Genomic DNA, 72,089 nt, shown 5'->3' on the forward strand with positions numbered 1-72,089 from the left:
CAAACAGCGCCACCATCCCATTGACTCTGTTATGTGGCTGGAAATGGTACTGCAGCCAATCCCCTGCGCAGATGTCATGAGAGTTCCATTCTGTGTGATGAGAGGTGAAATTAAAAAATAACAGAATGATCAAACAGTCTGATGGCTGATGTTTCCAGCAGACAAAACAACTAAACAGTAGTGCAATGACAGCTGTGGATAGGAGACATATGTTTAGGCTCATCAGACACCTCACCAATCAGCAAATAACTGATAAAAGGGACTATTTTATGGATATGCAATGATAATAATTCATAAATCCATATTTCACCGCAGTATAGCTGCTACCCATAATGCAATGGGGCAGTGTCGGACGTATAAAAAAGACAATAATTTGAAAAGTACAGCAATTTACAATGTGAAAAGTGTGCCTGGCACGTGAGTGAGAGAGGGAAAGTGTGTAAGAAGTGAAGATGAGCAGTGAACACACGCTAACACCATGAGTGAGACGAGGTGCACCACGGAGGCCTTTAAATATACCGCGGAATTCCATTTGGTTGTTAGGCAGTAGGGTTGGCTGCAATTCTGGAATTTGGGTGAACGGTGTCTGAGAATGAAGTGAGTATGATCCTTGTCATTTGTCCATTTCGAGACCGGAGTTCAGTCAAAACGTGACGCAGCAGATTTTGCTGCGGCTCTGGTGTTACGGTGTCTGTGCTCTCAAGGAGTTTAGCGACGAGTCCCATTGACTGCAACCGTGATGTGGCCGGAGTTCAGTGAGGTCGTGATGTGTCGCTGCCGCTTTTTGGGATGATTAATAGGCTAGCCACTTTAATACTTTAACACTTTGAACACTCTGAAAAATAATTTTTGTTTTTTTATTTTTGATATCCTACATCATGGCACCACGATGTGTGTAGCCTATAATAATATTTTTCTTTCTTTTTTAGCATCCTGGCCTTAAAATCATATTTTTTAACAACTTACCTCCTTGTAGTAGGCTAGGCTTTATAAAATAGATGTAGCATCAGGGCTGATCTCAGTTCACCGGCTCTGACACATTGTGACCAGTCTCCAGGCGTTTTAAACTTTTTCTTTGTGGTGTTGAACTTAAACATTCTCAGGTAGTGGGATTCGAACCAGTCACATTGAAAACAATGTCAACATTAACACTAGCATTTATGTGTTCCTTACAACAAAGTAATTTAATTCAGATTCTTTCTAAAAAAAATGTTTTAAGTGTGCAGTTACTCCTTTAGTAATTACAAAGTTTACATATCAAAATCTCAAGAATAAACAGTTAAAATACAAATACAAGTTTATTAAATACAATTGTTATTATTATTATTTGTATGGATCTGGAAGGGTAGGCAGACGGCAGTTATTTATGTCTATAAGACATAAATCCCTCTTTGACTATGCCTCTATACTGCCCCTCCGTGGCCACTATGAGGTACTACACCTAATATATTTATATACTGTATATATAGTTTTTAATGATTCAGTCAAATTGTTCTGAATCATTAAATCCCATTGAGAGCATGACTCCTGGCGCCCCCCTGTGGTCATACATATTTCCTACAACGACACTGGTTTCTAGGCATTATTACATACAAACAATATGTTGGAACAGTGATGGTTGTGTTCCTGAACTCACATTGTAAAAATGTATTTACCGTTTCAAAGCATCAATGTACTAACCGGTTAATATCTGTGAATGAAAGCGGATAAACCGCTACCTTTATTTTGGCAGAGCACGCATCAGAGACTGTTTAGAAGGAGGACGGTAGGCTACATGTAATTAGCTTCACTAGCTTAAAGATCTCCTATTATACTACTTTGCTGGTCTTAATTTCTTATTAATGACTCCTACAGAGCAACCTGACACGAATCACAGCACAAAAAACGATGTAGATTTTCGGGAAACGTTTCCTCTCATTTGGGCGATTTCAGCATTCTCTGTCAACACTGGGCTTCGTCCTTCTCCGCCTATTTGTACATTGTGCACAAAATGCCTTGAATATTCTGACTGTAGGGAGGATCATCGAAAAATATGAACAGAAAATATAATAAAAACAAAAGATGTCTAAAATTAAGATTATTATTATGTTTTTATTTTAAATCTCATCACAAATACTATATCTAAAGTATTAATAGTTCACGAGCACACGCAAACACACACACACACACACACAATACACTTGATAAAGACAAATGCAATAAAAAAATAAAATAAACACTTTTTAATTTCTCTGTAATTAATCTCTATGAAACAATTATGAAGGAAAAAAGAAAGATTATATTTAAAAGTTATATTGTATATTTTCCGAATGTTTAAGAACTGTTTATAGTCTATTTTCAGTGAGAGGAACTTGTTTCAATAATAAGACATAAATCTCTTTATAATGACGCCTCTTTACTGCCCTCATGTGGCCACACTGAGGTACTACACCCATGGACATTTATGGAGTCAGTCCAGAGCGTCAGTGCAGGCGCCTTCCTGTGGCCAACAATCATTACTACAACCAAACTGGTCGCTAGGCATAATTACATACAAGCAACATGTTTGGTTGAAAAAAAAGTGTTGTGGTTGACTTGTTACTAAACTAGCGTTGTAAAAATGTATTCACCGTTTCATAGCATCAATGCACTAAATCAGTTGATATCTGAGTATGAAAGCAGACAAAACACCAACTTTATTTCGACAGAGCACACGAAAAAACTTGTGTTATCAGGAGGAGTAAGCCACAATGTGTTAGCTTCACTAGCTTAAGCTAACAGTTTGTAACAGTCGGCTAATAATCAGGTTTAATGGAGCAAGAACTATTGCCACTAACTTCTTCATGAGCATTAATTACTCTCTTGAAGTAACGTTACTTTAAATAACATCCAAGCGAAACGTCAGTCCGCATTGTGTGAGTGGATGACATAAGCCCCCAAAAAAGGTTAAACAAAATATAAATATTTAAATATTTGACATTAGAATTATTGAGTTTAGTTGTAGGCCTACTAATTCTTAAATTTCTCAAAATGTATGTGGTCTATTAGATTTTTAATTGAAATATGTATTTATTCACCAATTTGTTTGAGTCTGTACTTTAAATTGTCATATGGTGTGACATGAAAGTTTTTGTATTTAAAATATAACGGGATATACTTTTCTTAAGTATAGGCTACTGGTTTTATCACAATTCTTCATCTTATCTTTATTGAGATTCAGCATTTCCTTTTACAAAAACATTAAATGTTGCATAATTTTTCTTAATCATCGCCCATGTAAGACATGTGTCATCAATGTTTTGGTATATTTTAGATTAATTCCAATATATCCTGTAATAGATCTAACAACACTTGTCTCTATAGCTTATAGTATTTTCCATGTGTTCCAGTGAGATTTTATAATTAATCACTGAATAAAAAAATTATAAAGCCTTTTTATCTTCAGAATTTCTCAACGTCACACCAAATGATATAGTCCCATCATTGGGTAAACCGCAACACATTTCAATAGATTTTCTATTAATAATTTGATATTTTGACACCACTCAAGTAGGTAGGTATTGGGGTTGAGTTAGTCTGGCATGACCACTTCCGCCAGCGTCTATTCGCTTGCGTCGAAAAGCTACGCAGCCCTGACGCAGCCCCCTCCTTTTCCGGTTGCTGGCTTTCCCCTATTGTGATCCCCCTCAAATTCGGAAACAATTCGCTCACAGTCAACCCGTGTGCTTATGTGCAGCGCTCTCTCTCACACACACACACACACACACACACACACACACACACACACACACACACACACACACACACACACACACACACACACACACACACACACAGGGTGTGAGAAGTCACATTACTGTAGACAGAAATAAAGTGTGGCGATACTTCGGGATAATAATATTGGCGGCGGCGGTCCGGGATGCATCCTAGCTTAGCCTAGCTGTCCAACTTAATTGTACAACTACCCCCGGGCAGAAATACCCTCATAAACTCTGGAAAATGAAGCGTGGGGGTTTGAATTTAGCACCGGACCTTATAACCAGCTAGATTAAGATCCGCCGTTCCCTTTCTTTGGTGAATTAGGGACTATGCAGCGGTGTTTTAGCGACGGGGAAAGATTCCAACGGCTTCCACTATCACCTAGCAACTCTTACGGCTACTTGCTGCAGTTGGTGTAGCGCTCACAACGTCAAAACCCTGTTCTGCCTGTAAACAGACGGACTACGGCTCTGACTACAGCGATAGGAGGTGGTGACATAAGTTCTCGAATGCTAAAAATTCTACTCGACCGCCGTAGCCGTCCTCTCAACCGCCGATGATAATGTTACCAGAGATAACACTACGTGGGTGGCTAGTTAACTCCGGTTAAGTTATCCCGTGAGCTCCTCGGGGGCTAAAGTGTATGGTGTCTTGACATGCTGGTTAGAAAGCAACACACTATGTATATTCCTTTTGTCTTTAATAGTTTTTGTGTGGCGTTTGCGGGTTTAGCCATTTCTCTGACAGTCTCTGGACGTGAAGACGTTCCATCAAAATAAGTCCCCCCCCCGGCACTATTTTGCAGGACACCGCTGCTGCTTCCCGGGGTTAGCCCCGCCCTAGATGATTGTGATTGGTTTAAACAAATGCAAACAGGCTAGCCCAGTTTCCCCCGGTTTCCCCACCCGAATAGACGGCTCTAAACAGAGTGCTTCCAGACCCTACTACTTGCTGTAGTTTGGTCTGGCTTTGCGAGACTAGGGTTGAGTGAGTATCCAGTACTCAGAAGAACAGTAGTAATGTACAAGTAGTCAAGTAGTCGCCTTTTTTATGTGATTATGGACCAAAAAAGTTTTAAAAAAGAAAAAAACATTTAAATGAGTTGTAAGCTATAACATACAAGAATAAAGTGTTAACTCAGGTGAATAATCATTTTATGTGTAAGAAAATACACTTCATGTCATGTAGTGTGACAAATGGATCATATAGTGTGACAAGAAAAGCCTGTCACACTGTATGATTTAGTGTCACACCATATGAGGTTTCATTCATGCACTTTAAGACCATTTTTTGCTCTGTCATTTTATGATAGCATGCTAACAGCATACCAACTGTATTCTGACAACATAGATATACATGTAGTAAAGACAAAAAGGGGTTATCTTTGTCATTTATATATCTTAGTTTAGTATATTGTTCTCACCTGCCCAGGGACTACAGGTGGAAAATAGCAGTTTGCTAAAACCTGGTACAATGCATCTCTCCTTGTTTTAAACAAGGTTAATGTTTCTTTTGTACACTGTCCCTGTTCAAATAAAGTTACATTACATTACATGTAAAAAGTGTCACACTAAGAGACACTGAGAATTGGTACGGAATTGGGATTGCCCAAAAGATTTGATTTATGCAAAACATTCCAACAGCCAGCATGCCTTGGGTTGGGACCCTTCCTTGGTGCTTCTGAGATGTTTTCTGTACTTCCTGATCAAACAGGGAACTCTCCACCCAAAGGTGTCCAAGCAATTACACATTTAAATATCACTGTTTGGTGTCACACCATATGACATTGATTTATCAGACACCATCTATTTATTCATTGCTAATTCAAAATATTGTACCTGGACTTTGAAAAGAACTCCCAAATAGTAATCTGTGAGATCAGTCTGTACTTTTTTGAGAAGATTTCCATTTGTTTTTCTTAGTTTTATTCAAGTTTAAAATGTGTGAAATGTGGTTTGGACAGTCACACCACATCATCCACCCATGTATAGTTTGTATGGAGTATCATCTCATTATGCGTACATTAGACCGGTAGATGCAAGGGGCCCCAAATGGCTAAGTTCGCCACTGACTTTAGATAACACATTTCCACAACAGGCAGTCAAAATACAATTTCCTCTTAAATCATTTATTCATGTATGTACAAATCTATCAAGAGCAACATGAAACAAACAATGGGTGATTTTTTTCTTGAAGCATAAATCATGACGGAGCCCTTCAGACAAAACAGGACGGACATGGAGAAGAAGATTTTATCGCTCTAAAAAAAAAAAAAAAAAAAAAAAAAACTACACACAGTCCCTTCGGCCATCTTAAGACGGGCGCTGTTTGAACATGGTCCCAACAGAAGAAATAGAACAAAACAGATTGTCATTATGGAATGGCTACGTTATGGCAACAAGTGCTCAGGAGAGGTGATTGATTGATTGATTGATCATTCACAGATACAGACTAGAGAAAATGCTTCTTCTCTTTCATTCCGTCTGTTGATTGCAAACATGGAAATCTGACATTCATTTCAACATTTCATTGTGTACTATTATTTCCCATTATTCCTCCCATGGTCCTTTTTTTTTTTAAATGTGAGAAACTGCACATTTCACCTTTTGAATTGTTCTCTTTATAACATTCATCAACATATATTAACATTCATTCCTGTGTGTGTGTGACGTTGACACTTCAACCGTTTATTAAAACATGAAAAAATGTGGCAAATCCTAAATTAAAACAAAGAAAAAAATCATGGTTTAATACTGTTTACGATGGGAGTTTTCAAATGTTCTAAATGAGCACTGCAGGTCTTTCATGGGCAGTGAGACGACTTAAAAACTAGAGATCCAGATATAGCAGACATGTGGCGGAGAGGGTGGAGGTGTTTATAAGTTGCTGAAGAGTTCGTTCCTCTTGCTCCAGTCCATGGGTGGGGCTTTCTTTGCGGCTCGTTTCTTATGCGCTCTCTCTTTGGCCTGAGCCAGGGACAGACCCAGGGCCAGGTTATCAGCTGCTGGGGCCGCCTCCTCCGCCTGCACACACACACACACACACACACACACACACACACACACAAAAATTGTACTTAATACTTGTTTTGGCAGAAAATCAGGACTATTCCATACATTTTGCATTACAGTTAGATTCTCTCTGGAAGAATCAATATTTTTACAGCATATAGAAAACTTTAATAATCCGTCAATAAAATTCAACCTCCCTCTTTACAAACTGTTCTCCACTCTTTCTCAACCCCTCCATCTACATGATAAAGTCCTTGAAGGGGGGGGGGGGGAATCTTTCCTTAAAGGTTATACACACATCTCATTTGACTGTATAGTGTCCTTCGAGGCACACACAGAAATACGCACTGAAAACCTATCACTAGATTTGACGTTTAATTTAAAATCAATTTGAAGGAAAAACCTGTGATGAGATAGAAAAAGTTATTTCAAGAAAACAAGACGAGAACTAGTCGTTTTTAAATATGTCCGCTTCATTCACTAAGACGTTGTGGCCTTGATACTGTGTTGAAGTATAAAAAAATTAAAATTAAATGCAGCATCACATATTAAAACCTAGGTTGACAGACTCTTATGAAATTATTAATTATTATTTATTTTGTAATTGATCTAAAAATGTGAGCTGTGGAAAATGTCTCCTCACTTGATAGATATCCTCTCTATATAAAATACATTGAGCTTTGTTTTTTTTCCTTTAGGCATGAGAGCGTACCTGGGCAGGTGTGTGGCTGCTGCTGGCTGCTGGCAGAGAGGCGTTGGACGAGGCGCTAGAGGCTGACGAGCTCACTGACACTTTGGCCTTCAGCTCTGGTGTCGCCTGAGAAACACACAAACACTGTTTATACACAACCACACATAACAACACATCGACCTCTTCTTCTTTTAGTTAGTTCTCCTTCTATGTATAATCCTGTTACCCCTGCTCCCTGTGTTTAGATTCCTGTGTCATGTTCGTTTGTGTGTCTTTGTTGGTTCTATCGAATCTATCATTCTATTTTCCATTGTACTCAGCACAATAAAACAATGCCTATATGTATCTCCATTATATTTAGATGGAAGATTAGAAGAAACCTGCTGGCTGGATCAAGAGAAACACTGTTTGTATTGTGAGTGTTATTCCCTGTGTCGCCCAGTAGGGGGCAGTAGAGCCATTCTGTCACTGACCCTGCTGTGTGTTAACAGAAGTGTCACTTATTAAAGCTTTACTCAGTGTCAGCACTGATGTGTGTGTGTGTGTTTGGGACTGGCACACACACACACACACACACACACACACACACACACACACACACACACACACACACACACACACACACACACACACACACACACACACACACACACACACACACACACACACACACACACACACACACACACACACACACACACACACACACACACACACACACACACACACACACACACACACACACACACACACACACACACACACACACAGGAGTAACAAAGAATTTTACCCAGCTGCCCCGTCTGCCCTGCTACAGTGTGTGAAAGCCTTTCAAGCAGGTATGAAATTGGCCTCAAATTCATAAGCAGCTGCTGTACTAAAAATAAAGCCAGGCCTCTGCCAGTGGCTGTGGACAAATGCTACAATTTGCTGCATGCCACAGGAGCGCCTACAAGAAACTTGAACTTATTTACCTACACCTACCTACTTCTTTATTTTTTAGCTCCAATCAAATACATTCTGATCAAACCATATCAGTGAGGAAAACACGTAATTTGTCACACACACACACACACACACACACACACACACACACACACACACACACACACACACACACACACACACACACACACACACACACACACACACACACACACACACACACACACACACACACACACACACACACACACACACACACACACACACACACACACACACACACACACACACACACACACACACACACACACACACACACACACACACACACACACACTTAGGGTCAGAGGTGGCTTGTGTTATGTAATAGCTGGTGAATGAGTGATTGTCCGGCTGCCTCAGAGGAGAATCTGCCTGCATGTGTGGTGTGAGGATGTGAACGGCGCTCATTAGTCGTCTCATTAGCATAATCCCCAACCAGCGCTAAAGCCACTTCAATCCCATGATCCTCCAGGAGGCAGAGAGAGAGAGACACAGAGATAAAAACAGAGAGAGAGAGATATAAACAGAGAGAGAGAGAGAGAGAGAAAGAGAGAGAGAGAAACCCACACTAGTGAGCTCCTGTTGCCATGGTGAAGGGTCAGCCACAATGTCACCAGAGGGGCCGATCCACTTTTCCCGTGTTGTCTGTGTGTGTGTGTGTGTGTGTGTGTGTGTGTGTGTGTGTGTGTGTGCGTGCGTGTGTGCGGGGGAGTGTTTACTCTTGATAACCTGGCCCTGCTGTGCCTGTGGAATGTCCCACCAACACATGGTGTTAATGCAGACCGCTAATTAAAAAGGAGCATTCCGCTGATTCGACACATTCGTCAACTTAATATTTAGCATTGCTGAAACTGTTGTGTGATGTCGGAAAAGATATCTCCTATTCCCATTATTATGGAAATATGTCAAGGCCAGGTACTAACGGATCCTCGGACTGGCAATTGCAAATGACTGATATAGAGCATTTATTTTAATGTAATGTCTCACACTGTAGAGAAAGACAGTGGTTGTAAGACTGAATGAGTGAGTCCACAGAAGAGTATTATCCGCCTTGGTTAATGTTATCAGTCTGACAGTGACAGTTCACACATGAAGACACACACAACACTGTTTAGAGAAAGTCCTAATCTGCTGCCAGGAATGTCCAGAGAATCAGGGGGGCTTTTCCAGTGTGTGTGTGTGTGTGTGTGTGTGTGTGTGTGTGTGTGTGTGTGTGTGTTCCTCACCTCTTCTTCGTTCTCTGATACTCTCTCTAACACTGGCTGAGGCAGAGGTCCTACAGGGGGGAAAGAGAACATACAGTATATACATCAATTCACCCATCCTTATGTGTATTATAGCATCAGTTAACGTGTGTGCGTGCGTGTGTGTGCGTGCGTGCGTGTGCGTGTGTGTAGTACCAGTGAGGTGTTGGTCAGTGGGCAGCACGTTGCATCTCTTGAAGAACTCCTCTGTCTCAGCGTCCACCACCAACAGTGTGGTCTCCTCTCCTCCTGCTTTGATGGCTGCCACCACCTCTGTATGCTGCATGCCAACCACTGACACTCCATTCACCTGGGAGAGGGACAGCACAGCTAAATAACTTAGTATTTTCAAACCAAAAGTCCAAAAACCCAAGGATGCCAACCTTTACAATTACCAAACATTTAAAAAAAAACATGGTTACTGGATAATCCAAACTGCACTCATAATCTACCTTCGGATATTCCACTGGATGTGTAGTGTGTATCTTGTAAGGAAGGGCTTGGTTGTTTGGGCGACATTTTGGATGTGGCTATAGGGGACAATCCAGTACTGTGACATATTATGTATACTATCAGTGCATGTATGTATACATCTAGGTCTGTTAATGACTTGATTTCTGCATGTGCGTATGTACATAGATACAGTTATGTACGCTGCCTCATTGGAATACCGGCACACAATAAATGTGCGATAGGGTGCTAACACTCGCACTATAATACCTTATCAAATACCTATTGAATATTAAAAGTATTTACGATTTTTGTTTTTGCAATAAGAGCAAATGATTAAATCATTAGAGATTAAATAGATGACTGAGATTTTGACTTGACTTGATTTTCCAACTGAGCCCAAACAAACCTGGATAACATTTATTTTATTTGAGTGAAACTAGCATCTCCAGTTTGACCTGATCTACCAATCACGGGTCCCTGAGTTGTCCCTGCATGTTAAAACAGCAGCTCACAAGCAACCACAGTGATCCAACCAGTTCTCTGACTGGGAGACAAGCTAACTGGCTGGTTCACCTCATGTGCTATCCAGCAATAATAATGAAGAAATGAATTAAAATAATAAATAAACAGCTTATATATACAGTGTTGGAAGCCGTGGGGGAAACCGTTTGGTAACAGTATTTCTTACAGGGCGTGGTGGGATCAGTGTGCTCCCACAGTGTGAACTAATCAAGCTCCCAGGCAGAGGAGTCACTGAGGTATTCCTGTGGGAGGAGGTCAGGAATCTCAGTCTCTCGCTGCTCCCACGCTGGCTGTGCACATTGGACAGGTGGTACAGAACACTGTGCTGCACTCACCCTCCACTGACCCCTCGTCTGGGAGTTAGCTCGACAGAAACTCACTATCTTAAGAGCCCAGGGAAGATAGGAAACTCTAAGATAGGGCTTTTCTTCTGATTTTCGTATTACAGAAGAAAATCCTAACTGATTTATTATCTTATCTGACCAAATGACATCACTGAGGTGCAGCGTATAAATAGAACATAGTAGTGGACCCAGGGCGGACCCCTGTGGAACACCATATTTCACCTTTGAGTAGTTTGAAAATCATATTGTTGTAGACTACTACTACTAATTCACTCTCCATACATCCTATTCCTTTCTCCCCTTTTTCCAAAACTAAAACCATTAATTTAAATGTATTAGCAACTGACGTAAAAGGTGGAGTCAGTGATTCTGGAGAAAGCCTGTTGTCAAATAACTTTTTAAGCTACCTGTCCGTACTGTGTGTGTGAGTGTGTGTGTGTGTGTGTGTGTGTGTGTGTGTGTGTAGGCCTAATGAAAAAAAGAAAATCCAGAGTGAATACACAGCCTAGGCTCTGTAAACAGGTACGTAAACAAAGGCTATGTTAACAAAGGGGGCCCATCGTAGCTAGCAACATGCCAAACTCCATCTTCAGGCCCGCTAAATCCAAAAATCGGTCAACAGCAGCACATCATCTGGGTCATTCTATAGCTTTTCCGTAAAAAACTGACACCTGTTTTCAATTATACGGCCCCTTACTCTCATACCATGGAGGGAAATCCATTCCCCTCCCAGCATTCTGTTCCCCAATAATCCACCTCTTCAACCACCAGCCCCACGTCCTGTTTAAAGCTTCCATCGTGATGTGAATCTAGTATGTACAGCTGTGGTGTTACTTCATTTGCATCATCTCTGTACCACCCCACCCAACCCCCCCCCCATTCTCTCCTGCATGTGAGAGGCCCTGTAGAGCAGACTGTGTGTGATCAGGCTGTAATTCAGCTAACAGACACAGTAAGTGGATTAATGCTGACCTTCCCTGCCATGTTCTACAAGGCTAGAAGGCCCAGTCCGCTAAAAAACACAAAAAAAAACCCAACACAGACCCACACTGGAGCACACAGATAAACACACTTACAAGCTAATAATACCCCGATGTTTCCCATTGGTGTGATAGCATAACTGCGGATGTTACGGACGTTTTGTGTACCTGGATGATCTTGTCCTGTGGTTTGAGGCCGGCCCTGTCTGCTGGAGAGTCATCATCCACTGCTCTGATGAACTGTCCCGGTTTGGACTTCTCACTGTGCAGGTTGAAACCGTAGCCACTGGAGCCCTTCTTCAGGTGGCAGAGACGAGGCCGCAGTCCGCCACTCTCCTCCTACACACACACACACATACAGAGGGAAATCATTAAAGGTGGAATCAGTCATATTTTACTGTCTTTGTGTGAGAAAAGCAATAATACATATGGTATCATCTGGGCATCAGCTTCATTCCTGGTGCAGATTAATATCCCATTGACTGTCAGGCCATTGAATTCTATGTTATATACGTTATATTATAGGAAACAAAATGAATGACATTTTATGAATCAAAGAGAAAGCTAAAAAAAAAAAATCACGGAATGAGCATTATCATTTCTAGAATTCATATCCTTTCTTGGGGTTTTCTGTTTCCTTGGCAGAGATGAGCCTCTATAAATACTGGATGAGTCAAGTCAGTGGAGTTGTTCTAACTTGCACCATTTTAAAAGATGAATCATCTGGGAAAAAAAAGGCTTACGGTGTTAAACATAGATTCTTTGCCAATAACTAATGTTTGCTGCAACAACTTAAGTTAACCGCATTATAACAGTCTAACATCTTGGATTCAGCGATAGGTTCTGGCTTTCTCACATGTCAGTTCATATGGAAATCAAATTAAATTACTAAGAAAATATATACTCTAATATAAAAAGCCACCAACCTCGATATATGATCAAATCTACAAACCACTTTTAATCTATATTGTTTTTTTACATAAAGACAGCAGGTTAACAACTTTGAATATGACAGCTGTTGTTGTAAACCTCAGACACTTGAGATTGAATGTTTTGATGGTGAAGTGAATCGCAACAACACACCTTCAGAGCAGAGAGAGAGCTCAATAACCACAAGACCATTTTTGACTGTAGATAAGCAAAATGGTTCTGAATAGCTGTGTTCAGACAGTGCTATTTAAACACATTTGATTTGAATAAATGCAAATTCATCATAGATTCAGTTTTTACAGTGCACTGCAGTCCACATCCAGAATACATCAATCAATCTGAGATTTTTACACATCGATCAATCTTAACATGTTCTAACTTAACAATGCATGCATGTGATTCCTTTATCTTTACATTGTGTAGGCAGGTTGCTTGCTTGCTTAATAAAACGTATTACATAATATGCAAATTTTAAGTTTGAAATTGTAATTTGGGTTTCTACTAGAAACTGTATTCATGGTCTATTGCGCAAAAAAACCTTTATACTTTTCACAGGACCATTGCTGAATATCCTCTTTTCAGCCTCTGTCTGAAAAGCTCCATTTTAGAGCCTGTCCCCAAAGCACTCCATTCCAAAAAGCCCAGTCTGTTCTGATTAGTCCTAATGAAACTGCCAGTTCTCTATTCACACAAGGAGCCAATATTAGTGTTGAAAAAAACATGAAAAAGTTAATGTTGCTTAATAGGTGATCTTTAAAACTACAAATTCACAGTATTTTCCTAGGACTCACTATGTGGACCTTAGACCTAGTTGTCTACACACACAATGAGACAATACTAGAAGCTGATATAGTTAACTAGAACTAAGTGAATGGACCAGTAAACAGGTCTGTGTCCTCCTGCAGAGGTTAATCCTGCTGTGGTCTCTGTCTGATAAGGCGTCTAATCCCATGTGTGGCTGAGGGACCGGTCCATTCGTTTGACAGTAAACATTGTACACAAGCTTCACCGACGCCGTGAGCTCCCTCTGAATCACATTACTCCTGCCGTAAATGATAACTATGAAATGGGGTTCTTTTAAATAAGGCGTCATCTGCATAAAAGGTGTTGTCACTTTCCTAGAGCTCAATTTCAAATGTTATTTATTCTATTTTTATTGCCAACCGTCCTTTGTACCTGAACAAATTATGGTCGTATAGTCAGTTTCGCAATTATCTCCCGACCCTAATTTAACTGGTAACATTCCATATATGGTCCAGCCCAAACCATTTATGGAGGTTATGAATGTGTCAAATATTTTCAACAGTCAAACTTTTGCTATACTATATTGTGATGTATATTTAAAAATTCTAACATTTCAATGAGTATCTCATAACATAAGGTTTTCCTAACATTACCCCTTTTATTTTCTTGGTGGAATCTGCCCTCCGCATGAGTGTTGAAGCAGCTTGTTAAGCCTTTTACAGCTCAATGGAACATGTGTGTGAGGGCAGTCACAGTACTGAACACCTGAAGGCTCTGATAAAACATGTTCCCCACCCCGCCAATGGCTCTTCCACCCTCTTGATAAAACTGCACCTATCTGCAACATCCCCAAGCTATCAGCGGCTATCTGCACTGATTCCCTTCCAACTGCAGCCTCAGCATTGACTAGAGGCAGACTCACCCAGCATGGATTATGTATTACTCAAAGGGTTTATAGGAAGAATCAGCAGGGTTGATGATTGCTGAAACATTGGGGAGTGTGTGAGATGGATCTAGTGAAGATTTAGATTGGAGGTGATGGTCAGGTCAGGTCGAAACCTTTGGATGGAATCACACGTTTATGACAAAGCCAACATATGAAGATGATAAGGCTGTGGTGCAGAGTGCACTGGGAGGATACAGTACACACTAAAAATGCATCTCATATTGAGTCATATACCTCCTTCTGGGCCAAGGAATTGAGCTTTTACACACCTGTAACAACCCTAGAGATATGTAATGTGTGTGGCATTCACTGCATATCAAACAGCTGTTGGGGGACTTAAGCCTGTTAGGACCGTTTCATAACTGATGATCATTACAGAGGTTTGCTTTTGCACCATATGTGAATGTGAGGATGAAACATTGGTTTGTTTTCCATCAGGTTCGGTTCTGTCTCACACCTATCGTTTGCTGTGGTCTGAATCAGCTGGTGAAGTGAACCAAAATGCAGCGATGATTGATTTACAATTGGTCAGAATTTTCATGCAAGAAAAAAACTACAGGAAGTATGCTACGAGAACTCGTTCAGTCCGAAAATCCTCAGGGCTACCCGCAGATCTCGGTACGCTTGTTCTCATCTGAAATAAAAGGATCCTCAGCAAAGTTGGAACAGCCCAAATTTGTTTCAATTGAACTAAACATGACAGGTGTGACAGCGCTCTAAGGCAATGCTTCCCGTCAGGAAACATAGGTGCTACAAAGCCTGGGGGGGTCATTAAGCTGCACTTATCTAATATTGTCATATTAACAGTCATCAATCATATACATTCCAGTGTGTGGTAAGTCTCACTTTTTATGAAGAATCCACAGAGAAACCCATAGTTCTGCAGTTTCCCTTGGCTTTACACAGCTTTATTAGTGTCTTTCAGTTCCTATGTTTGGTTTTGCGACCAGAAACTTTCACACTTCCCCCTTCTCTACAACAAACCTCATTGTGCCCTTTCCTACTGTCCATGACCTGCTCGGCACCAAACAGCAGACAGACCCAGCTGAAGAGACAGATATCGGCTGAGACCAGACCATAACTGAGCTAGGAGGAGGGAGAGTGAAGCATTTCCTTACATTAACCAGATGTCCAGAAACACAATCCCAACTGAAAACTATTGTTGCTATGTGTATCTGCTAGATGCGTACTGGGAAACTGTTTGCTAACACACTAACACCAAATCCAGTTGATTAGTCACCAGTGCCGATTGGTTGTACAGCAGGAAAAATACTATGTAATATAGTATAGTACTTATACTATATCAAATCACACACAAGGTACAACTGTACAGAAACAGCAAGAAAATGTGTTGAAAAGAGACCTATTTACCTGACTATGAATCACTACGTGGATCGGTTAAGACAGCCAGCCCGATATCAGATTAATAAATTACGGCCGCTTTTTGCATCCAAAACCGATACTAGATCAGAATGGTCCCATTTCTAAAAGTTCAGGAATTAAAGGATGTGTGAGCTTCAAATCTCTGATGAACCAGCTCTATAGTACAATTATGTTACCACTGTCCAGAGGAGGGCAGACCCTAACCCAGTACCAGTGGATCTATACGAGTTAGGCAGAGGCATAAATCTCTCTAGCACAGATCCAGCATAACTCTATCAGAATGTGTGTGCTTAAGTGACAATTGAGTTCTACTTTCTGATTTTTTTCTTTTTTTTTTAAACTATCACCTTCACTGCACGCACAGGAAAACCACAGCATCAGCAGAGCCACACGCAGCAGAACAGTGCAGTGACTGTCAGCAGGCGTTGTGTGATAATGAATCCGCTGGGTAAAGTCCAGCAGAGAGTCTCTTTAACAAGTTGGCACTAATACAATTTACAATGTTTGCTGCTAAAGCTAGCCTCTCCTACAGAGAAATACACATATCTATCTCTTTCTTTAAAGGGCTACCGGAGTTTAAGAAGGTTTGGGGAACACCTGCACTAGAGCACCAACTGTTGATTAATCCAGTTGAAAGGAGTCCCCTAACGAAATGCAACACCTTCCTCCTGTTTGAGTACTATTTGCTAAAGACTACAGTGGCCAGCTGTTTTAGGAAATAACTTTGCAGACAGGGTAGGGAATCAAGAATTACTGAGAGTAGTAGTGGTTGTTGGAAATGTGACTTATTCAAGCCTTTACTCTGCGGGGCGGTCAGAGGTCAACCTGTGATAAGCTGCAACCTGGTGGGGGTCTGGCACCAGCAAGACCCAGAACATGTTAGTGGGTTTGCAGAGACCTGTCTGCATGCTCAAGTGGAGGACACTGCATTATCTGCCACCAAACAGCCACAGTGTGAGGGCAGGATTATCTCAGTTTTAGCGTGATGCTTCGAGGGGCAGTGGGTTGCTGGCTGCTGTTGTAAACATTACCTAAGCTCGCTAAACCATCAAAGGTTAATGGTTTTACAGCTCTCTCTAGTTAAACATCACATCCTGCGCTAGCATATCATAATGAACGCTGACTCGTTGGGAGGACCTTGAACTGAGTGTGACGCGAGACCTTTACGACCATCTCTGGGCACAGTTCCACCCAAAGGAGAAAAAAGCAGCACTCAAAACGTGTCAACTTTTTTTTGTAAATTAAAGTGCGGTGCATGTGATGTGACACGTGTTGTGTTGAACTTTACAGCCACTCTTACGCCATCCTCTTGAAGTGGTCAACTTGCAACAAAAAAAATAAAAAATTGTAAGAAGGATTGAGTCAGAGTCCATGCACATTTCTACAGAATTAAACAGTTACACCTGCCGGTTTAATCATCAAACTTCAGTGTGTTTCTTTAGGTACTGACCATAATGTGTTGGGACTATCGAAAGGGGCAAGTGCTGACAATTGGTATGAATATCTGGTCAAAATAACCTCAACTAAAGGCCCAGTCTTCTGCTTTTTCGTAGCTCTCAACTACATCACACTGTGGATACAGTTCCATTGGCTGATGCAGACCATGAGACGTGGTTGGAAAGCTCTGAAAAAGCTGTAATCTGGACCTAGACTTAGCACCATAATAATAGATAACTTGCATAAAATGTCCTTAAATAAATGCAAAAATGTAATAATTAACTGTATTTCAGTGTCAACACTAACAGAACTAGTGAAATAACTGAAGTACTATAATCTATTACATGCCCATTATAATGTTTACTTTTAGGGGGTAAGAATGTATCATTCTGACATTGTGCAGTACATAAATCCTGTTTAGTAAAGCAGTCAGCTGTATTTTAGTGTCCAAACTCTTTAGTTCTAGACTGACTGACTGTGGGTGTGCTTTCCTGATGAATCATGGCAACATTTAGCTTTATTACTTGAGGTTAACATATGAGCTTACACAGTCAACACAAAGCCCACAGCAGTGCCACTACTTGTAACAGTATGGTTATCATTAACTGGCTGGGACAAAAACAAACATAGCAGCTACGGCACTATGGCAACTCTCTACGGGGACAGGAAGTGGTTTTTCTCATTGGCTCCACCCCAACAGCTAACAACTCGTATGCTGACGGAGGAACCTGCTGTGTGTGTGTGTGTGCGTGCGTGTGTGTGTGTGTGTGTGTGTGTGTGTGTGTGTGTGTGTGTGTGTGTGTGTGTGTGTGTGTGTGTGTGTGTGTGTGTGTGTGTGTGTGTGTGTGTGTGTGTGTGTGTGTGTGTGTGTGTGTGTGTGTGTGTGTGTGTGTGTGTGTGTGTGTGTGTGTGTGTGTGTGTGTGTGTGTGTGTGTGTGTGTGTGTGTGTGTGTGTGTGTGTGTGTGTGTGTGTGTGTGTGTGTGTGTGTGTGTGTGTGTGTGTGTGTGTGTGTGTGATATCTGCAACTGAAAAAATTGAGATCCACCATGTAGCACTCGTCAGCCTTGGTTTTGAAGGCCTCTTATTGAGGGTTTGCATTATTACAGTGAGTGCAACAAGGATGTGACAGAATCAGAATTAGGACTAGATCGTCTTTATAGGAGAAAAAACACCGGTGCAAATAGACTCAGTGGAGTGTAATGGGGAACAGGCCACACCCAGCTTCCTCACAGTCAACCACACAGTTGTTATAGCAACAAAAAGGGGAGATGGTGAGTACATTGACACTTAAAGCTTAAGTTCAATTTACTTTAGTGCTAAGGTTGGCTAGATAACTAGATTTTAAGCTGGGACACATTCTAAATCGAGTAATTTCAAAATCAAATACAACCATGTTACCCTTTAAAATGAATTACCGTTAGCTTGCAATTAGCAGGTACCCTTAGCTAGCAACAGATTGAAGAGCTCCTATTCTGGAGGATTCCCAAATTATGTGTGTGCTGGGGGGTGAAGGATGTGTGTTGTGTAGGCCACCTAGCTTATCATACTGTGACCCCCCGACCCAGGCCCCGATAAGCAGCTGTAAACTGACGGTTAACAGAATCTTTCAATGTAGCTTCACAAAGGATTAAATTAACTCCATAAAGAGAGTAGTGCGCAGAGGAGAATGGTGTCAATCTGTATTAACCTTGCACATTTCAGAGCATACTGTATTTTTATCCCTCTATGCATATAAATCATCCCAGTGTCTTTGCTCAGGCTGGATTCTCTATTTAGTAACTGCTGGGTAATTAGAGTTGGCAGTAGTCGGAAGACAAAGCCTTACATATATCATAATAGCGTCAATGTGTTCACAGTGAGTTTTGGGGACAAACTTCAAAAGGACAGTTTTCTAATTGCGTGTTGCACCAAATGTAATTCTAACCCTTGGTTGGACACTCACAGCAGTGATGGCAGAGTCTCCTGTCATTTCTGTGTCAGGACCATAAACCTAGGTTAACCTCGAGTGGCAAATGCTGAAACATGAAATGAATGGCTCCATGTTCTCTGTTGCTAAGAATAAAGCAGATTTGACACTGTGTGTGTGTGTGTGTGTGTGTGTGTGTGTGTGTGTGTGTGTGTGTGTGTCCCAAACACACACACACATCAGTGCTGACATCAGTGTGTTTGGGTTTATTTGGACTAGGTTACTAAGAAAACAGTGAGGATCTGGGTCAGATGATTCCAACAGCCAATTTTAAGTAGTAGGTTTCAGATGGCAGCCAGTACAAAGAACCATCAGATGGAATGTTTTTTTTCCCCAAAGGCAATCAGGGTTTGCTCTCAAAATCTCCCTGTTTCTGCATTATTCCCTTTTGTTCATTAGAAACTCCACTGTTAAAAAATTGTGGAAATACAAATATTACACACACCTATGCAGAGACATTTCTGATTTCGAAATTGTGATCGTTTGTGTGACAATAATGAGACAAAACGGAGCAGAAAAACAGTGATGTCATACTGTGAAATCCACACACACACAGCTGATAGAATTAAATACATAGTATATAAGGTAAAAGAAAATGCAAAAGCAGATGCTGGGCTGGCAATCAAAAATACAACTGTTTTGCAGTTATGCACCCCTAAACAACTATAGGCTGCCAGCAACAAGCCAGAATGGACATGAACAAATGCTGGAGATCTTGTGTGCTTGTGTGTATCTAAAACATATAGATTTTCAATCTTCTAATGATGTTTGGCGAAATGTTCAATTAGGAAGAGTGACTATATGCATTGCTCTCTCTCTCTCCCTCCTTATTTCTCCTGCTTTCAACTCAGTCAGCTGACTGTGGGCGTTTAAGTCCTTCACATCAACCCATTCACTTTCCCCACCACCTCTGTGAGTCAATCATCTTGCTGCTGTCAGATTTTCAAACTGTCCCCTCTAAGCTGTAATTTTTTAATTTCAGTTACATCCACTTAATTCACATCTACAATAATACACATTAAAGGTGATACATTGTGCATAGCACATTAATCCCCACATAAATGACTCAATTATTAATACATTATCAAAAAATTTTACTTTCTGCAAACTTAGAAATGGCCGATAAATGAATCGCTAATGAGTACACTGACTAATAAGTTAATGGCCGGCCGGACAAAAATGCTGAATGCACTTGTGTGTGTGCAGAATCTGGAGCATTCACAAGTTAAGATGTTTGGTAGAAGTACTTCAAACAAAAACTAATCAAAATAAACTTGATCAATGAGTGTATCCCTGTGTTCAAAGTCGGGCATTGGTTGACATATTCGGTCTAATGGATTAATCCATTCAGAGTGTCCGTACTGTAGCTAGCTGTCAAATACTTGTAGATATGTTCAATAATACAGAGACAAAATATTACATACACTGGCTGCTACTTCTGCACTGAATGGAAGACAGTGAAGGAGCTTTGACATGCATCTCTTATTGGTTAGTTTCACAACAACTCCTGAGGATATACTAATAGAATAAAACTTTAGCAACTCCTGCCATGCGGAGTAACATGCCAGCAATATTGATTTACAGCTACTTCTGCACTACTTCCGAATCAATAAAGAGCCAGATTAATTGTTCTTTCCTAGGTTTTTATGAGATAAGGGAGGTTGTAAAACACAGAAGAAGAAATGATAGGAAAGATGAGAGCTGCATCTGAGGTGCAGTCTGAGGATCAAAGTCTCCTGGAAGTGCAAACAGGGAGTGGAAACAAAGAGCACCCAGGGTGGAAAAAAGTTACCACCATAAGACAATGAAATGTGTATCCTGGAGCAAAATGGCTAAATGTATTTTTAAAAAAGGTGCAGTTTGTAATATCGGAGCATTTTAGCGTCTTCTAGTGGTGAGAGTGTAGTTGTCAACGCTCCCTTGCTAACGCCTCACTTTGGGAAAACTTACAGCAGCTACGGTGGCCTTCAAGGACAAGAAGTTAGTTACTGAAGACATCATCATCCACCACAGCCTCAAGTTTATCTACACTATCAAGTGATGACTTTTCTCCATTCTGTGCTATGTAGAAACACGGTGGTGCAACATGGCGGCGCACGCCATTTCTTATTACTAAGGAAAAAAAAGGCTTATTCCCAAAAAAAATTGTAATAATTATGATATCGGAAAGTATCTGTATCAGCCAACATCCAAAACGTATTGGGACTCAAAATGGGTGAATCGGTGCACCTCTAGCAAACAGCTCATTACATAGAAACCTTGCCTGAGTACTTGTAACCAACCCATTCCTTTAGGGTCCCACTATTCCATCATTTGTTTGACATTTTCACATCGACAAGTACAGGACAAATCGCTGTTTAATCCTTGTGGCCTGCCCCCTCCTCTTACCCACTCACACATCTTGTCACTTCACTCCAGCCCCCATTGACAGCGAGTGTTAAGTGAGGGTGTAGGTATTTCAGGGTCAGCAATGGCCTCCTTGCTGAGGCGTGAGAGTCCTCTCCTCTTTCCTCCCTGGGCCCTGAAGGCTTTTCTCCCCCCCCATGCAAACACAGTGGACAAAGCCTCTTTCTTGCTGCCCAGGATCTCTATGGTGACCAGAGAGAAGGGCTCTCGGTGTGGTTGGAGGACCCGATCCGCTGGAGGCCAGGATGTTACCATAATATGATGACATGCTCACTCGCTTCATGCTTTTATCTTCCAGGAAAAACAAGAAGAGAAAAAAGCCATCTCTGAAGAAAGAGATATCCACATCTTTTGTTGAGACTATCACCATGAGGATTTGGCTTAATCTAAGAGTGAAAAAAAGTTTGAGTGAGCGGAGCCCTGGGCCGCAATACCAAGTCCGACCGAAGACAATCGTGTGAAAGGAACCATTGTCTGAAGCGGAACCACGATTATGCTCGGAAGGGTTTAGTTTTCACGTCATCATTGAGCCAGCCCACTCAAGTGTGTATCCCACTGGAGGGCTGCTGCTTATCAGAGGCTGGTATCAGACCATCGGAAAAAGGCTCTGCCAACTTTCCCATCAGGGAGGAATTCAGCTGGAGGTTTTTCAGCATCCCAGCCAGCCAGCCCAAGCTTTTCACTTACCAGAGGTCAGAGTATTAGTGACGGGGCACGAGCCACCAACGTAGAATGACACAGACACCTCGACATCCCATTTTTTAACAGTAGCACAGGGATACAGCAGCATGTGCCTCAGTGTAGGATTAAGCAGGAGGTGTGGACTCTGCTAACAGAGTGGAAGTCAAATGAGTTGGATTCAAGTCAGACCTGACTCATATGGTGACCCTGGACTTAGGACAACTTCAAAGACTCAAAGAAAGTTTAAGTTTGACTTTACGGGGTGCTTTCAACAACTGCCGTGTTTGGTTCAACTGAATGTCCCTGGTACGCTTCCAGACAAACTCCAAACGTCAAACCGTTTATGGTAAGAACGTGATCGGTAAGAACGTGATCGGACTCGATCCAGCCCAACTGCAGAAAGCACAGTGTAACGTTCTCCCGTAGCCAGCTACGCTATGCATTATGAGATGAAGAAGACAATCTAATTTCTGTAGATTCTTTCTTCAGTTTTCTCCGTCGAAATTCTGACCAATTGTAGAGAAGTTCGGGAACTACGTTAGTGGTGAAACCGCCTTAAGACAACAGATATAACTTGAATAAAACAGAAAGTAACTTATCCCATGACGAGCAGGAGGGAGAGGTGTGTTCTGAAGTGCACATTAGCAAACAGCAGACAGATGATACCTTGGCTGATCACATTTGGATATAAGGACTGGTGTCTTTATGCTGTGGTCAAACAAAACAATTAAAAAATGGACAGCATAATGTTAGGCTTAAAAACCACACATGGAGAAGCAACAACTGCCAACTTTATTTTCTAAAAAAAAATCACATCTGATTTTCATGTTGTTGTGGAAGCTCTCATATTCCTGATAGGGAAACAACAGTGACATCAATCTTCCTTTCGGGAAGCAAAGTAACTGCATAGCATCAGTGGTACGTGTTACATAGCATTTTATCACTTGCCAATTGTTGCGAATTGTTTGCTAACTTGACCATTAGTGATCTATCAGTTAGAATGTAATCTATGACATTGAATCCCTGCCAGTATACCTCCATCATGATTTGTATCCGACCCTGGACTAGGTAGAAAACTCCTAAGGGGGGGCCACATCTAAAAATAACCAAATATCCCACTAGTTCTGTAAATCCTTCAGAAAATCCACTTTCAAATCTCAGAGCTCCGACGAGATTAACACTTCCACAAAGAGGGCTATAAATGCAAAATAGCCTCATTGTAGAGAAGGTGCTGCTGAGCTGAGAGAATGGGTTATTACACAACATTTACATGAGGGCCCCCAGACTTTGCTCTGGCTAAATTTGCTATGTTTATGACCGTTTTGAATAACAATCTAATAAAAACTGTTTCATAACGGAAACAAAAGCCAGGGCTCCGAGCAAAGTACTAGTACTTCAAATGTCGATGTGGTGGAATGCCCAAAACAGGGCGTCGAATCATCAGTATTGTTGCCAATGGAGCGCTGTTTGAGAGTACCACCAATACTTCAGTCTAGACACTCTGGGAGTGTTCAATAAAAGCGCTATTTTTGTAGTCACATTATGTCATTTCACGTCGTGTCTCAAAATCTGCCAATAATAACAATAAACGTAGAGTAAGTAAAGTTTTGTTATCAGCCTCTGGTCCGACAAGCCAAACCTGATGAGGAATTTGAAAGGACAATGACTGACAGACATTTGTATGACTAAGACTCTGTTCAGGAATGAGTAGAGGCCTGGCACAATGCACTGTGCTGCGTCACCTCCCGGCCTTTGCACATAGACTGTCACTGGCACTGGAAGTGAAACTGGCTGCTTAATAGCGGATCTATTTCAACATAACCTATGCCGGTCAGACACACGGCTGGCCTCAGATCAGGTGGGGAAGATACAAGTCAGGGAAAAGTGCTGTTATGACAGGTGAATACGACAAGAAAGTCTTGATTAACCTCTAAGTCGGTAGAATGGAATGAATGCTATATGGTCAGCCACATAGCAGTTTGGCAAATTTAAAATTTTGATGATGACTTGAAGCAACATTGCAATGTGATCATGTAATTATCAAAAATCTTAGATAAGACAAAAACAGACATTTCTATCTGGATATTCTGTAAAAAAAAACAGAAACAGCTTGTGGATAAAACAAATTAAAGTGATGTAACAAAAAAAAGTGGACCTTGACTTGAGGGTTTTTAGACACAGTAGTAACACACACTGATCCAAAGGCTGAGAGTAAAGCTCCATGATCAAGTTTTTTTTAAATAGATTTTCCAGCTATTTTGTTCCCACATATGACAAAAATTTGATATAATCGCCATGCAAACAAATACATAATTGAGGATTTTATCTATCTTGCCCTTAAGCCTCTAGCCTTTTTCGCTGCAATAGGTTAAGAGCTGACCTTACGTCTAAAAACAGAAGAAAATGATGCATTTTTAAACACAAATGGTGAGATTTTGTATTTAGGATGTAGGCTAAAGGGAAAGCCTCATTCAGTTCCTGGTGACACTTGTTAGGCTAATAAAATATAATGCAGTAAGGCTCTCAGGCATTCCAAATATTTATTCCCTGTAGGCCTATTTGTTCAAAACTTTCTGAAGAATCAAAACATATGAAAAGCATCGGGATGTTTTTTTTATGAATCATGACGTAGCCCAGTGCCTACATCAACAACGTTATTGGAGACCTTGTTATAGCCGTAGGGTAGGGGGCGCCACATATTAAATCTACATAAAAGCCATAACAGTCAGAATCAGTAGCCTCCACTTTGGCAAGTGTGCAGTGCAGTGGTGTGCTGTACACTGTAGCCTACCTTAGTGCTAGAGCTGACACTCAGCCTCTCCGACCTCTCTGAAGAAGTGTCCCCGTTCTCTCGCGGGGCTGGGGTGGACTCCCTCGGGGTGCCACCTCCGTTGCTCTGTGCGTCCCCACGGTCCGAGTCGTTGTCCCCACCGCCGCCGGGCAGGGGAATCCCCTCAGTAGCGAACTCTCTCCGGCACAGCAGGTTGTGTTTCTTCAGCAGCTCGGCCGTATCGTTGTCCACCACTACGAGCTCGAGGACCTTGTCGGTGGCCCGTATCTTGGTGACCACTTGCTGGTGGCTCTCGCCCTCCACGCTCTCTCCGTTGACGAACGCCAGGCGGTCGCCCGCGAGGAGCCCCGCTGCCGAGGCGGGAGTGTCGGGCTCCACGAGCCTGATAAACTGCCCCGTCTTGCCCTTCTCTCCGTGCAGGTGGAACCCGTAGCCACTGGAGCCTTTCTCCAAAAGACACAGTCTGGGTCGGAGGTTGTTTGACATGGTGGAAACTCTTCTTGGAACCGACTTTTCTTTTAACAGCAAATTCCAAACCACTTAACAGCCTTTCAAACGAGGAGTCCTTCAATAACACATACGCTACAAAAACAAAGTGACACCTGTTGCGCACACCGACGTCGCTAGCTCCACTTCCGCTGAACTGACTGAGTCACACTAAAGTTTCCACTGCGAGTTCTGCGTTTTCACTCCGACCGCCTGGTTCACAGATCCTCCCCTATCAACTGCTGTGTTGCAATCTTCTTTTTTCACATGCTACCCGACAGTATCCCGTCCTCAGAGGCAAGTGTCAAGCTAATACAATAAGGCTAACACACGTCCTTAGATTTTCAGAATAAAGGCTAATATCTGTTAGGCCTATGCTACAGTATTCTTTATGATTTCACTTGCAACAAACAGGACATGTAGCCTAATTAAATATTAAAATAAGAAAATATAGATAGGCCTAGATAAATTGAAAATGAAAACATATGTATTATTGAACTTGCCTATATCGACCAATATACAGCTTTAAAAATGTATTTAGCCTATTAATTGCCTCATTCATTTATGGATTGATATCATAGGTATGTATTAATTTATTGTTGAATTAATTGCATTCGATGGCAGCAATCATTTGGGGACACAGGTAAATTATTCTGCACCATTTTGTCTGGGAATTTTTGCATCTAAACTAACGTTTTTTAAGGGTACGATTTAATATTTTAATTAATGTAGGCCTAATAGATAGTTGAAAGATCAATGGCCAATTTTTTCAACAGTTTAATAGTTGCAGCACATTTTGGTCTAACAGAGTTCCTATAAAAAAGTATTCTAACACTCCGCATAGGATAGCAAATCTAGTAGGCCTATCTAGTAAAATAATGACAGCACGTTATAAGGCTAAAGGCTACATGACCTTCGGAAAATGAGGTACAAAAATGATCTGCCTTGAAAGTGGTACAGGCCAGGGTTGATACTGCAAAAGTGAAAATGAATTGTTGTGAATCGATCCACTTCGTCGAAAGCTACAATGTATGCGCTTTTATTTTGAAGGCTAGACCTGCAAGTAGGACGCTTCTATTTATTCCTGTAGAATGTATAACTATATAGCTTCACTCAATTAAAAGTTTATCATGACCCGTGTTGCATGATCCCTTTATAATGATGATGATGCAAGGTCACAGAACAGTAGTGGTTATATAGCAGATTGAGTGCAATCCATTTCTCACTTAATCACTCACACACGCTCCCTTGTGGCTACAGTTGACAACCACATGTGGGGGACTGCAGGATAGACTACACTGTCTATATAAAGTGTGCTCAGATTAAAAAATAATTTATTTTTGTATGCAGCAAACAACACTTCAAAGACAACTTTTGGCAGCGTAGTCTGACAAAAAAAAAAAAAAAAAAAGAGGTTCAATATATGCAACAATGGCCAGAACAATCTGAAATACATCTCCATAGTAAACGGGTTCAGACCTGAGCCATTGCATCCATACAGTTATATGGACTAATAGGAAACATTTGCAGAAGAGCATTGCATACGGTACTTCATAAACGTGCTTGTGGAGCTGTTGTATTGAGCTGTGACATCATTCGTTTTCTTAAAGCTACACTAATCGTTATTTCAAACAGTACAAATGGGGTTGTGTTTAGTTGCCTCAAATTGGCACCACACAAATCAATGAATGCAGTGTTTCTGTGTGTATATCTGTTTTTTTTATGAACAAAATTTAACCCTGAGTGTTGAGTTCAAATCTAAGGGAGTAATGGGAGTTCTTCGTTCTGTTTTGTTTTTCATTTTCATGTTGATATTAATACAAATATAAATAGTTTGAGTTGACTATACGTTCTGGAGGCACTGACATGCAAGTGAGCTTTACACTCCATAATCTGGCCATAAAAGGAAAAATATATATACATTTATAGATGTATTTTTATAGGGGGGAGTTATGCAGCCAACACACACACACACACACACACACACACACACACACACACACACACACACACAAGAAATACAATATTGAAAAATCGGATCACTCACTCGCAAAATACAATATGTACATAGATGTCTTCTAAATGAAAATCTAAAAATTGTAAATCCTTCTGTAGGACATTGTCAAGTAGCTCATGTTATGTACTGTAGGTCTCATGCAGCCATCCTCAACTACAGACACAATTTCTTTCCATTTCAGGTGACCAAAAAAATTTTCATATCATTAAAGCTTAACTTGCCCCGATGAGTCATTTGGAGAAATTCCGACAACACTGTCGGTGCATCTACACGAGGTAAGCCTCCTGTGATCATGCATGGATTTGATATAGTCTGCTAATAGCCCAGGTTTATCTTTGCAGTAGTAGAATCAACAACTGAAAAATGTTTGGGCTCTTCTTGGGGATTTTTTCAGAGCTCCTGCGCATGGTAGGCGAGACCCGTTTGTAAACACTGCCGTACTGAGATATACAGAGAGGGTTCTGAGGAGCTGATAGGCTTCATCAACGTTTTGTCAACTCGTTTGGGCGATGGCTTGAATGTAACTGCCATCCATTTATATGAACAGTTACGCACTATAGCTTTAACACATGGAACACACTTTCTTCTGAGCTGAACTGGGCTTTTCAGGAGTCAATAGTTTGTCAAGAATGAACCTGTCCAACTGAGTCCGAAACAGACAGGCTTTCGTCCATGTGTCCTTGGCTTAGATTTGCATCCACGACACAGTGTTTGGCCTTTGTCTGGAGCTGTTGTCGGATTGGCTTGGTACATAACTTTGTGGGCGGTGATTATTTTTCAAAGGGAAACTATACTAGACTTATATAAGCCTGCCTTAAGACTGACTGTGTTCCCTTTACGTCAGTGGAGTGTGGGTGTATCTTTCTTTTACAGTATCTTTCACTTTTAGCACACTATCTCTGTACTTCCAACAGCAATGATTTAGCGGTGAATTAAAATGGTTAACAAAAAAAAAAACTTTCTAATCCGAAATCTATGTCAAGGTAACAACCAAATGTATAGTTGAAGAAGAGTTTTCTGAAAGGAGAGTGACCACTCTTCACAGGTGTTGGGAGACATTTGAAATAAAATGCTATTTCACTTTCTTTCTGAGAGTCGGATGAAAAGATTGACCGATTGTATTGTTTGTGAGCTAAATGAAGAGTTTCAGTTGGTATATGGTTATTATGGCCTGGCATGTTGCAATAAATAGTTAGTGTGTGACATGCATCGACCCACGACTATATTACCGTCTCTGGTATTCTCTAAACTATTTATTTTTAATCATTTTCCTGGGTCAAAATGTCCGAAATGATAAAGAGCATTGTTTATTGTTTCTTCCTGTTTTACTATTTTACTGTTTTCTTTTGAATATTTACTATGCGCTGGCCGAAGAAGCACTGCAATTTCATTGGATACCTGATATGCAATGAAAACAAAGATTCTATTCTATTCTATTACACTGTATAATGATTCCCTCATAGAAAAGTTCAGAGTGCTTACTTACTTTTGCTTAGTGCTGAGGTATGCAAGAGTGTTCTTATGTAATATTCCCTGCATGCTAGCCTGGAAGCAAGTGCTGGCGGGTTTACGATGTGATTTCCCTGTCTTATCACTGTTCCTATGAATAAATACAGACACACTAATGAAACAGTGTGCAGCACCTGCGCATAGCATTCTCTTCTATATCGGAGGGCGTTTGATCTGTGTGTACGTGCTATTTTATTGAACATATGGTTTATAAGCAGAACTGGGGTTTGAGTGTGAACAAGGTATAGCTCGTATAGCTAACATGAGCTCTGAATAGGACAAAAGGCCCGATACAGTCCCAGTTAGAGTGACCTATTTATATGCAAACAGATATAGAGTGCATCTTAATGAATGACAAGCAGGCATCTCTGTCTGCACGTGCTTTGTATAGTTGATGTTTGTTACGATTGTTGTCTGTAAGTGTGAACCTTCTCTGCTGCCCGTCTTGGCCAGGACTCTCTTTTTCCTGGTTAAATAAAGGTTTAAATTTTCAAAAAGAAAAATGTCACATGGTACATTATAAACATGAATTATAAAAGGGGGCTTTTCTCCTCTAACTCTGGCAAAGAAAGCAAAAAAAGGCTATTTTCCTCGTTAGAAGGAAAGTATCTGCAAAAAAAAAAATGTCTGCTCCAAAGCTTTAGGGAGTGTAATCTTGGTTCCATCTCCTCTCCACCTCCAATAGTCTTCTTTTGGCTTGAATGAGTGGCAGTGGTCTTATTCTGAGAGCAGCAGTGAGTTAATATAGCTTCCTCCCACTCCCAGTGTGTCTCTCTCAGTGTGTGTCTCTCTGCCAGGCTGTGACATTGAGCCTTAGGTAGTGGGAGGAGGACAGGTGGCTCTAGAAGTAGCTGCAGCAGCCTGACTTCTCCTTCTGGGCCTCGATGTAATCGTGGATCTGGAACTTGGGTTCACTGGGGTGCTGGACGGCCCGGTGCTTCAGGTCCCTGAGAAAAAAGAAAAAATAAATATTTTAAATGGTAAATGGACTTAACTTATATAGCGCTTTTCCCTGTTTTTTTTCACAGACCCAAAGCGCTTTGCATTGTTTTGTACACATTCACCCGACCACAGACACATTCATACACCGATAGCAGCAGCAGCTACCATGCAGGGTGCAAGCTAACTATCGGGAGCAACTCGGGGTAATGCAAAATGCACCTCCACTTTCTGAAAACCTGTGCTCAAAAACCCCATGAGGATTTCTCTCCCCTTATGATGTCATAAGGGGAGAAACCACACCCCCTCATTAACAACCTAACTTAGCACTACCTCCACCTATGATAAACCACACCCCCAGATACCCCTGAATCTAACTGGCAGTTAGATGCAGGGCCAATCAGAGCAGACTAGGCTTTTAAGGCAGGCAGGGAGAGTCAAAAAGGAGCGTTTCAGACAGAGGCTGAAAAAGGGAGATTCAGCAATGGCCCTGTGAGATATATAAAGGATTAAATTACAATTTTGAACCTGAAAATGAGCAGAATATGTGACCTTTAACAGTCTGTAAAGTCTGCTGTGTAGATTTCTTTGAACAGTTTAAGAGGATTTTAGTCTGCGCCAAAAAAAATAATGTTTTGTTGCCAGCACTGAATTTTTCTTTTTTGCCATGGAAGCAGTAACCTGAAAGAACAGGGAGGATAAGAGGTGCAGTCTGCAGTTTCAGATCAGCAGTTTGGTTTAAGGGAAAGTCTGTGACTGACATGTAGGCAGGGCTGGACTGGGACAAAAAATCGGCCCTGGCATTTTTGGCCATGGCAGCCCACCATGATTATTTATACGATATGCAGAGGCAGGGGCGTTGCACCAAATTCTGGGCCCCTATACAGAAAGTCTTTCTGTATAGGGGTCTTACAATACAAACATGTAAAAGCTATGTTTGTCTTTAGCCCAAAACGTATGAGTGACTGGTCCCTCTCTGAGCCAGATAACAACACAATGTTTCTATTGATGAATGACCAAATCAGTACGCGTACTTGAACACAACCCCTGGTCTAATGGCTCTTAATAACCATGCACACACACAGTGTTTCTCACAGGAATTTGGGAGATTGTGTCGTGGACCCTGGACCTTCTAGGGGGGTCCGGGGGAATGCTCCCCGGAAGATTTTTTTTTAAATGTTAAAGTAAAATTCATCAATCTGGTGCACTTTGAGGAGAAAACTAAGGCTAAATCAACTGTTTCCTATTCAGGCCCGGTTCTAGACAGTCAGATTAGGGTGGGCCTGTAGAAATTTTAGGTGGGCACCCTGGGCAGAGAGACCGAAGATGCGAGCGCGCGCTCGAGCCGACATTTTTTGCCCTTGTAAGATCTCTGCGTCTGATTTTTGGCACATTTACTGTGAATTGTGTAGAACACAATATGCAAATAAACTTTGAGTGTTGCTGCGTGGGAGATTTGATTCTTGCATGTTTTTTTTCTCCCAAATGTTTATGAATAACATATAATATACATTATATACAACATAATGTATCTTTTTTTTTTAATCGCAGTATTAACTGTAGGCAGCCTGAGCTGATTGAAGAGAAAGCTTTGGGACTGGGCAACCTGGATGGTGGTAGTCCAGAGCTATATACTATACACATAGATATATAGTATTTCCACTATTGGCTCCAATGTCCAGCTGGGTGAAAATAGTAGCCAGCCGAGGTCACAACTCTGCTAGGGGGGTCCGGGTGTATGCCCCCCCGGGAGATTTGTTTTTACCTTTTTAAAGTGAAATGCATGAATCTGGTGCACTTTGAGAGGAAAATTAAGAGGCTAAATCTGAGGAATTTTGTGTGAACAAATTATTTGGAGACACAAATATAAATTTGAAATAATATAAAAATATTATGCAGGGTCCTCTGGGATGGGCTTGGTGCTCTTTTTCTTTTACGGGACATATTTTTCTGTAATATAATGAATTAATTTAAATGCAGTGAGAGGAACGAAGCAGAAGAACTCTGTTGTCCAGTTTGTTGTCCGACGGCCCTGAACGTAACTGACCATCGTCAGATGCTCATAATTACCGAGTAGAAGTTGAATGCGTGATAATAGAATTCAATGCAGCCTCTGAATGGGCGGCCCTCTGCTGTGTGTGTGATAGGGCCCAGCCTAGAACCACTCATAATGGCCTGGGAGTGCTGGGACAAAGTTTTATTTAACTTTCAGGTGAAGTTGACAGCCTGCACGCACATGTTTATGTCCATGGCACTCCCGAGAGGGAAGGGACCTCGGCCCTCGGCTGTGTGACTTGGCCGGGCCGGGCCGAGTCACACAGCCCAGGGTCCAAAAAAAAATATATATTTTTAATTTTTTTTTTTATGGACCCGGCCCGGCCCAAAATGCCTGCCGGCCCACCGGGCATTGCCCGGTACGCCCGATGGCCAGTCCAGCCCTGCATGTAGGTCGATAACTGAATGAATAAAGTGAATGAAATGGTTGTACATTATTAGATTAGTTTCATGTATATACTCGGATACATACTCTACTAAGCAACGTAATAATTTGGATTGGGTGTTACAATAATAGGTGGTTAGGGTTTACAAATTGTTTTTCTGTATGGAATAAGTGGTAAGATCATCTAAAATATGTTTTAAGTATTTCATTTAGCCTTCAATATGTACTTAACAATTAAAAAATGATAGCCGAGTCCTTCAGGAAGAAAGACAAATTCATGGGCTCACTATTTTTGGGATAATATGGTTAATACATTAATCATGATATACCTTTTAAATGTACAAGCATTGTGCTAGCAAAAGCACAATTTCAATAAATACACAACTGGAGGATATTTCCTTCATTTTAAGGGGTTTATTCATAATGTATTAAATACTTAAATGACATCACTGTAAATGGATAAATGAATGGATTGTTAAGGTGCAATATTAAGGGAGCGTCTTCTTGCGTCAGTGAGATGTATCTTACTTTTATTTTAATATTCTATTATTTGATTAAAAAGATTTGTAAAACGAGATAAATATACCGCTTACAAACAGTGTATTTAGTACATTGATAACATATGAATTTAATAAAAGGTTGCATACTTGGCCACAGCGGTGAAGGCCAGCTCTACGTTGACTCCTGTCTTGGCGCTGGTCTCCATGAATGGAACTGAATACTCCTGAGGACATACAGAGAGGGGCACACAGTGGTGAGCAGCAGAAGAACTCCCAGCATGCAACAGCTACTGTGATGATGGTCCTATACTGAAGTGAGAGAGATACTAACCCTGGCCAGTCTCTCTCCTTCATCTCTCCTGATGGCTCTCTCACTGTTCATGTCAGCCTGATAGAGAGATGCAGTAGTTAGAAGATCAGAGGAAACATCACATTTAATTAAAAAAAATATCAATTACACATATATAGCTCAGTCCGTATTGCTGCCATTTATATGTTGCCCACTGCAGACACTGCTTGTATTTTTCAAGCACTGGTCTATTTTGCTTCCACAACATGTCTTCTTTCATACTTAAACAATTAAAAGGTCCAACATGTATATATAGGTTTTTAATTGACTAAATTGTGCTATTTATTGTTGCTTATAACAATACAAACTGTATATACAAGATTCATCCACAGTCATGTTGGGGCCTGGATTGTAAAGGTTACGCTGAAACCAAACCACTGGTCCCATGCATCCCTTATTGCTGTGAGTCACGCTCTATATGGCCCTGCCTTGTTTCTCCGTCATCTAAGTGTATGTTATAAGAGAAAACATGGAATGTCTTTAGAAATATGGTGGCTGGAAATATTGTCGCCTCCCCTATATGTACTGTGAACTATCAGTGGTGCTCACACTATACTACAGGTATGGTTAAGTAGATTAGGGCCCTAAATCAGAGGAACGTTTTTTGAAGATTATAAAATCGCATGTTTTTAGTAAATGCCATCCTAAACAACCCAACTAAAACAAATGTCTGTTACATATTGATTATTGTTATGTTTTTTCATACAGCTTAAACAGCATGGGGGCAATGAAAACATATAAAAATGTCCCATAAAATCAGAAAAGTCATTAAATATGAAGCAACAATGATGTAACTGTACTGTAACATCAAGCAATGTTTCCTTTCTTAGCACTTTTTTCTATCACTTCCCTCCAACTATTACTTCTCACCTTGTTGCCCAGCAACATGATGACTACATCAGTCTGTGCATACTCATGGATCTCTGTCAGCCAGGCCTGGAACCAGAAGAAAGACAGACACATAAGTGCACAGCGTTTGTCAAGAAAACAGTGAGCAAGTGGGTTTGGATTATAGGCTGAAACTTAATTTAATCGAAGAACACACAAACACACACACACACACATGCACGCACACACACACACACACACACACACACACACACACACACAGTTTATCCACAGGGGGGCTATTACATGCTCTCTTTGGCTTTATTAGGTTTTGTTAAAGGCCGTTTCTCTTCCGCCTGACACATTTCCATATCTGTCCAGGCCGTAGACAGATCCCAGACTCACCCTGATGTTGTCGAAGGAGGTTTTGCTGGTGATGTCATACAGGAGGAGCAATGCTTTGGAGAAAGAACAAACACATAAACATATTCAATATAATAAGCTTCTATTGACACATCTCTACGTTAGTAACTTTAAAAAAATATATATATATGTATACTTTATTGTAGGAACAAAAATAGGTTATGATCTTACTGTTATTGTTTACATTTAAATGGTAAATGGTAAATGGACTCCACTTATATAGCGCTTTTCCCTGGTTTTTCACAGACTCAAAGCGCTTTACATTGTTTTGTACACATTCACCCAATCACACACACATTCATACACCGATAGCAGCAGCTACCACGCAGGGTGCAAGCTAACTATCGGGAGCAATTCGGGGTTCAATGTCTTGCCCAGGGACACTTCGACATGTGGCAGGTAGGCGGGGGATCGAACCTCCGACCCTGCACACCAGAGGCGAACTCCCTTCCCACTTCGCCACTGCCGCCCCAGCATGCTATAAAAAAAATGTGTATATATTTTTCCTGCGCAAAAAAATTATAAAACTGAAAGAAAATAATAATAAAAAAGGAGAGAAAAAGGATAATATAGCTGCATAAATGAAAATATAAGAGAAAATATGTAGTACATTTTAACATTTTACACGAGTACATACACATACATACATGCATAGGCCATATGTCAGTTACTTTTGATAATCATATGTACATGACAGTGCATATCCGCCTCACCGTGTGCATCTCTGTAATACGCATGCGTCACACTTCTGAATCTCTCTTGTCCGGCCGTGTCCCATATCTGAAATAGTTTAAAAAAAAAAGATAAAAAGAGCTGTACACAGTGACTCGGCTTGGCTTTGTTCCACTTGGCTACTTGCTCCAATTTTCTTCAGTTACGACACTGCCTGGTGCCCCAAGAGGAAGCCATACAGCCCAGGCCCCGCGCTCTATAAATAGGCCCTTCCATTGTGAGAGAAAAGCACATCATCAACTTTGACTGGAACTGATTTACTTGAACTGACCTGTAGTTTGACCTTTACGTCGTCCACAGTCACCTCTTTATTCTGGGAGAGAAGCACAGAGACACAGAGAGTTGTATTGGTATTGGACTGGGCGCCGGCTACACAGATTTAAAACTGGTTAAAGGGACAATTTAACACACGTATAGAGAAAATATAAGTAGAGAGTATAATTATTTAATTCATCCATCAAACTGTGACAGTCCTGAGTTTGAAATTTCTGCCTCCACACTAAGACACTCAGTGCGTTTACATGCAGACTCATAATCGGATAACTAAACGAATAAGACTTCAACAGGACTTTTAAACTGCATGTAAACACCTTTATCCGATCTACTTCGGACACAAATCGGCACAATAACGGACAAGAGCAGTCGGATAAGAACACCTAGATAATTCGTTCATTGTCGGCTTTCTCTCTGCATGTATACAGGGATCGGACATCGCATATCGGACTTCTCGTTCTGTGCTTGTGTGCCTGCGCGTTATGGGTTATTGACGGAAGAGAACCGGACGTGGCTCTAAAACCACTTGTTGAAAGCATGGTTGAAAGGGCTACAGCGCCACCTAGCATAGTGGAGACAGCCATGCATCGGACATTTATCCGATTTCTGAAAGGCCATGTATACTCAGACAAGTGACACGGTTCGTTCGAGTGTCTTGTTCGATATATGTGATAATCCAATCTAGTTGTGCCATGGAAACGCACTGACTGAGAAATGTGTCTAAAGATTCAAGTGGCAGCGTCAAGTGTTTTAATTCTTTTCAGTATAAAAGCATAAAATGCCAAAGTGGTGTCAATCAAAGTCAAAATTGATTCCAATGGTAAATCTACTATAGGGAGTAAGTTGTTGTGGTAAATGCTTCTGAATCTTTTGTGTCAAGTTGATCACTGGTGAGACGTGTAGTGCAAATCTGCACAACACGGCTGTTGTTCAAAGCCAAATGGTCTTGATAGGTGGTGGTTATGTCAAAAAAAAGCCAGGCCGGTCAGAAATGAAAAGAGAAAGCTATTATGGCCTAGTAGCTCTGCGTCACCATCCACTTTAAATCAGCCTATTTCACTTAAGAAGGAAACTGGTTGACAAAAGAGCCATGGTTTAAGAACAGCTAAAGGGCTAGCGGGCTTAGAGTACATAGCTGCAGTATTTTTATTACTCCCTGCGTCAACAAGCTTTCTAGCAACAGCTATTCAGCAAGGACGCATAAGGGTCCTACAAGTTGTTAGCCCCAGATGTGCAAGAGAACAACAGTGGATGTATGGGGACTTTGAAATAAGAAATAGAACATTTTTCTATCTAAAACAAAAGCTGAACTACGTGCATCAAGTTCAATTTGAAAAGGGGGCCAGGCTTTAATTATCTGGTCACACATACAGACTTAAAGGGGCAGGCTCTCTGGCCGCTCATGAGCCACTATTCTAGTGCACAACAAAGTCATTAATGTCACAGGCAGCTCATTATATCTACTGTGTATTATAGAGAATTGTATGCACGTTGACCCACACAGTCAGTTCATCCTACGCTTTATTTTGAATGTACCTAGCAGGAAAAAGGGGAACCTCCTCCATGGTAACAAAGGAGGGGCCCATAAGGGGTCGGGAGGCCCGTGTGTGTGCTCACAGCCCCAGATATGAGCAGGGAATATTAGTTTTGGCTTAATTAGGTGACAAACGTTTAAATGCCCCTCTGATGTAAAGGAAATAGCCTATTTTTTTTGGCCTAAGGTCACACCAAAGGGGCAACTGAGCCGCTCAAACGCCCCTTTTCTAACCTTAGGGCAAGTGTGGAAGTCCCATAAGCCGACACTGGTTAATGGTTCCCCGAGGACATTTCAGTTTTGGACAAAAGCAGTAGTGTTTTTACTACCCCAGCTGTTGTTCCTGGGTGAGCGTACCCATGACAAAGGCATAAAGGAAAACTATATCAAAATAGCATTCTGTGCACTGATGGTCTCGTTTGCTGTTACATGTCATTTGTGATCATCAGAGGAAATACAGTGGCTGTTGAATTTTGTTTGATTTTGCAACAATGCGAGCACACCGCCAAATAAATTCCATTTACCTCTGTTCATTGTTATAGCGGTGGAGACAGAAATCTCGCACATACTGTATATCTCAAAATCTAGGGTCCAATACACTTTATATATAGAAAAACATGCCTTGATATCACTTGAGGTAAATAGGTGAAGGCCTATATATGTAAAATATTCAAAGACATACCGTGAAGCCAATGCCCACTGTAGCGGAGAAGGAGCCGGGGATGAACTTTCCCTGATCGAACTGCACCAACAGAGACGTTTTTCCCACGCCACTGTCCCCCACCAGGATGGTCTGCAAGAAAAACAGCAAGGTTCCAATTAGAAACTATGTATATACAGTATGTGTGTGTGTGTGTGTGTGTGTGTGTGTGTGTGTGTGTGTGTGTGTGTGTGTGTGTGTGTGTGTGTGTGTGTGTGTGTGTGTGTGTGTGTGTGTGTGTGTGTGTGTGTGTGTGTGTGCGTGCGTGCGTGTGTGTGTGTGTGTCAGATATTAGTCTCTGGCTAAGACCTTGGCAATCATTTTATTTTTTTGACACATGAGTCAGCACTTGCGTTATCACGGCTGATTTTTATCTTTTAACAATTAGCTTGGCAGTGCACCGCTTTAACAGTCTAGTCTGACTCACATACTGTACGTAGCACACAAGGAGATAACAGGCAAGAAGACAATGAAGTGCATTGAAAGGCAGCATGGTAACAAAACAAGCTTCCAAAGTTAGTCACCATGCAGGGCCATCAGTCAACCACTTATTTGTCTTTAGGCCCTGTCATCATCTGTAAACATACACACATGCACACACACACACACACACACACACACACACACACACACACACACACTGGCCTCTAACTTTTGACAGCCAAAGTGGCGTCTGTCATATTGTGACAAGTTCCTTTTTGTTCAAAAGGCAAAGATTTTTGTCTTGAGGCAAAGATTTGTAGTTCCAGTAAAAAAAAGTCATGCAATCGTCAGTTGAATCAGGCAGTGGGTTCAACTGTAACCCAGGTTTTGTCTGAACACACTTGAATAATAGGGCGAGAAGAGCGTGAGTGAGAAAGAGAGGGAGAAGGATTAGAGTGGAGAAGCTTGAGCGGCTTTTCTCTGCAGATGTAGAGTTTTAGAGCCTCCCTTTGATCTAGGCTTTTAGAAAGGATTTACGAAAAACTCTCCAGAAATGTGTCACACACCACAGTGCTGGATGAAATATGGATACTGCAGCAACACTCATAGTCTGACATTTTCATTTGTAGTTTAACTAAAAGCTGCACATAGCTATGTCTCTCTGTTGTGGGTGAAATGGAAAGTTCTGCAATTGAGACAAGAATTTGGTTTAGAAAAATCCTATCATCTTTAGTCAGTGATGAAAACAGAAAGCACCCTGATGTTCAAGGTTTATTTGGGGTTGTTGAATTCTGTGTTAACATGGGGTTTCAGGGGCGCCCTTAGCTCAGTTGGTAGGGCGTCCCCCCCCATGGGCCTCGGCCAGCAGCGGACCCGGGTTCGATTCCAGACCGCGGTCGTTCTCTGCATGTCACTCCCCTCTCTGCCCCATTTCAACTCTGTCTCTACACTATCAATAAAAGAAATATCTTAAAAAAACATGGGGTTTGGATAGCTTAACTAATAGCCTACTGGATCTGCTGACAACTTCAATATGTGCAATATACTGTAGTATAGTATGGATGCATATATTCGATATTAAATAAATATTTCTACAAATTCTACCAGAGGTTATGTACACATTAAAATATGTAAGAGGTAGCCTATTTGTATTAAAGCTATAGTGTGTAAACGTCTGTCGCCCTCATGGGGAATTCTGTGAAATTACAACAACACTGTCGGTGCATCTACATAAGGTAATACCTTCCGCTGTACGTCCAGGTTTTTTCCTAGTAGTATCAACATCAGAAACATTTCTTGGGCTTTTCTTGAGATTTTTCTGAGCTCCTCCTTACACTAGTGTCAGGGGGCAACACCAGTTTGTAAGCGCTGCCATACTGAAAAATAGAGAGATAGTTTCGTGGACCTGATAGGCCTAATCAACTTTGTGTCAACTCGTTTGGTGACGGCTAGAATATAACACACATTCGTTTATATGAAAAGTTTACACACTGTAGCTTTAAACTGACACTTAGAGGACTACACAAACCAACAGCAATATATAGTGATTTGATTGTATTCCAGTTGACTGTACTTCACTGAGAGCGTACAGTATAACACTATGCATTGTGCCTGATTGTGTGTATGTGAGGACAAAACCAGTGAAACAACCACAATTATTTTAGCCTGGTTTTTCAGCCTTAAACAGGCACATGGGCATGTGATGGGCGGACGCATGCGTGCCTGTTTGTGGTGGGAAAAGGGGGGGGGTAGCCTAGAACGCTGTTTCCCTGGTAACCGAGGCAAGCTGACGAAGGGAGTCTGTCTCTTTAAAATGTCAGCGGAGACTTGAGGGGAATTAGGCGAAAAGCACCACAGATGTTGGGGAATAACAGATGGATGATGTATAGCCTACAGTGTGTGTGTGTGTGTGTGTGTGTGTATGTGTGTGTGTGTGTGTGTGTGTGTGTGTGTGTGTGTGTGTGTGTGTGTGTGTGTGTGTGTGTGTGTGTGTGTGTGTGTGTGTGTGTGTGTGTGTGTGTGTGTGTGTGTGTTGTGAGAGAAAGAACAAGATTTAATACATCTCCCGGGCCAGATAAGTTTCCCCTTACCTGCCTGAGCCCAGTCATTCTTACTGGGAAGGAAGCTTCTTTAAAGGGATAGTTCAGTATTTTTGAAGGGGGGGAGGGGGGGATTGTTTTGTTATTCTGGCCCTGTCTGCAACAGTACAAGGCTGACTTAAAATGACTGTACTGATCGCCGTCTCCATAACACACAAACTATGCCTAAAATACCTAAGACAACCCCACCTCAAAAATATCTGAACTATGCCTTTAAGAGCTGCTTCCATGGAGGCCATTGTGGTAATAAACAATAGGTGTACAGTATAGGTCCCTTTATTATGGGTGAAGCAACAGTTTTAGAAGATAGAAATACCTTTGTGTTGTGAAGCCGTGCCAATGGGAAATGAGCAATGTTGAAACGCCACGTTAACTTCCTGGAGAGCGGGAAGTGTGTGTGTGTGTGTGTGTGTGTGTGTGTGTGACGCACGGGTTGGAATTTAATTTAGCTTGGCAGTTCTCATAGCGATATTAATTCAGACTGCTCGATATTAGACTGCACGGCTGTTATATGAAAGCCACACAACAAGGCATATTAATCTAGCTTTCAGTATTAAAAACTCAATGTGTGGTAATGTGTGTGTGTGTGTGTGTGTGTGTGTGTGTGTGTGTGTGTGTGTGTGTGTGTGTGTGTGTGTGTGTGTGTGTGTGTGTGTGTGTGTGTGTGTGTGTGTGTGTGTGTGTGTGTGTGTGTGTGTGCGTGCGTGTGTGCCTCTACGTACGTGTATTACAGGACACTCTTGTGAAGTCAAATGTTGATTGTATTGAGCTATGATAGAACCCTCAAATAAGATCAGGATATTAAAGTTGGTTCTAGTTTGTTTGGTGATATTCTTTATGTTTTTTTTTCTTCTCAACAGATACGATGAAAATATCAATTCCAACAATGAATTGATCTTCTAACGAGTACAGTATTGTCAATATGTCCAAATCCTGATTACTCTGTGCCGTAGAGCTCCATTGTTCACTGAGGCACACATTTGAAAAAACTGATTCGACTGACTTTTGAGAATGCTGTTACAGTACCTTAATTATTATCTCTAATGCAAGTCCAATGCATTGCATCCAATTTGCTCGTCCAATACATTGCATTAAATGGATAGATGCTTTTAGGCCTTATCCAGTTGTACATGGGTGTTTTCATAACCGTATCTTGTCCTGTGCGGTTTGGCCTTTTGTCTACACGCAAACATCCCAACCTGACACTATGAGTTGAAATCCTCTGGCCAAGGAGTAGATTTTTGAAAACTCACTATTTCTGTATTCATGGGGACATAAAAACTGTGTATTTTTGGGAAATGCTAGGGGTCATGACCTCAATTTGCGCATGGCACTTGCTGTTTACACCTGCTGAGCATGTGCATTACCCTTGTCAAGAAGATGCTCCCAATGTTCCTCTATGGAGTTTGACAGGCCTCTTTATAGCCACCTACTGGCCGGACATTTTCCATCATTTGTTGCGTCGTCAATTGTACGGAGTGATATTCTAAAACACTGTAGTGTGTGTTTGGCCTTAGACAGAGCCTGGACCCTAGAGTCATTTCAGAACCCATGTCAGCTACAACAGCTACCATAACCAAAAAGCACTCTAAAATCTCCTTTATATATTGAGTAATCATCATCCCTAAGAGGAGGAACAGGGGAGACCGACAGAAAGAAAAAGCTTCTTCCCCAGGGAGAAAACAGACTCATATATAAAAGGTAGTTCCAAAAAATTCAAAATAGCAGAGAGAACGAGGGTTGATAGAGAGAGAGAGAGAGAGAGAGAGAGAGAGAGAGAGAGAGAGGGCGGCAAAGTGACTTGCTAATGCTGTTCACCTGAAAGAACTGTCTGACTTTTAGGAGGACAGCTTGTATTGCTGTAATTTTCCCCTTTGTCAAGCACCTGCTCCCCTCCCACACAGTACAGGCTATATATTAACACGTGCACTGACACAGGCACACACACACACACACACACACACACACACACACTGTGTGTGTGTGCTTCCCAGGCAATTAAAAGCAGCTGGCTCTGGTCAAAGTGCATACTGGCTACGTTAGGGTTACCCCTGTTCATGTCTCAGTGGACCCCAGGCCTTTGGGGAAAACTCTCTCTTCACACATAACCCACACTATTGACATGGAGTCACTTAGCAGCAGTCCTGATGAATAATTTAAAATATTGACTTTAAAGCTATAGTGAGTAACTTTGTCATAGGAATAAATGTTGGTTACATTCAAGCCATCGCCCAAACGAGTTGACACAAAGTTGATCAAGCCTATCAGCTCCACAAAACTCTCTCTGTATTTCTCAGTATGGCGCATTTACAATCTGGTGTGCCCCCCCTCGACATATAGCCTGGACTGATCGCCTATTTACTTCCGCTCCATTGTCATTTCCCTTCAGTCAGTCTGGGTCCGTGGTAAATTTGCAGGATTTCTCGCCCAGATTTTTTGGAGGTCCCATCAGCGAACAGAGGGAATAGCAGAGAACAATGACGTTGAGTTTAACTTGTAAAACTGTCAAACGCCGGCGCATGACATATTGTAAGCCACGACCAAACGTTATGCGATTTGTTGGCAGATCCAGAGTGGCATTGGGCAGATCCAATAGTTTTAAACTTCAACAGACACCCGCCTTCGAGTGAGTTAACGTTGAGCGATTCCAGACCCTCTGTACAAATGAAATGAAGTACGATGGTCTGGTAGGACCAGGCTACCCGACACTGGGGCAAGAGCTAAGAAAAATCCCAAGAAGAGCCCAAGAAATGTTTCAGTTGTTGATTCTAGTGCGATGAAAAAACCTGGACATACAGCAGAAGGTATAAAACCCATGCTCCATCACAGAAGGCTTTACCTCATGTAGGTGTGACAACAATGTTGTTGTAACTTGTCAGAATTCCTCATGGGGGCAACATAATTGACGTACTATAGCTTTAAGTGCAAAAGCAAAAGCCCCATCATACAAATGGGAAACTATTTGTAGTTATTATAACGTTTAGTCAAATTATAATTGACTTAATATAATTTCTGAAAAATTCAAATAAAAAACCTGAGGAACCATTTCTCACAGTGACAGATATTGAAAATGTAGGCCATCGCAAACTAAAGGCTGAATTAATACTAATGCCAACCAGCTTTGACTGGTTCCCTCAATCTCACACTGACCTGGAGGCTATCTCTGAGATACAGGAACTTGAATGTCACTGAAGCCCACAGGGAGGTCTCTGTTTTATTCTATCCCTGTGTTCCAAATCACATACTCTTTCTTTTAACTACACTACATACTAAAGTACAGAAGAGTTTTAAGGCCACAGGAGAGAAAAAAAATCAGATAAGGAAGTTTTTTTTTTCATTATGTCGATAAATGTCAAGAATAAAGACGAATACTCCAAAATGCTATTGGATTAAGTGGGGCATTTATGTGTTTTCAGCATACTACAATTGACGTGCATGTATTGGGACATCCTACATCTTTTTCTGGCATACTAAATAGTAGGGAAGTATGGGGATTGGAACGCACAATTTGTTCCATCCACAGCGATGTCAAAGGCCAGCACTCTAGGGCTGGAGAATCTGGACTCTAAACTTGCTGAATTATTGGTATATGTAGGTTTATGCCGCCTGAACTGCTTGATGTTGAGGTTATGATAGCACCTCATAGGGTGTCATGGAACGTTTTGTATTGGCTGATGTCTATGTTACTGAGTACCATAATCAATCATACTAGCATTTTAGTGATGTCCTGGTCTTCATATGTTAACCCTTAGCCTGTGGAGTGCTTCTCTGGACCTGCTGTATCTCCCTCCCTCTGTACGATACTGTGCTCTATGTGTCCTCACCATTGTTCTTCAGTGTTGGAAGCGATGGTTGAACAGCTTTTGAGTAAGCCTATATACACTTCGACTGTCCTCTTCCATTGGCTCTGACTGACTGACAGCACGTCTGGAATCAAATCCAAAATGTATGGGGTATTGCCAAGACCTAGGACGTTAGGAATAAAGGGACGTCGAAAAAGATTCACACTTATATTTTTACACCTGGACTGTTCGAAATATGTTGTTTAGATTTTATATATTCCAGGTGCCAGTGAACTTTCGACTCCTCACTGTCCCTAAAAGCCCTGCTAGATTTGTTGGGTCTTTTAGCTGTTCCAGAGTCCAGGTTAAAGTCAAAAGGAGAGGCATCGACACCCTTGCTTTGAAACACTAGAGGTAAGTGTGCTGATACTGCCTTATATTTCAAACCCTGTCTTAAAACATATTTCCATAGGCATAACCTTCTTGGCCGACCACAAGACTTGTTCATCTGCGTGATTGTCCTTGTGGGCTGTCTCCTTGCACTGTTTGTAAATTGCAATATGAATACATTTATTATTATTTTCTTGATTAATTTGTTGCCACTTTGGACGGAATTTACTGGATTTAGGAGAAATGGAACAGTGGTCATGGATTATTCCTGTTTAAATGTAGGCTATGCAGCGAGGATGCCACATTACCCCCCCCTGACCCTAATGCATCAGTCACTCTATTCCTCCTGATTCCATCTGATTGCTCATCAACGGAAGTGTGGGATCATGTTACCAAATTAGCACGAAGGAAGATGCCTACTCACTCTATGGCCTACAGGGACGACATTTAACTAACACTATCACACACACACACACACACACACACACACACACACACACACGTTCTGGCCTGGAGTGACGTTGACAGGCAGAAAGTGGCTACACTGCAGCAGAGTGACTTCTCTTTAAAGGTGAAGTCAGTAATTCTAGAGAATGCTTGTTGTCACTTTTAAATCAGTAAATCTACACACTATCCATGCTGTCTGTACGTTGTGTGTGCTGAGAACAAATATCCAGTGTTAATACACAGCTACTAGAGTCTGTAAACTGGCATGTTGCCCTCTTTACATTCCCTTTGTTGTACATAGCTGTTTACAGAGCCTAGGCTGTGTGTGAACACTAGATTTTAGTCAGCGCACACACAGTGGCGGACAGTTGGTGGATCGGGAAGATATTCACTGATTTTGACAAAAAGTGATTTCGACAACAAGCGTTCTCAAGAATCGCTGACTCCACCTTTAAATCAGCATCACTCTTTCTGAAGCTTAGGAAAGCAGGGCGCTAATAGAATATGATTGAAGACATGAGAATGTGATGATGTGTTTTTTTTTTTTGGGGGGGGGGGGGGGGGGCGGATTAGACACGCAACAAGTCTGGAAACGGAACAAGACCGGATCAGCACCATGGAGAGCAGCCCGGCCGGCACGGGGGCGTCCCCGGCTCACTGCGCCGAGAACATGCCAGTAAACCAATGGTCATGGATGAACAATGGAAGAAAGACATCTTAAATAAAGTAGGCTACAAACACGCAAAGTCAATTCGTTTTACAGCGGAACGGTCCTGATGGTAAAGTTAGAATGTGTGTTCGAGACGATAGAACGACCCCATCCTTGCATTTGACGGGACACCTGTTGTGTTATTGTGTGAGTGTGTAACATAGCAGCATCATCATCTCCTCCATACCTTGTGCACTAACTCCTGGTCGTATGTGGGGGCTGCTGTGGTGGTGGTGGGGGTCTTCGCCTGGCCGTCGGCGGTCTCTCTGGACTCGTAGCCGCTGTCGGGCTGGATCTCCGGGTAAGACGAGGTGTAGTTCGCCTGCACGGAGATCGGCTCCATCGACTCCATCCGCTCCATGCTGAATCCTGTCTTGAATCCTGCCTTCTACAGTGTAGGGGAGCCCTGGCGAGGAGAATAAAAGCTAGTAAACCACACAGCTCTCTCTCTCTCTCTCTCTCTCTCTCTCTCTCTCTCTCTCTCTCTCTCTCTCTCTCTCTCTCGGTCCTCCCCCCCACGCACACGCAGTCACTATTGCCTGCAAGCCCCTCCTTTTCTCCCGCGGAGTGAATCACAGTCTTCTGCCCACATCACTTCACATTTAAAAGACGCGTCGTGATTGCATCGGCCACATCACACAGAGCGCAGAACAAAGGAGGAGGGAGAGGAGAAGAGGGGGGATGGAACGATGTGAAGTTTGTAGAATGGAAGAGATGAGGATGAATGGGGAGGATGTGTGTGTAGGGGATGTGTGTGACGTCACGACGAGGCTTCATTCAAACAGGGTGACAGTTACTCTTTTAATGTAGGCATTTTCTTTTTTTTTATCAACAGTTATTTTAAAAGAAAACATACCTTTGTCGATGTTTAATGAGGCAGTGATTATCCTAGAACAGTGCTCCTCAACTCACAAGAGATTATTTTATACATCAATGTCCAGTTCGAAAAATAAAACTGCTGTACAAACATTGAAAATGGTTATTATGAGGCCATATCATGAATATTCAAGATTATTTATTTGTCATATATGCACAACAAGTAGGCCTACAGCAGCAGTCATTGGCAATGAAATGATTGAGTTCATCCTCCCTTCAACAATGCAATATAAAATAAAGAAAAGTATAAGAGAAACACACAAGTGAAGGGAGCAACCTGAGATCTAAACAAACACAAAAGTAGTGTGCAATCATCCCTGCTCTTTTTGCTCAAAGTGGATAGTGCATTGTATTCAATTGTACTTGAATACTTTTATCTGGCCGTTGCATTTAAATTGACATCAGAACCTCCGTCTATGCTCCGAGGTAAGCATCCGTACCGTTCTGAAACACATCTATTCACACCAGGCAAGTGTACCGTGCTTGAGCATGATACTGAGCACACACACTATAGTCAAACCAACCAGACTGTAGCCGTGAATTGGGCTTGGTAATGGTACAATTGTGTCACCTGTCGACTTCCACGCTTACCCTGAGGTTATACAAGTGGCATTTGAGCAGCTAAGTGCCCCTCTGGTGTGACTTTAGGGCAAAAAGTAAAGTGTTTTCTTCATCATAAAAGCGCATGAGCCCCTCACTTTTTTTTCACCTGAAGGGGTACCCTAATGGGACACTTCTATGCTGTTTTTGAAATCACATCAGAAGGGCATTTGAGCGTGCCTGTGTGTGTGTGTGTGTGTGTGTTTGTGTGTGTGTGTGTGTGTGTGTGTGTGTGTGTGTGTGTGTGTGTGTGTGTGTGTGTGTGTGTGTGTGTGTGTGTGTGTTCAGTTTCAGCCAGAACTATTCACCCCAATATCTGTGGGCTGTCAGCATGAATGCACATACATAAGTATAGGTAGATATTTTTTTATTTTTTTCGCCCCTGCTCCTTTAAGAGTCTGTACACGCGTCTGGTCTACTGACATATAAATGAGATGAACTGTTTTCTCACCCGATCACTGCACAATGGATAAAGTTGTGTCACTGTAAATAAAACTAAGGTTATTCAGTGGATAGGCAAACACGATTTTACACACAAAACGTGATTTTTTTCTTCTTCTACAAAATAGGCTATTATGTTTTGTTATCACCAGTGTGCAACAAAATAATCCGCCAAAATCATGAACAGGGAAAACACATTTCTTTCAAAGGTTTTTTTATTAGATTGCAAAGTAGCAAAGCAGCTGCAGTACAATGGATTACAACTTTTTTCCCCTTTCCCCCCCCCCCCGAACATACCCCACCCATATCCCACCCTCACACCCAATCACAAACAATCCTGCATTAAGAAATTAGTACAAAAAAAATAATACATAATGTTAAAAATAGCAGAAACGAAACAGAAACACACACTTCAAGAAACAAAAACAAACAACCAATATGAAACAAAAAACAAAGAAATAAAATTGAATCAAACTAAAGAGGGGAGGGGGGGAAAAACACATTTAAAAGAAAAAGTCAATGTTATATACTATATTTGAGGGATTTCTGTGTGTGTTGCTGTGCTACAAAGAGGCTAATCCATGAATTTCCACTAGAGTTTGCACAAGAGTCAATTTGCAGGAGGACAAAGACCGTGTGAGTGGCTGCCTCCACCAACCTCCTGACATGTTAATGTTTAGCCGCTAGTTAATCCAGGGGTGTGTGTTTGTGTGTGTGTGTGGGGGGGGGGGGTGGGGGGGGGGACCACTAGTGTCTACATCCTGTTTAGGACTTTACAACAAGTTTAGATTAGAAGAAGAAGTAAAAGAAAGAAAGCTGTTGTCCTCCAGCTCAAATGCAATATGTGATAGTGGTGAAAGCTGTCAGCCTAGGTAATGTATGAGGATCAGGGGGGGATACTGACTGGATACTTCACCTCCGACTCCAAACAGTGATCCATGCTATGGCTCCGGAGCTGCTGACTGTCATCATGGCCTCAGGTGAGTGGAGCGCTTTGTTATTTCCTCTTCTGTTTCCCTTTTAACCAGTCATTGTTCTTTTATTTTATTCTAATAAAATAAAAATAAAAATTGTTTATTTTATTTATCTTCAAATCACTTTTAAAATAAGCTTGATGTATTTTCTTTGTTTTTACTATTCCTTAAATGCAATTTTGAATGTCCAATCTTGATGTTTTTTTATGCCCATGTACAGCACTTTGAATGGCCTTGTGTCTGAATTGTGCTATAGGAATAAATGTGCCTTGCCTTGCCAATTGCCTCTCACCATTTTTAAAAGAAAAACAAAGGCTTTTGAATTAGGTTCCCTAATGCACATCTTTATTAACACCATTTCAATTTTCATTGCGTTACTTGCTATCATGGGTGTAGATTGTGTTTCTTTAGTCTTTAGTTATCATATGCAGCATAGCACTCTACACTATAATATCATGGTTACATTTCAGTGGGTATTTTCATTCCCCTTGAGCTTGAGAGGAAAGCTATTTTTTTCCTACCTGCCGTGGTTTAGGGGGAGACAGTTAAGATGTTTGTAGATGAGAGATTGTCCTGTGTACGCGGTCTACTGTCATCCCTTGTTGATTGTATTTAAATTAAAAAAGTTAAAGTAAAAAAGTTCCAGATCGTTTATTTTGTTGCCCGATTAGCACTGATTGAAGTTCGAAAACCAACTTTAACGTTACTGTTTCACTGTAGTTATTTACAGCAGCAGGTCCTACAGTTTTGATTACACACATATCTTAAGAGTGGTTACAGGTGTCTCAAAATATGTATATTTTTTTATTCATGATGATATAATAATTCAATACTAAAAATGACCTGTAGAGAACTTACGTAATGTCTTTGCCTTTACATAGATTTTATTCATTGTATTCATTGATTTATTTTTTACAGCAACACAGATCTTTGTATGTAGCAGGGCCGGCGGTAGCCAGGGGCCAGGGTGGGCCGTGCCCACCCAAATGTGGGCTGTGCCCACCCAATTTTTTTTTTTAGGTGGAAGTCCAGACCCACTATCGGACGGACCTGTTCATTCGCTGTCCAAGAAAATGTCAAATACAATTCAGACAATTAATTAATACTAAAGAATATACCACTACCATGCATTGCTTCTAATTGTATTATTGGGTGGGCAGGACAGCCTGCCGCCAAGTCACCATCCCGCTTATAGTGGTCACTGGTCAGCAGAGCCGGCCCGAGGCATAAGCGAAATGAGCGGTTGCTTAGGGTCCCCACTGCCAGGGGGGGCCCCCCAATTTTTTTTTAAATTATTATTTTTTTTTTAGTTTGTGTGTTTGATATCAACATCATATTATGTAAATGTAAATTATCATACAATAAAAGGAATACAATGTTTTGGTAGATAGTTAATAGCTTAATGATTGAATCAGTTCATCTGGGAGGTAATCCGAGGTTAACTGAACACGTCACGTTCAAGTCCATGGCATGCACAGTGTGTATTGAGTTTATTTAAAAATATTTGAAAATGGGGCTGCCCTCAGTTGCCCATGCACTGTGTATAGTCTATAGCCTATTTGAGCCTCGTCTGTGGAAAAAATTATAACTGGACAACAGAGTTCTTCTGCTTCGTTCCTCTCACTGCATTTAAATCCATTCATTATATTACAGAAAAATATGTCCCATAAAAGAAAAAGAGCACCAAGCCCATCCCAGAGGACACTCCATAATATTTTATTTCAAATTTATATTTCTATGGAAAATCCATGTGCCTTTCTTCCATAGCTTCTAATTCATCCGACCCAGTGTCTCCAAATTATTTGTTCACACAAAATTCCTCAGATTTATCCTCTTAATTTTCCTCTCAAAGTGCACCAGATTCATGCATTTCACTTTAAAAAGGTAAAAAAAAAATCTCCCGGGGGGGCATACCCCCGGACCCCCCTAGCAGGGTCGTGACCTCGGCTGGCTACTATTTTCACCCAGCTGGACATCGGAGCCAATAGTGGAAAGACTATATATCTATATAGTGTGTAGTATATAGCTCTGGACTACCACCATCCAGGTTGCCCAGTCCCAAAGCTTTCTCTTCAATCAGCTCAGGCTGCCTACAGTTAATACTGCAATAAAAAAAAGATACATTATGATGTATATAATGTATATTATATGTTATTCATAAACACCCACACAGCAACACTCAAAGTTTATTTGCATATTGTGTTCTACACAATTCACAGTAAATGTGCCAAAAAGCAGACGGAGAGATCTTTGAAGGGCAAAAAAATTCTGACATCTTCGGTCTGTCTGCCCAGTGTGCCCACCTAAAATTTCTACAGGCCCACCCAAATCTAACTGTCTAGAACCGGGCCTGGCATGTAGAAAAATATACTCTTACTGTTTTGTCTTTTGAAAAAGTAAATGCACATTTTGTTCCATTATAATAATAGAAATCTGCTAAAGATGATTCAGCCTTCTGATTCAGTAACTGTGTGCTGTGTCTGTTCCCCCCCCCCCCCCCCCCCCCACCCTTCAGTGTCCTGCCTAGCGTTTTGTCTAGTGGTCCTGATGCTGGTGGTGGTCTTCTACAGGAAAGACCCTCTGTGCTGCAGGTTAACACCCTATGAGACGGAGCAGTACACAGTAAGAGCAACCCTCTATATAGTAACGTATTATACGACCCCAATTCCGGAAAAAGTGGGGACGTTATGTAAAATGAGGATTAAAACAGAATGTGATCATTTCCTAATCCTTTTTGACATTTTTTCAATATAAAACAGAACAAATACTTGTTTAAAATGAAAAACTTGATCGTTTTTTGTAAATATACAAACATTTAAAATGTTAAAATTGCAACACGTTTCTAAAAAGTTGGGACAGGGGCATGTTTACCGCTGTGTTAAATCAGCCTTTCTTTTAAACTTATTCTATACTTTTTACTCTCTGTATTTAAGGTTGTTACAGTGTTTACTGTAGAGATACTTAGAACTACTTAAAGGGAAATGCTTAAGGATTCAGATAAATCTTGATTGTTTTGATTTTTATTGTTTTTTTATTATTACTGTAGATATTTTGTCTAATTAATTTTAATTTTAAAGCAATAGAAACTATTCCTTTAAAGATGTAAATAAGAAAGGTAGATTTTTTAAAGATGAGAGGAGCTGAAAGTAGGTTGGGCTTTCAGGCATAAGGTTGGATGGATGGTGTGTTGGTCAGGCAGCAAATTGTCCTCAAGCTCTTTTGAATAGCCGCAGAAATCTTTTCCTCGGGGGTAGTTTTTTCGGCTTTGTTGCTGTCTCATTGACCTGCTCTTTGACACCAACCATATTGTCCGATATCTTCTTCGATCTTTGGTGGATTTCATCGAGGTGCTTAAGGAAATCGTCCTTCTCCTTCTGCCTCTGCTGTCGTTTTCTCTCCAGCACTTTCGGTGTCTGGTCCACAACAGATGTCAGTTCAATCATTAAGTTTTTACTCTGGGTCAGAGTCAATTCTATCTGCTCTTCTTTGTGGAGAGCCTCAGCTTCAGCGGCATTCTTTTTTGAACGTTCCAGGGTTATGATTTTCCTGTCCTTCTGAAAAATAACAATTTCCTGGTTCTTGATTCTGCCATGTAGGTGAACTAGCAGAACGTCCAGGTGGAGGAGGTTATGAGCCCTCATCTGCTCAGCCTCGTCATAGAAAGCCTCACTTTTTTTTATTATTTCGTTTAACTGTTCCACCTCAGCAGCTAAAGCGTTGTTGTCCTTCTGGAGCTTTGTTGTTTGCTCCGTATTATTGGATCTGAGCTGCTGAAGTTCTAGCTCGGACACGTAAACCATTCCTGGTGGGGGAGACGTCTCAACCCCATCACAGGCCATGGTCGGCTTTCTTCTGAACATTTCCAGAAGATCTGCCATAGCTTCTCTTGCCCTCTTGAGCTGGACCGATGGTTGAACCTCATGGGTCACTACCTGCTGACATTTGAGGTTGGACACATTACTCAGTCCTGGTGGGGGAGCATCTTCAACCCCATCACAGGTCTTGGTCTGCTCTCTTTCTGACAGCTCCAGCAGACATTCTGAAGCTTCCTCATAGGTCTTTAGAGTTATGGCTTTTTCAGTCTCTAAGATCCTTAACTGTGGCCGCTCAAGCTCAGGGACGGTAGTTATTTCTGTCAGTAGGGTAGCCTCAACCTCTTCATAGGCCTTGCTTGGCTGTCTTCCTACCAGCTCCAGTTGAGCTACTGAATATCCATTATCCACATTGAGCTGTTGACTGTCACACTCAGGGACTTGAATTGTGTCATGTTGTGGGGGAACTTCCACCCCATCACAGGCCATGGGTGGCTCTTCTTGGAACTCTTCTAGTAGAACTTCAGACGCTTCATGGTCCATGTTCGATTTTGTCGTTTGCTCAGTTACCTCAGTCCCGAGGAGCTCAGGGATGCAAATAATTTCTAGAAGCGGGGGATTACCCTCAACCCCATCACAGGCGTTGTTATTTGGAGCCTCTGGTGCTACATTGTCCACATTGACTATTGTGGTTTCCTCAGTCACTTCGGGAACAATTTCGATCAACTTGATGATTTCCCGAGAGTTCAGTCTATGCTGTCAATACCTACGTGGCTAAAGTGGTTGTGACTACTGAGTTTGGGTCCTACTTACTGTATAAGCTGTGGCTCTAGAATGTTCCTTTGATGTTGGATCAATAGTTTGATGTCAGACGATGATCAAAGGACATTGAATGACATTGAATGGAATGTTCCTTTGATCTTGTTTTTGTAATTTTTTTAATTACCATGGAAACCATGAATTGTGGCCTACTGCTTCTTTGGTCATCAAAAAATGGCGTCTTTAACTAAAATTAAAAGTGAGGTATACAGAACATGTATTCTCGCAACTCAACTCAATTTCCTAATAAAAAAAGTTTTTTAAATTTTTATCGTTGTATTTTCTCATACAAAGATCACATAAACATTTGCTGATGTTACGACCTGTCTTTTATAAATATATCTTCAAATTTTCACCACAAAATGTAAGATATTCAAGATTTGTATTGTCACACGTACATTTCGATTCATGATAATACCCAGCCCTAATAATAAATTAATAACAGTATAAAAGTATGATAATGGATGTAAGAACATATGTGGCCCTAATACTTTATTGTACGTACTGTATAAGTTAAAATAACTTTCTGTTCTTATATAGAAACAGAAGGTAGTTTCTTTGTTTATTATTCCATTATCTCATAGTTTTTACTTGAAGTGATTATGCGTAACTTTTTCATATAAATGACCGTCAGTTACATTAATGTCAGTTTGCTTTGGACCAAATAAAACCAAATCTATTTTCAGGACTAAATACAACTAGAAGAACTAAGGGCCCGTGTCCACCTAACGCCTTTTTCCCACCGCAAGCGCCTTTTTTCAATTGATTCCCAATGAGAAGCGGCCGCCTCGGGAAAAGGCGCAGCGCCCAGCGGTTTTTTTCGAGCGCTTTTTGTCTTTTTGTGCGGCCGCTTCGAGATTTGCAAGTTGAAAAAAGTTTAACTTTTCAGAAAGGCGGTGGGGACGTCACCGCCGCTTTTTTCAAAGGGCCAATCAGATAGTAGATCGTCGGGACTCGTCGCCTTGGCAACAAGGAAGACGGAAGAGAAACTGCTTTTTCCGTCTCTGTTTACCCGAAACTGTACGAAAATAGTGACTTAAAATTACCAGAACAGAGGGAGGAGAGCCTGTTTGTGGGAGCAGATTAGGCGAACACTTGATTCTCTGTATTTTTTATCTCCTACGGATCGTTTCATGCGCACACATCAGCCTACAACTTGCTCCGTGTGTGTTTGCAGGAGCCGTGATAACTCCTCATCCAAACAGAGGATGGTGGAAAGTATTCTCTGTTTCATAAGACTACTCATATTAAAATGTAACGATTTAAATAGAAAACAGCAAACCTAAAGAGTTAAACCAGTGTTGATAGGTCTGACTGACAGGTGACGATCAGCATTTTCTCTCCCCCGATCACAGCACTCTCTCTCCCAGCTCATAAAACGCTTGAAAAAAGCGGTCGAAAAAACCGGTTGTAAAAAACGCTCAGTAGACACACTCCCGAGCGCACAGCCAGCGTTTAACGCTGGAAAAAGGCGTTAGGTGGACACGGGCCTAAAGTAAGAGGTTTAAAATGCTTAAAGGTAAGGCTCAGAGAGCAAGAAATTACACGGTTTATCCTATTTCATATTTGAAGTAACACCAATGATCTTATCCACTCAAGTTTAATGTTTTATTTTAGAAAAGTGTAATATGTATTATGTTAGCGGAGTTATGTGTGAATACTTGAACAACACAGGATCATAAAGTGATTAAACATAGTTTATATTCACTATTTCAGTGGTAATATAAAAATCAAAACACGGACCTACCTACTAACTTTATTAAATAATAACTACTTCTGGATGATGTCTCTTCCCAGGATGAGCCTCCCCATTACCACAGCAGACACTCTTTGATTGGCATCGCCCACAATGAGCCCAGTGGTATTATCAACCAGGGGGCGGTAGGAACACAGGTAAACAGTCTGACAATACAGCTCAGGAGATCTGATCGTTGCCTTTTCCCAAAATGTCAAATGCATCTTGTCCATCTGCTTTTTTTTTATTTGTGTGTGTGTGTGTGTGTGTGTGTGTGTGTGTGTGTGTGTGTGTGTGTGTGTGTGTGTGTGTGTGTGTGTGTGTGTGTGTGTGTGTGTGTGTGTGTGTGTGTGTTCGTATCATCTAGCTCCCAGGAAGGCCGTTTATAATAGGCAAGCCAAGTGACTACCACTTGAATGGGGCTCTGCCAAGGCTGCCTTCCTATGAGAGCGTCCGTAAGAAGGACCGACAGACACAGATCCACAGAATGATCTCACAGCGCTTTGGCCTTGGTGTTGTCCACGATGAGGTAAGCAAGTAGAAAAGTAAAAAAAAGATCTTAATTATAACATTAATTATTAAACATTTTGAAAAATACACTTCTTTGCTTTCTTCGATTGTAGATTGATATTGCAAAATGATACCTGCAAATAAAAGTTAAAGTTCACTAATCAATGTGCATCTCTCTTTTTGATTAGATCTTCCCTCGCTCACATGAGTAACTTGTAACATTTTATTTCATTCTATAAGCCCAAGCTGAGATGTCAAACAGCATTTTCACAGGCAGTGCACTCCATCACTAACAGAAAATTGTGTCTGAAATATTGGGAGTTCCACTTTAAAGTACATATGTATATATGTCACATCATACTCCCTTTGTCCCATTCTTTTCTAGCCTCCGCCGACGTACGAAGAAACCCTTCGGCAGTCCGTTGACCTTTCTCCGGTTCATCTGCACTCTGTGGACGTTCACCTGACGATTCACACCCAGGATGAGCCCTCCTACGTCAGAGAAGATGACACACACAACCCCCAACAGCCATCCACGTCACTCCAGGGACCGCCACATTCCAATAACCCAACACAGGGCTCCGGCTTTCTGTCCATATGATGGTCCTATAGAGGTTGTTACTGAGCCACAACTTGAGGAATAGGGGTTACATGCTGTCAGACCCAAGAGACTGATGCCATCGGGGGGCAAGAAAAGACTTCCATGAAAGGGAATGCTGGTGATAGATGGCCCATGCCTGAAAGAAGTGTTCTCTTGATAATGTCTCTGGCTCAAGCTGTAAAGCTACACTCCCCAAGGGGTGAGAAAGACATTGTCCAGGCAATAAATGGCAGGTTTTTACATTGTGTTTTTTCTAAGAATGGTACAATGGGAGGGTCGATTTAAATGGTTTGACAAATATGATACTTAAAGGTGAAGTAAGCGATTTATTTACGTTAATATAAGTGTTAAATCGCACTTTATTCATACAGTGATCACTTACATAATGTGCGCGTTTCATAAAGCCGATCTCTCAGTCAGCTGCTCTGCATGTAATCGGCAAATAGACTTATTAGAGGATACCGAAATTTTTATCCAATCACAAGAGAGAACGCTACAAACCGACACCCGTCTCACTCATGGTCTCACTGCCGGTGCACGCCAGAGCAACAGATGGGTGAATGTTTATGCGCCTACAATGGCGGAGCAGGTAAAAATCCTTCCCAATGTCTGTGTTGATGGTTTTTATCATGTTTTATCACACTTATGGATCTGGGATGATGCTAGATAACTCGCTGCTTGAAAACCGCAGTGCATTAATGTGGTGATGTAGGGACGAGCGAGGGGACTGTTAACTGCAGTAACTGACAGGAAGTTAGCTAAAAGAACCATTCCGCTTACAGCACCTTTAAGGCACTGATAAGGATATTTTAGAAACATGTGAAACAGCATTGAGATCATCAGAGGATTCTCAAGCTGTCAGAATCATCTCATGATGGAATGTAACAGGAATTTACCGACTGTTATTCTATGTAGTTATAGAAGACTGGAAATTGAGATATTGTTTATTCAATCAATCTGTTCTTAACGGTCTTTAAAAAGCACAATTCCCCAAAAAGCTTTGTTTAATGTCACAGCTCAACAGAAGAGGTGTGTCCATGGTGGAGTGGAGGGGCTACAGTTAGCCACCATGTTGCACTGCCAAGTTTCTACAGTAGAATGGACAAACTTAACGGCTTTACAAGTTTTTATATAAAGTGGGTGTCATTGGAAAATTGAGTAACTATAGCGTCTTGTCCTTGAAGGCCACTGTATTATCTTTAAATTCTCCCAACGGGAGGAGTAGGCCTAGATACAGATTGTTTCAATATATAGTCTCACCTCTAGATGCAGCTAGAAACCCTGATATTACACACTATACCTTTAAAGGAATAGTTCAACATTTCAACAACGTTTTTGCCCGACTCTCTGGCTCAAGAAAAGGTGACAGAAACCGTTCCTGTAACTGTGAGTGCATTTTTGATATAGAAATGGTCATAGGTCTTTCATCCAGGTTAGCTTAGCTCAAACACTGAATGGGAGCAGGTCAAAAGATAAACTTTACAGCATCACTAAATGCTCCTATGTGCTTGTTGGGACTTGTTAATTTATAACGTTATGTTGTGCTCCATATTTTTACACGTTATTCTGTCATTTAAAAACAACATACGTACTGGAAGAAAACCATGAATTGCCTGTGACGGTCACGTATGTTTTTGGTTCTAAAATGACATAACGTGAAAAAATATAGAGCGCAACACAATTTGGACAGAGGTACTTTGGCACCGATGGAACCAAGGACAATCTCCGGAGCATGAACTGCAAATTGCTTTTGAGAATAGTGTGTGCTTGTTGTGGTCTCAACAAGCACACAGGAGCTTTTAGTGATGTTGTAAAGTTTATCTTTTGACCGGCTCCCCTTGACTGCAGTGATTTAGTAGAGCTAACTAGCGATGACCTTTGCCCATTTCTATATCTAAAAAGTCAAGGCATCATCAAGTCAGTGGGATTGATTTACTAGGGATTCAAGTTAAAATGTAACATTGTTTTGAACACTGTGTTAAGGCACAATTGTCATGACAAGCAAAAGTAAAAGCATTGTCTGGGTTGATTAGGTTAACTATTATCTCCAAAGCTTTCACTGTCAAAGAGGCATAGGTTCTATTTGGCAACACCAGCAGGCCAGTGCTTACACAGTAACTCTGTTTGGCCTGCCCTGGCTGTACTCCTTCACTAATGGCTGTATACTGTTGAGTTTGAGAGGTAAAGTGAGGCCCATGGGTTACTCTTTAACCTAGATCAAACACTAACTAACACAAACTCCAGCATCTGGAAAGGACTTCCTGGCACACTGGCCAAATTTGTACTTTTTTTTTTTGCTTTGCATCCATGGAGTACAACCTGCCCTGATACTGGCCTGGATTCAGAACCAAGAATGCAGAAGGTCGAACAATAGTCATTGGCTATTCAGTAACTTTTATGACTGAAAGGAATGTTTGTTTAGCCGATATCAAATAATATATATTTGCATAAACTTGTTTTTTAATAGAAAATATCCCCCAGGTTATCCACAGTACATTATTCAATCAGGTTTTGAGGAGTTAGGAGTTATCGTAACCTCAGATGTCTAAGAATTAGGACGCCATGTCTGCAAAGCCCTCCCATCAGTCATGGGTTCTTCTGCCTCTCTTGACGGAGGTCCAACTCCCATACAGTGTACCAGGCGTTACCCGTACTCCCTCTGCATACCAACAGCCTATCAACTATACAGCTGTTCTTGTTTATCTAGTAATTCCTGTTGAAAGCTCCAAAAGCTTCAAAGAAATGCTGACAAAATATCTGGCTGATAAGCACGTACCATTCCCGAAAAAAGACCTTTGAACTGAAGACCATAGGAGCAAAGGAGATACCCAAGTGACTGTGTTTTTTTTAGCCAATCTGTGAATAAACAGACCTGTAATATAAACTTGCTATTTGAAACGTTAAATGTATTGTTGATGCTCACTAGGGCAAAATCAAACTGTGGGACATACAGTAATGTGGCAGTGATGGTATGACATCTTGTGGTAGGTATTGGTATTGTACTTTTCCAACAAAAGAGATGAAAGATTATTTGTTTTCATTTAAAGCACTTAAAAAATTGCAAATGACCAAATAAGGAACACTTAAGGTTACAGCTACAAAAGAGCTTTTTTTTAAAGGGATACGTCACTTATATTTGAAAACTCAAGAACCAAACTCAAACAAATCAAATTCATATGAACAGTTCAAATGTGACCATGCAATATCTCTAAGTTTGGTCATTATTATTATTTCATGCATCAAGCCTAAATCAAATGGAGCAAATGATGTAGCGGTGATTGTACGACATCTTGTGGCCAGCTTTTGGTATTTCACTTTTCCAACAATAGATGGCTTTCTGTAGAGCAATTCTTAAATAGCTCTCTTTAAATGAGCAATAATTGCATTTTAGGTTAAAAGACATAGTATTTAACCAATTACTAATATCGTAAGACTATTCTGTGTTTGGTTGACAATCAGCTTTAACTTTAACATTATTCCCCACATATCCTGCTGCTTCTGCTGCTAATTGTGAAATTCTCCAATTTCAGTACTTACATATTTTTTCTTTCTTTAAAACACAAAATGTACTCTTAAAGAACGTGGTACATCTATTTACAGTATGAAGCATTCATTATTTATTATTCACAGTCTAATGCAATAATTCAATGTTTCATGTTTTATGTTGAATAGGCTATGAACGGATACTTGTTGGCTCTTAAGAAGTTACTAGAACAACATCCCCTTGACACATAACCCAAGTCATGAAATGTGGGATGTTTACATAGAAAACTTTAATACAGTACACACATTCAGTATCATAGCAATGGGTGAACACACACAAGGAATCTGTTATACCTTCACTGGAAGTTGATTGAATTCCTTATACATTATATTACAATTCTGTTGAATGGATTAATATGTCAAATGTTGTCATGTGTGTGACCGAGACAGGAAGCAAATGAGCTTTTTGGGGCTGAATGTTCACATAGATCAGATCTCCATCCATCAGCCAAAATCCTCATTCAAAAAGGTCCTTTCTGATCCTGGCCACTGCAAAGATACCTGGGAAATAACCCCCCCTCCCCCCTTCATGTACAGTCCAGAATGATTTCAGAGCATGTCCACCAGTTTGAACTTGCCCTCCTGTTGTACTGGCAGCACGTTGATGAAGGTCTTGTATAGTACGGCTCCTTTGGGCAGCTTGGTGATGACCTGCGTGGCCTCTTTGCTGCGCGGAGCGGGGATGTAAACCTCTTTAGTGAAGCGGACATAGCCATCCTCCAGAGCAAACAGAGTGCTGTTGGTCCCCATGCCAACCTGTGAGGAGACAGGAGGAGGAGCAAGACATTATCACTAGAACCTGCTGTTTCATTTAGAAGGATATTGTGAAACGAATCAATTTCTTTACTTGCATGTTTTGTCTTTCTTTCTAAACTTAAAATAGCTACGAGGAATTTTCCGTTTCTAGTTGATTCTAGCACCGGCACCTGCTGTCCTAAATATCTTTGCTAGCGCGTGCATTTTTTTTAGGAAGCGAGTGAAAGAGAAACGGACGGATGCATCTATAAACGATATGAAGTAATATATTTATATGTGACTACTGTCAGATTAATAATGGTAATATGACCATGGTGAAGCAAAGTCAACTTTGATTTAGTATCGTTCATTAACACAGGATGTAAATCGTAAATCGTGTTGTCTGAGTTGGTGGGGATAAAAACTATATAATCATTCTTCAGCATTCTTTCCACTGATGGTCTCGTTTGCTGTGAGAAGTCATTTGTGATCATCAGATGAAAAATTAGACTGTTTCTTAAACTTTTAAAAGTTCCTTGGAGGTTTTTCAAATGAAGACCTTAATACACAATATGTATAGAAAGTGGTAAGTCTAACCAAGTTATTAAATGTAGGATGTTTACATACAATACTTTCTATTCAATGACCTTCAGTTCAACCCATTAGACACTGAGGTTGCCATTATTTACAGTGACGTCCAGCACAGCAAATACAATTCATATTTTGTCAACAGGAAGTGTAACTCACGTGTGCTCCTGGGTGATACCTCATCTGCCTCTGTGTGGCGAGGATGTTACCGGCATGGACAAAGTGACCTGGTGTGAAGGAATGAAAGGGGATGTTAGCTCAACTGAATTCCTGTCGTTAATATCATTTTGTATTCATACATGTCCCTCTCATAGCTGCCATTAGATTCAGATTGCATGTGTTATTGCTATGTGTTGCTTATACAGTGACTGAGTTACTGACAATAAGCCAGCGTTGTCCATTAAAAGTGTGGAGCGGTGTGTCTTATTCAACTTGTGCCTGTCATCACTTCCCCTCTCTGCAGTGTTAAAATCCATTTTTGACACGATACACATTATATTTAACTGTGCAATTGAATGCTTTTACTTTGAAGAGACCGGAGGAGCATAGCTACAGCTACATATATAGCAGTGGTCTTAAAATACTTGGTTATCATTACCATCCTGTTTCTTGAAGCCGTATCTCCTTCCGGGGCTCTTTCCTCCAGAGTTCTTGCTGCTGCCTCCGGCCTTCTTAGAGGCAAACCTCACACAGTCCAGAAGAGAACACTGACCCTGGACCAGCAGTCCTGTAGGCAGCAGAACACAGAGAGAGCATGTCAGGTTACACACACACACGTCCCAGTCACATCAGGGTTAAGGCAAGTTAGACTTTAAGACTCTTTAATGTCACTTTTAAATGTCACCAGTTTTACAATAACTAAAACAGTAGAGGAAAATGATATATTACTTTGGTTTAGGGAGGGAGGGACAATTCTGCATAAATCATGGATTCTTAGGTCCAGTGAAAACGTAAGAAGATCTACTTAAATAATTTATCCCAGTTCATCCAAAATACAACAGTAAAAAGACAAAAATGAAATATCGCAGGTGACCAATCATGCCATGCTGATATGCATGGTGTTAGTGCTAGATGTAGACAGCTTTTTACCGAAAATCCTGTAAATTAAATTGTAACATAAGGAAATACAATTATTAAAATGTCCTAGTGCATATTTCTTAGCATAATACATAATATCAATTAAGGCCTTATTTTTAGATTAATGTATTCAATGCATCTGCAGGATCACTCTCATATGTAACCTACTAACTGATGACACCACTCCATATAACATCTGACAGTTTAACAGGACTACTTATTCAATGGTAATTCCAAGGGCAACACACTGCAAAACTATTTATTATTTCTAGAAATATCATTTGGAAATGAATTTGAGTTGTGTTTACACTGGTATCAAGTGCCTATGACATTCAGTGCCAATAGAGCCTACACGATGAAACGCTAGCACAGCTAACTAAGTTAGCATGTAAAACCTCCTCTGTTAAACACATATGTTTACAGATAACACGCGGCTGCCTTGCGGCTAAATAAACCAGTCTCTCGCGCGCCCACGAGCTCTTTATAAATTCATTAAATATGTAAAAACAGCCATTTAGAGACGTGATACCTGCTCTGGACTTGAGCATCAAGGACGTCAGCGCTGCCATGTTGAATTCTGGTGTCACTCTACGTCAGTTGCGTATTTGCGTCACATCCGGATACTCCTGCTGCATTCAAGTCCCCCCAAGGAACATGCTCAACCGTAACAACACACTGAAAATACTCTTCAGCTTAAACTCCAAGAGAATATCTAAATGCCACCAAAACTAACGCTTACCTCAGCTTGAATTAATAAATAATACAAAATATATTTTGGCAGAATTCATGTCACCTGCCTAGCCGTTGCTACTTGTCAACATACTGCCCGGGGAAGATACAGTGTAGGAATGTTCCATAAACGTGAATGCAACATTTCCTTGCAACCCGGGCAAATCAAATGAGCTGTAGTCACAAGTTGTAGTGCAGCAGAAACACAAATGTTTGTATACGTAGATACAAGATACGTATTTATAACCTGCAGTTAGGAGCTAGTGCAAGTAGCAAGTACTTACCTAAATATCTCTGTTGATGAACTGAAGTAAGATGGATTTCGTTGAAAGTGAGTACAAAACAATACAGCCCCTTGCAGCTAACGTTACGTTTCCTACATTTCTGTTAACTATGTAATGCTTGCTGGTAAGTGTTAGTGTTGTGTATGTGTGTAGTCAGGAACATTAGGCTTGGCCTGTCCATGCTTTTTCGTCGTTATAATTATAAGGGATCAATAATACTGTGTCAGTAAAGTTCTCAAAATCTAGAAATAAATATCCAATTCACTGAGCAGCAATCCATAACGTTGGATACATTAATGTGACTTCTGTAATTATTCTCCAACAAACAACACAAACAACCAGGCTGCATTCTGCAAAGTGTCTTATCTGAACCCTGAATATGATCAAACTTGTTGTGTGTGTATTGTAGTAGGAGTTTATGATGTGGCATATCTTGCCAGCACTCTGAAAACCAAATTTGACAGATGTGTGAATGTAGCTTGGTTGGGGATACCATCAGAAAAGGCACTTCTGTAGCTGGAAAAATTGCATGTTAACTTAGTGATCCTGTAAATACCTCTTGCATCATCATATCTCATAATTTACTGTAACGTTTTTCTTGGATATGAATGAATAGACATGGGCAGCTACAGTGACTCCACCAGCGATCTGGACGAGGAGTTTCCCGTGTTCGACTTCCTCCAGCCAGGTCGACACCGCCTGGGCCAAAACTCCCAAGATACACCAGACTCAACCTCCCAAGATGCAACAGTCTCCTCCTCAGTGAAACAGCAGACGACCAATGGACGCTCCACAGCTGCACACACAGCCGTCATGGTGATAAGCAGTGACTCTGATGACGACGCACCTTATGTCCCCCTGGCACAGAGACTCAAACAGAGGCAAGAAAGTGTGAGCATCGCCCCCTCCTCCTCCACCACTGTAACCAATGGGAAAGATGCTGAGACCAACATGCCCAGCTCACGCTTCCCTCCTCTGCAGAATGGGCTTTCACAGTCGGAGCGCCCAATTGGCTCCCACCAGGTGAGGACATTGTAGTGATTATTAAGGGAAAAGTGTGTGTGTGTGTGTGTGTGTGTGTGTGTGTGTGTGTGTGTGTGTGTGTGTGTGTGTGTGTGTGTGTGTGTGTGTGTGTGTGTGTGTGTGTGTGTGTGTGTGTGTGTGTGTGTGTGTGTGTGTGTGTGTGTGTGTGTGTGTGTGTGTGTGTGTGTGTGTGTGTGTGTGTGTGTGTGTGTGTGTGTGTGTGTGTGTGTGCGTGCGTGCGTGTGTGTCTTTTTAAGCGTAAGATTGTTGGATAGTTTTGCAAGAATTGTGTTTTTAAATGTGGAAAAATTCATGTAACGTGTCAGATTCACTTTAAATAAAGAATGTGCTGATGAAAACCATTATTCAATGTATAAAACAAATTCACTGGTTTAAGGTAGAAATCGCCTACACTTAATTATGTGCTGGTAAAACCATGTTATTCATACATCTCCAGAGAATAAAGTAACATTTTGGATGTATTATTCTGAAAAAATAAGATTTTTTTTTTGTGCAATTGTTTGGGCAGGCATGCAGAACCCAGCATAACACTGGGAGCTCCGAGACATCTCCTGCCAAAGGGAGTAAGCCTAGTAAGCCTAATAAGCGTACGGCAGAGGAGATCCAGGCGTCCAGGGAGCAGGCCCAGAAGAGGAGGCAGGCCAGGGACACACATCAGCAGCCCGGGGACAAGGAGGCGCTCAGGCAGGAGCGAGACAGACAGAAGGCAGAGAGGAAAGCTCTGGCTGAAGCTGCTAAAGCTCTCAGACCAGAGGAGTGTATCAAACACATGGTGGTGGCTGTGGACCCAGGTAAGGAAGAGGGGAAAATACATGAAATGATTAGAAGATTGATTAAAGGACATATCATGCTCATGTTTAGGCTCAAAATTGTATTTTGGGTTTCTACTACAAAACTCTTTTCATTGTGTACAGTCCAAAAAAAATCATTTATATTTCTCACAGTGCCATTGCTTAATCGCTTATTTTCAGCCACGTCAGAAAACGTCTCTTTAAGCCCCGCCTTCCTTCCAAATAAAAAGCCCAGTCTACTCTGATTGGCCCTGAATCCTACTGCCAGTTAGATTCAGGGATATCTGGGGGTGTGGCTTATCACAGGTTGAGGTAGTGCAAAGTTAGGTTGGTAATGAGGGGGTGTGGCTTCTCCCCTTATGACATCATAAGGGGGGAGAAATCTGACTGGGATTTTTGAACAGGGGAAAAAGGGTTGTTTTTTTCTTCTACTTTGGGATTCTCTAGTCACACCCGGAGCATATATTAATGTTGATAAACCATTAAAAAGGTCATTTTGCACAACAGATTACTTTTTTATTGATTATTATTTCATGATTCAAATTAAGCCCATGTCCTTATTGTCTTGTGCTTAGAGGTCATTATATAGGCCATGTCACGGCTTGTAAGTGTGTGTGTGTGTGTGTGTGTGTGTGTGTGTGTGTGTGTGTGTGTGTGTGTGTGTGTGTGTGTGTGTGTGTGTGTGTGTGTGTGTTCTTAGCTCTCTTACAGCTGGAAGGGGGCGGCACTCTGCTGGCGTCGGTGCAGGCTCTGGGCTGCAGCTGTGCCATAGAGAAACAAGCGATCCCCCGCAGTGTTAGCTGGATGAGGAGGACTCCCTCTGGACAGGTCTGTGTTTAGAGTGACACACACCCTCGTCCTGACTGCCTCTTTCAAACAAAGGAGACCATGGTTGAGAATGACAAGCCGGTTGACGGACAAATAATAGCACCATTTTATAATGATAGGCCATGGTACTGTGTGATGGACTGCTGCTGATCTCCTGTCTGTGTGTCTGTGCGTCTGTGCGTCTGTGTGTCTGTGTGTCTGTGTGTCTGTGCGTCTGTGCGTCTGTGTGTCTGTGTGTATGTGTGTCTGTGCATCTGTGTTTCTGTGTGTCTGTGCATCTGTGTGTCTGTGTCTGTGCATCTGTGTGTCTGTGCGTCTGTGCCTCTCAGCCAGGTGAGTCCGTGTGTGAACCTGAGGCCCACGTGGTGATGCAGATGACCGCCGATGACATCATCACTCTGATCCACAGCTACATTCAGGTTGGCTTCAAAATGACATAGGGAAAGAGTAACACGTGAGAAGTTATTTAAAAGGCGCTCCGAGGCACTTTCAGTTTGTGCTAATTCTTGCGCCCCCTTTGGACAGAAGCGGTAGTGTTTTTACTACGCCGACTGTAGTTCCTGGGTGAGCGTACGCGGACAAAGGCATTAAGAAAAACAATATAAAAATAGCATTCTTTTCACTGATGGTCTCGTTTGCTGTTACATGTAATTCATGATCATCAGAGGAAAAAATTTGACTGTTTCATAAATATTTAAAAGTTCCTCGTAGCACCTTTTTTAGATATGAACACAAAGGAGTGTATGACTAGGCGGAAAGACTTGAGTTCACTTTAACGACAGCACGGCTAAGCAGATGGTATTTGTTTTCCAGCAAAAGTGTGAAACAGCATGGGTCTGTCAACACTGTCGCACGCATTTCCAAGATTAAACGGCCATAAACAAATCTCCACAATATACATCATACATCTACTTACAGCACCATATTTCCTAAAGCATCCACAAACATCTCCGGCTTTTGTGGCCTGCTCAGAGGGCAGTTGAAGGTGTACATTTAAAAGAGTTGAGAGAGGCCGCACTGCAGGAGAAATGAAGCTGTTGTTTTGATCTAGTTTGTCATGGTGGGGCAGTGATTTAAAACCCTCTCCCAGGTGGGTATCAGCCACAACAACAGGCCCTAAAACTCTATCACAACCACCAACGGATAAGGCTGCTGTGATGGTACATTTATCCCGTGACATGAAGTCCAAAGCCAGTCATTCTTCCTGACCCTCCCTATCGGCTCTGCTCCAAGCCCACTGGTGCCTACTGAAGACGTACATCTCACAAATACATCCCACATTTATTTTTAGAAAAAGACTCTCGGGGCCACTCACACTAGGGCCGCGGCCCCGTGCCAAAGCTCATTTGCATACTAAAGTCTAGAACGTTTGGCTAGTGTGACCACGCCAACTGTATTCCAGCACGGAACAGCCCCTTGGCCACGGCACACCTGGGAGAGGTGTGCCGTGGCCAAAGTACAGATGCTAATGAGATGACACGCGCACAAGCAAGCGCACAGGCGGCGTTCCTGACGTGAATTTATTAAGGATGCATAGTCCGTTAACGTCCGCTGCCTTACTAGTCGGCACCAGAATTGCCCACCACTTGGACTTGTAGCTACATAAAATGTGTGAGAATTAACGTGTGTGTAGGCTTAGGTGTGGGCTAATAAAAGAGGGAGAGAGCTAAATAGGTGAGTGCAGAAAGCAAAGCAAAAAGGTTTTCGTGTTTACTCACGTTCGTCAGATGATTTCTTTCTTTTTCCTCCCGTCAGGACAGCTGTCATAACTGCCTTTACGCATGGCGGTGGAGACGAACCCAAAACAACACACCGCGGCCCGGTGATAAGGAAACAGTAGCCTACACTAAGGTTTAACAATAAACTTTATAAAGACACTTAAAAAAACGATCTCTGCCCATACAAAAAGTTCTGACTTGGATTACTTGATGGAGCGATCGATGTGTATAAAACCATCCGGATACATATGGTCTGATGACGGGCCGTTATATTAATAATAAACAGCGTGCTGCATAAATATGAGACTGTCCACCGCGACCTATTACGTCAAGGCTACATTTAAAAAAAACAATAGATTAAGGATTCTCGTTGCTCTAATGTGGAAGTGGAATATATGATGCAAATTTGGCCGGATGAAAATATTCACAAACAGTCGTATAGCCTACAAGTAGACTACGCTCCAAATCCTAAACGCGCACGGAGACGTAGGCAAGGTGCAATCGTGCCCAGCGGGGGGAGGGGGGAATCGTGCTGAATCTTCCTGCAGCACGGAACAGGCAAACGGCCCAAGTGTGAGTGCGCCCTCAGAGTGTGTTTGTGTGTCCACCCTTTAACTGCATTGCACATAATTTTGGATATTTTAACATTTGTCATATTGAAATAAATATTGTATCATTGATTTTATCTGTTAAAAGCTCTGGTACATCAATCCCTTCTTTTCCCTCCACATCCTGTGTGTTAGGAGGAGAGGCAGGGCCGCTCTGACCCCAGCCCCACTCTGACCTCCTGGGTCAGGGAGCAGCAGAGACGACACCCAGCCAAGACCCTCAGCCTGGTGGTCATAGACATGGAGAAATACTTCAGGTAGGGACACACTGCATCCGCTAGCTAGGCCAGGAGGGGAATATGGAACCTTTTTGATTTTTTATTTTTTATTTTTTTGCTTAACATATACCTTTAATTGAAACATTGTCTTAGAAACCTTTTAAGTAGAGTACGCCATGTTAGTTGTTTATCTTGTTTTGTCTTTTGTTTGTGTGTGTTCACTTTTTCAGTTGTGTGTTTGTGTTCTTTAAAAAGAAAAATTCTAAAAAATAAAGTATTTTAAAAGAAAATCAATAAAAAAAAAACTCTTTTGTGCTCAGGTCTCAGAAGTCCCAGAGCCAGAAGAAGTTGCGTGAGGCCGTGTCTGGCGAGGAGACCGGGGGAGGGAAGGTGAAGAGGAGGAAGAAGAACGCTGGAGCAGAGCTTCTACCGCTGGTGACCAGAGTGGAGGTAGAGGAGGTACGTCGCTAGTTTTTAATCATTCAGAGGAGACTAGTAAACGATATGCCTCCGCGCGGCATTCAATTGCAACTGTGAAATTTAGTGAAACATTTATAACACCACCTGAAAATATTTCAAACCCACAGTGTAAACCAAGATTCCCACACCTTAAATTGTTAATGAGTGGATTTAAAAAAAGATTGTGAGCTTAGTCATGTACCTCTAAAGTCTTTTAAGGTAAGACACTATAGGCATATTTGGTCTATTTTGCTTCCAGAACATGTCTTCTTTCATATCAGTAAAATGTGTCTCACCTTTAAGGGTTTGTCTTTTCAATTGAATGTACAAATGAGAGGATCTCTATCTCATAGTTGATTTAGATTAAATAAAAGGGTGTTTCTGGGTTAAGTGAAGCATGGACTTGAGGGCATGTTAAGGGAGTATTGTGGTTGACATGGTCCTACCCTGTCATTTCCCATCAGGCAGTGGTGCATCTCCAGCTCCACACTGGTGTCTCCGTCCGCTTCCTGTCCACATGGAAGGACTTCTCTGATCACATCACCATGACCACCAAAGCTGTTGCAGAAGCCCCTTTCAAGTAAGTCAGCATAGTCCTTTCTCTCTTCATAACCACATCCAGCTCATTTTTTAATGTTGGATTAAACAGTAAAATTAATGACTGGTAGACCTATGATACGAACTGTGCATACCTTTTTTAAGGGATTGCTGTGTGAATATAGAGAGATGTTACACTTGTTAGATATAAAGAAAAATATCACTTACTTCTCTTTTAACCTTCATATATCCATCTTATCTCATTAACACACAGGGTCTCATTCTCAAGAGAGGAGAGACCTGTTTGGGAGACAGTACAACCACAATCAATTACAGACAAATGCACCAATACGTGCGTACCTAATTCATTGAAATGAAATAATAAATCCATTGTGTGTATCCAGGCGCCAGAGGGAGCAGACGGGCTTCTCCTTCCACCTGGAGAGTGAGTGGGCCGGGGGGCAGCGTGTGGACCGGGCGGGCAAGGGTCTGCTGCAGGTCTGGAAGAGACAGATCCAGCAGCTGAACAGAGTCAGCCCGGACATGGCCTCAGCTATCCTGGCAGCCTACCCCTCCCCACAGCTGCTCAACAAGGTATACACACTGTCTTCAATTAGCCCAGAAATTAGAGCTAGGCAGAGGGACATATAGGTAAGACGGATGGATGGATTTTAGTGCCTTTTTCATATTCATATTCGGTAACACTTTACAATAAGGGTACATTAAATAACTGTTAATGCTAGGTTAATGCTATTTATGGTTAGGTAATGCATAGTTAACGCCTAATAAGCATCAAGTAAGTGTTAATGCTAAGTTATTAACGGTTGGTGAATGCTTCGTTAACTAATGCTTAGTTAGATAGATAGATAGATAGATAGATAGATAGATAGATAGATAGATAGATAGATAGATAGATAGATAGATACTTTATTTTAGTTAACTATAACCTAAGCATAACAGTTTGTTAATGCTTAGTTTGTATTTATCAAGCTTAGTCAATGCTTATTTAGCCTCAATGAAGCATTAACTAACAGTTAATTGATGTACCATTATTGTAAAGTGTTACCGGTGTAGTGTAACTTTTTTTTTTTTTTTAAAGTCCTATTTCCCGCGCTCCGGTGGTGTAGTGGATAGAGCGCGTACCATATTGGCTTAGGCCTCGTTGCAGTGGTCGTGGGTTCAAATCTGACCTGTGGACCTTAACTGCATGTCAGCCCCCCTCTCTCTCTCTCTGTCTCCCCATTTCAACTCTACAGTATTATATCTTATAAAGCTTGAAAATGCCCAAAAAATATCTTAAATATATATATATTTCCTTGTATTTGTGAAGGCTTACAGTCGGTGTAAGAGCGAGGGTGAGAAGACGTGTCTGTTGTCTGACCTGTTGATCCGTAGAGGAGAAGGCGTCACCTCCACCACGCGCCGGGTTGGACCGGAGCTCTCCAAGCGCCTCTACCTCACCATGGGCTCCATGGACCCACAGCAGAGCCTGGACTCCACTGCATGACAAGCTCTGGATAACAACCATGAGTTTGATACCATGTAGTTACAATTCTGTTTTTGTTTTTCATGTATGTTATCTATATATTAATGTTTTATGAAAATGTTTTTTCACATTAACATTAAGAAAAAGGAATACAATTAAGGGAAGCTTGTCATGTTTTTCTTCATTGGTCTTCTCACATTTCTGTAATTCTGACAGCTTTGGTCATCAACATTGAGTTTGATCCCATGTAGTTAGAATACTTTTTTTTTATGCATTTTATGCTATGTATATATTAAAGTTTTATCAAAATGTACTATTTCAAGAAGGCTAACATTAAGAAAGGAATACAATTTTTAAGGGGAAATGTTCATATTTTTCCAACATGGGTCTTCTCAAATTTCTGTTTTTCTTACCATAGTACATGCTAATGTTATAGTTGCCATATCCACTGTGGAATACCTGGTGTACATGGTGAAAGCAAATATACAAATAAAACGTTTAATTGTTTAATAGGCTACTCCTGTCTCTGTGTTTCACTAAACTGAAGAAAGAAAGGTGCTCCAAGGATAAGCTAATGTAGCTAATGAGCTCCACGCAGTTTATACATGTGTATTGCTTTATTGAAGAGACTTAAGGTCCATTTAAAAGTCAAAGTGTAAAGCTAATTTAGCTAGTCGGTGTGCTACAGAAGTAATTTCACAAAAAAAAAAAAATTATGGATTCATATAGTCTATGTTATATACTACAACAGTTAGAAATATTTTTAAAATATCCTGAAAGGTTTTGTAGAGGTGGTTATCTCTGGCTAGCTGCAGTGAAAGCTGAGGTTTGGTTCAACTTCCACTGTTTAGTCATTTGTTCCAGTTATATTTGGATATTTTGAAAAGTTTAGGTAATGTTGATCTGCATCACCTTAGAAGACGCCAAGGCCCTTAGCGAAAATCCTCTCATTTGCTAGCCTACTCCCACTGCATGTTAACAAACTGCTCTGAAGCTAGTTGCCCTAGGAATACTGTATGTCCCCTATTAGCATTTTGTGAAATATAACAATAACTTACAACAGCTTGAACATCTGAACTAGCCTCTCGCCCCTCAAAAAAAAATCAATTATAATAATCAACCTGTGAAAAATACAGAATTTTAAATTTAAGGTAAGAAAATAATATTAATTAATTAGAGATAGCCTAACCAGTGTCTTTAGTAAATATGCTTAGTTCAGTGTGTAGAACAACATCTCGGTG

At 41.3% G+C, this 72,089-nt stretch overlaps 4 protein-coding genes across 4 annotated transcripts; 1 reads left to right on the plus strand and 3 right to left on the minus strand.

The window, feature by feature from the left end:
- Positions 1-5,845: 5,845 nt before the first annotated feature.
- nherf1a (NHERF family PDZ scaffold protein 1a) lies at positions 5,846-25,979 on the minus strand. Its single transcript, XM_080048738.1, has 6 exons — positions 25,256-25,979; positions 12,139-12,309; positions 9,828-9,981; positions 9,654-9,703; positions 7,462-7,566; positions 5,846-6,761 (listed from the first exon to the last, which is right to left on the minus strand). The coding sequence occupies exons 1-6, from the start codon at positions 25,739-25,741 to the stop codon at positions 6,615-6,617; spliced, it is 1,113 nt and encodes a 370-aa protein (XP_079904864.1). The 5' UTR covers positions 25,742-25,979; the 3' UTR covers positions 5,846-6,614.
- A 4,129-nt stretch (positions 25,980-30,108) lies between these two features.
- On the minus strand, positions 30,109-46,196 carry LOC307267384 (ras-related protein Rab-37-like; the record flags this gene model as incomplete). Its single annotated transcript, XM_080049700.1, has 9 exons — positions 30,109-30,214; positions 33,294-33,370; positions 33,478-33,534; positions 34,366-34,431; positions 34,729-34,781; positions 35,460-35,526; positions 35,750-35,791; positions 37,968-38,078; positions 46,023-46,196. The coding sequence occupies 9 exons, from the start codon at positions 46,194-46,196 to the stop codon at positions 30,109-30,111; spliced, it is 753 nt and encodes a 250-aa protein (XP_079905826.1).
- A 13,616-nt stretch (positions 46,197-59,812) lies between these two features.
- mrpl27 (mitochondrial ribosomal protein L27) lies at positions 59,813-62,721 on the minus strand. Its single transcript, XM_080048920.1, has 4 exons — positions 62,676-62,721; positions 61,668-61,796; positions 61,229-61,296; positions 59,813-60,502 (listed from the first exon to the last, which is right to left on the minus strand). Exons 1-4 carry the CDS (start codon positions 62,713-62,715, stop codon positions 60,296-60,298), a joined length of 444 nt encoding a protein of 147 aa, XP_079905046.1. The 5' UTR covers positions 62,716-62,721; the 3' UTR covers positions 59,813-60,295.
- A 374-nt stretch (positions 62,722-63,095) lies between these two features.
- eme1 (essential meiotic structure-specific endonuclease 1) lies at positions 63,096-70,869 on the plus strand (the record flags this gene model as incomplete). The annotated part of the gene is made up of 10 exons (XM_080048631.1): positions 63,096-63,206; positions 63,776-64,182; positions 64,712-64,994; positions 65,695-65,822; positions 66,152-66,241; positions 68,284-68,405; positions 68,687-68,825; positions 69,290-69,405; positions 69,767-69,956; positions 70,693-70,869. The coding sequence occupies exons 1-10, from the start codon at positions 63,191-63,193 to the stop codon at positions 70,867-70,869; spliced, it is 1,668 nt and encodes a 555-aa protein (XP_079904757.1). The 5' UTR covers positions 63,096-63,190.
- Positions 70,870-72,089: the final 1,220 nt, after the last annotated feature.

This window comes from Ammodytes marinus, assembly GCF_949987685.1.
Source record: "Ammodytes marinus genome assembly, chromosome: 20".
Taxonomy (NCBI): domain Eukaryota; kingdom Metazoa; phylum Chordata; class Actinopteri; order Uranoscopiformes; family Ammodytidae; genus Ammodytes; species Ammodytes marinus.

Coding starts and splice junctions, on each gene's coding strand:
- mrpl27 (XM_080048920.1), bottom strand. CDS start 62,715: ATGGCAGCGCTGACGTCCTTGATGCTCAAGTCCAGAGCAG. Junction 61,797..62,675: donor GATGCTCAAGTCCAGAGCAG/GTATCACGTCTC, acceptor TGCTGCCTACAG/GACTGCTGGTCCAGGGTCAG. Junction 61,297..61,667: donor CGGCTTCAAGAAACAGGATG/GTAATGATAACC, acceptor CCTTCACACCAG/GTCACTTTGTCCATGCCGGT.
- nherf1a (XM_080048738.1), bottom strand. CDS start 25,741: ATGTCAAACAACCTCCGACCCAGACTGTGTCTTTTGGAGAAAGGCTCC. Junction 9,982..12,138: donor CACAGGACAAGATCATCCAG/GTACACAAAACG, acceptor TCCCTCTCCCAG/GTGAATGGAGTGTCAGTGGT. Junction 6,762..7,461: donor GCAGCCACACACCTGCCCAG/GTACGCTCTCAT, acceptor GTGTGTGTGCAG/GCGGAGGAGGCGGCCCCAGC.